Source organism: Python bivittatus, unplaced genomic scaffold (assembly GCF_059951505.1).
Source record: "Python bivittatus isolate LINGU-HERP-01145 unplaced genomic scaffold, Pbiv_v1 ctg000700_np1212, whole genome shotgun sequence".
NCBI lineage: Eukaryota > Metazoa > Chordata > Lepidosauria > Squamata > Pythonidae > Python > Python bivittatus.
The window spans coordinates 5,275,217-5,347,305 of record NW_028277098.1 but is presented as its reverse complement, the minus strand read 5'-3'; the positions used below and the strand labels follow the sequence as shown (position 1 = coordinate 5,347,305).

General features: G+C 39.7%; 1 protein-coding gene across 1 annotated transcript; it reads right to left on the bottom strand.

Annotated features, from left to right (window-relative positions):
* Positions 1-23,295: 23,295 nt before the first annotated feature.
* BRINP2 (BMP/retinoic acid inducible neural specific 2) lies at positions 23,296-68,274 on the bottom strand. Its single transcript, XM_088153299.1, has 7 exons — positions 68,008-68,274; positions 52,543-52,733; positions 48,002-48,201; positions 44,185-44,290; positions 40,276-40,512; positions 35,351-35,573; positions 23,296-25,978 (listed from the first exon to the last, which is right to left on the bottom strand). Exons 1-7 carry the CDS (start codon positions 68,271-68,273, stop codon positions 24,865-24,867), a joined length of 2,337 nt encoding a protein of 778 aa, XP_088009425.1. The 5' UTR covers position 68,274; the 3' UTR covers positions 23,296-24,864.
* Between the last annotated feature and the right edge of the window lie 3,815 nt (positions 68,275-72,089).

Genomic DNA, 72,089 nt, shown 5'->3' with positions numbered 1-72,089 from the left:
ACATAAAGGTGCATAAGGTGTCTTGGAATGGGTAACTGTGTATTTTGGTCAGACATGTTCAGTTATTACATAATAATTTCAATCATCATCAGCTTATTTGTATGCTCGTTTTCCATGGAAAAGCCCTGTTCAAAGGAGCTCAAAACTTCAGGATAGTTTCATAATGTTATATAGCCATTCAAAAAGATTCACCAACAATTGCAATACAAAATTTCAATGCCTTGCAAAAGATAGTATTTACATGCTAAGATTAAACGAGCGGGCGCAAGGAACAGAAATGCAAATCACATAATCTTTGATCTGCTGAACAGTTTTCCTATATTTTCTTATGCCTCCCTAGAATTTTAAAACACTCTGTTTTGTTTGTTTTGATTTGTCTAGCTTGTGATGAGCATCCATGATTTGGACAAAAAGTATATGCAATTTTGAGAGGCAGCTAAAATAATGCAGTCTGATGTGGTACAGCTAATATTCCATGTCAATTTAAATGTCTTGTGGGGATAATGATTTTTTTGTGCCTTTTCCAATAAAATGGGAAATTGCTGATCCAATTTCAAATTGAACTGAAGGGCATTTGTCCATCTTTAAAAGTGAGTTGTAATGAAATCTAAAAGGGAAACGTGCTGTACAGACTTTTTTTGCTTTTACAAAAGTAGAAGCAGGAGTTCTTCTGCCAAAGTTTCATTCCATTCCAAGGTGGCCCGAAAGGTGGGCCACCTTTTGCCTCTTACCAAATGCATTGAGTGTGCATGTGTGTTCTACTTCCTCACCTTTTAAGCATTTGAATCAGATTGCACTCAGAAATCATACAACCTCTGTGGCAATGCTATGCTGTGGCTCAAATTGTTACCTGCTGCCACTCCCTCTTCGTATATAGTGGCGAAATTCAAATAATAAGGTTGGGATGAGTTGCTATATTTATCTGAATCCTTTTCTTCCAAAGCTCCAACTTGATTTCCCACTTGGAGGAGCTACCAAAGTACACTGTGATTTATCACAGGGAAATTTATCCTACAGTTATAAAAAGGGAGCCATTTCAACCCAGCATATAATGAATGTCCCCACAGCTTGATGCCACTGCCACAGCTCTTAAGTGTGCCTTCCTGCAGCAGCTGGAATTAACCCAATCACAGGGGTGCCCTTGAGTGTATTTTGTGGAGCACACATTGTACCCACTGCAGGTTTTAAAAGGAAATGTGTTATTGGCATAAATGTGCACGGAGAGAAGGTGAGATTCAATCTAGAGGTCTGTATGGTCTTCAGAAAACATGCGAGTCCCAGTATTTGGGGAACTCACCTCAATGAGTCTCCCCAGGAGACTTTCAGATGCTGTGCTGCTGCCAAAGGAGGAGTGGGTTCGAAGAGGCAGGTAGATGAAGAATGGAATTAGAGCCTTTCACTGCTATGAGTGAAAGTGGTACCACTCTAATCCTTGAGTAGCCATAAAACAATGCCAGCATCACATTTCCTGTCCTTACTGCCAATCCCTATCTTGCCTCTGTTAAATCTTTTTTGTGATGCTGCCAAATGATATTATCCTAATTTGTGAATGAGCCAAATATTACAGGCAAGGAAGTTGCTTTTCTTTTCTGGGTTTGCTTCTGTCCCTTTTCAGCATATCACCAGCCAGCAAGGGAAATGTCCACCAATCTGGGCCCTTCAATCAAGGAATGAGGTGAGTCCAATTTTGAAACTTTGCTGTGGATGCTAATTCTGTGTAAACCTGGACAATTGTATTTTATTCCATAAAAATAGTTCAGTGATCCATAACATGGCAATAGCGAATTTCACTCTGAATTACAGTTTGTCAAGGAGAAGCGCTCAACCAGTTTGCTTATCTGTTTCTTTTCCCACCTTACTGAAGTAATCACTACCATGCTGCCCTCAAGCCAACTGCATTGATGACAGCTGAGCTTAATTCAGCAGAGGCCTCCCATTCCTGGAGAACCTCTATGATTATATCTAGAATCTAGCCTTTCTACATGCGTCTACAGAATTGATGGCTGAAAACTCTTGATACCTGCAACCCTTAAGGCCAGAAAAGGGGATTTGTTTTTATAGATAGTTGTTACTGCAGTGCTGTCCTAGAGCTGATCTGGAGGACTATCTTTCGCTGCTGACCATTTTTGGGGGGCAGGAACACATAATATCATTGTCTATGTGTCCCCAGTCACCAGGAAGACAATCTCTGCCCTTCTTTTCCTGACAAGCAGGAAAGGGTTGTCAAATTCACCTGTTGAACTTCATTTTATTTTAGACCAATACCTTCATTCCAACTATGCACTGTGGAAGGGAGCCCCCTTCCCTCCAGTCACTGCCTTTCATGGGTGGCAGCTTCTGCTTCTACAAATTCACTAATGGAACCATGAAAGGTGGATCCCTCCCTCTCTCTCTCTCTCTCTCCCAAGTAGTACCAAGTTCTGCCACTTTCTCTTCTGGCCCAAATAGCAGGAACAAAAAAATAGTGAAAATGTGGTGTTTCCTTCCTTCCTTCCTTTTTTTATTAGTCCACCGGTAGACACAACAAATGGGAAGGTGTCAAGTACAAGGAGTTTCCTATCAATGGAAACCATTTGTCCTCAAAGACTCATCCATTTAAAAAAAAAGCTGGGAGAAATAAAGAAACTGAGGAACCCGCTAATTGGAGGCCATGGTAAATATAGCCAGGATAGAACACCTGGCCGTCACTGTGGCCAAAGTGGAGGAATGTTTGAAATCCAGAAAGGGGTTTCTTCAGCCAGTCTCTGCAAGGGAGACAAGTTGCTTAAGACTGCAGGGCACAGAAGCTCTATATTTTACACTACAGTTCCATATGTTTGCTTCTAAAAAAAAGCAGGCAACTGCCTGCCATCAGTTTGCAGTAGTCAAGATCAGGGAGTGCTCTGCAGGCTATGAAAAAAATGCTTTGAAGGCTACAAATTGCCCATCTCTGCCCTAAATAAGTCCCAACTGATCATCTGAATCCATCTATTGAGCATGGGTAAAACAGCAGCATGGAGATTCCAGAATTATGTGCAAAAATGTAAGATTAGCTGACAACCTCTTTTTCCATCCACTGCTTGAACTCTACCTTTTTCATTTTTTAAAATTAAAAGTATACAGCTTCCAACCTTCCCTGTGCTTTATTCGGGCACTAAACTAAGAAGAGCACCTGCCTGTTTTATTGATAACAAACATTCATTGAGCAAAGATGAACTGATCACTCCTGGAATAGAAAGCATGGTCTAGATTAAAAGGATGGCATCTACACATATCCAGTGCCCTAATGAGGATTTCCCCATGAGGTACAGGCTTTTGTGAAACTCTTTGCAGTCAATATTATAAGAACCTGTATTAACATAATTATGACATAAAGACCTGAAGGGGTGAATTCAACCTCATTGTCACTTAGGGGAACATAAAGATTAGATTTCATCTTGCCGAAACACCGCTCCTAGGAAGAAAGCAACTTTTGCTGACTGGTATTCATTGGAATAACGATGATAAAAGCAGGGGGTTTGGTGAGTATCCTCTGGCAAAAATCTCATCTCTGCATGAAGGTTTGTAGTTCATTGGCAGAGCACTCATTTTGCATGCAGAAGCCCCTAGGCCCAAACCTTGCCATTTCCAGCTGGGCAATGGGAACAAGACCCTGCCTGAAACTCTGGCAGAGCTGCTGCTAGCAATATCAATAGCACTGGGCTTGGGGGACCGATGGGCAGACGCATTACAAGACAGTCTCATTACAAGGTCATTGGACAGATGATCATTTTTGCAAGCCAGTGAGTAAGTGGATGTTTCTCTCTGCTAGCATATGTGAGGGAGCATTCTTCATTGAGACAAGCGGTACTAGGTTTTCAGAGTTAACATGTTTTGCAGTAGGGCAATCCAGTACATGTTTAGGTACAGTCTATCCTTGCCTAGCTGTAGTCCGCAACATGCCATGATCAACGCTATAGTTCACATGTTAATGGAATCAGTAGAAGGTCAGAAATGTAACACATTATAAACATGTTTGCTTGTCTTAATACACGTGCTCTACTTGGAGCGGATTGCTTTTTATGGTGATGGCTCTTGCTATTTATTGCTGTCTACCCTTCCACTCAAGTTTTGATTGTCTGGCTCTTTGGATTCCTTGAAGAAAAATGGGATATATTTAACAGATTATTATTAAAAGAAGTTCCCTTCAATATGAATCAGCTCAGCAGCAAGGCTGTTCCAACATTTAGTTATAGAAGACGATTGGCTCAATTTTCAGCATATCCAGGTATGTTTATCCCTGGTGACAGATCAATAGGTCATCATAATAGTTGACTGGATTTTATTTTGGCACGTTCTGGCCAGATGGATGGGAACTTAGAAAATAAGCTCTGGGATCCCAGGAAATGGGACCCCCTCTCCACTATCAACCATCCAATGGTCCTGGCTTTTTGGATTATCTATCACCAGAACTTTTCACCAAATGTATCTAGATGAGTAACTTTGTCTAAGGAGGAGACAACTATTATCCAGTTTCTACCATGTCTACCATGTCAGAAGTAGTTTCTTGCAACGTACAGAATGGTGGATGCCTCATTCCCGGCTAGATTTGCCCCTGACATGTAAGACATTTTACCAGCATGTTTTTTCATGGGCAATTCTTGGGTTACCAGGAGCCACAATTAACATTTTATGGAGGGCTGAGGTCAATTATGCGAAGTAGATAGTGCTGTGTTATGCAGGAGGGTAAAGCCACCATTTTCTGTTCTCTCCCAACCCAGGTTTTGAGGGGAGTTTTCTTCCTTTCCTTTTTGTTTTTGAAAAAATGAGAAGTCTATTTTAGAATCAACACTACCACACTCATATCTTCCTTCCTCAAAGTGACAGAATGCCATGTCTCCAATTTTTATCAACTGTGTGTGTGTGGGGGGGGGGGGGGTTGAGAAAGAAAAAGGTTTCATGGCCAGGTATGTCTGTGAGGCCCAGGTTGCCATCTAAGCCTTAAGACAGAGAGGGCCTTGGAGCAGGTCAGGATAAGGCATCAGAAAACTCTTGCACTACAAGAGGGTGTGACAGCCATTTATGCTACTGTTATGTTGCCCATCCTTTCTTTTGTAGGCTTTGGCTATCCTGCCTCCTTTCACTCAGTGGAGCCTCCCCAGAGGAGTCACACCTCCGCATAACACAGGTTGTGGAATTACTGCATGCCCAAGAGCTGAAGTTACTGGGGGCTTTAGTGCAGCTTTTCTCAGCCAGTTGCTTTCTGGATGTGTTGGATCCCAACTGTCATGATTCTGAGGCAGCATGTTGGGAATTATAAAGCTGAAGCTCAATACTTCAATAGGTTTCAAGTTGCAAAACATTGCCTCTCTTTCACACGCATGATGGATCAGCTGAGTAGGAATTAGGGTTTTTCTCCCTTCCAGTTAGTCAGGAACCTTATCTTCTTGTTCTGAATGTGAGTGGGGTACACATAAAGAGAAGTCATACATTTGATTTCCCAGGCCTTCCTGCTGCTTGTAGTTAAAAATGGTGTAATCCAGTAAAGATTGCTTTACATGGCTTCTTATATTTAAAATGCCACTGGCAGTCTACATCTGAGGGAAAAAAATCCAAAGAGGCCTTGTCACTTTGAGAGGCAGCAGAAAAAAGAACTAATTTATGCTAGCCATAGATTAAGGAGTGATGCTATAGAAAGTGTGAGCCATCAAGATTAGGAAAACTCTTAATGCATCAAAGAATATATGGACATCTTAGTGTATTTCCTGACATAATGTTTAGCTAAGAAAAGAACATGAAATTGCTGGTGTATTTTAATAAAGCAAGTGCAATTGGCAGATTGGCTGTCAAATGAATAGTACTTTTTTGCTTCCTTGTAAACAAAGGTCAGCATCACTGATTTGAGAGCTCCAGGTGTTCCTTTTCACAGCAGGAGAAGCCTGTATATTTTCCAAGCCACTCCTCCTGGGATCCTCCTTTGTCTGTATTAAAATAAGGTGGAGCCTGGGACAAATTTAATGTTTTTTAAGCAGAGGAGACAAAGAAAAAAAAATGGCAGGTCCAACCCTCAGCAGAGCCTACTGTTTTTCTAGCCAAAATGTCTTTCATTCTGAAGGGAGCCACTTCTAAGCATATGGTAGGAGGGTGTTTGTAGGATACAAAACATGCATAGTTTATTTTGACTGCAAAATAGCCTGTGCTCAAAATACCTTTTTGAAACTTTGTTATCTTTGAAGATTTTGCAGATGAAATGAGGGTCACTTATCACACCCACAGCAGAGCAAATTAATTTGAGAAGGAAAAAAAAATCACGCCAGCCTACATTTATTGCATTGGCTCTGTGGCTCATTTTGGAAAGTTGTCTACTGTTCTGGCTTCCACATCTCAAAATAGATAGTGGAAAACTAGAAAAAGTGCAGAAAATCATCCAGCTGGCCTTGGAGTGTCTTCCTCATGAGGAAAAGCTACAACAAGAGTTTGCAGTGTTTGGTTTTTTAAAAAAAAAAGATCACCAGAAAGACTCATCAACTGATGCATCTGTGGAAAGAAAGTTTTCTTCTTTCCTGATGCCAGGATCTGAGATGCTAAGTGAAATTGTTTGCAAGCAGAACTGGGGCAAAAAAAGGTTTTGTTTTTGTTTTCCCATGCAATGCATTTGTGGAATCCACCGCTTCTTGAGGAAATGTTGGCCATTAACTTGAATTACCTTAAAAGTGGATTAGACAGGTAAATTAATAAGGAAAGATAGATCTATAAAAGACTATCAGCTCTGGCAGCTGTATGGATCTTAATGTGATTAGTATGTGTAGCAGTGCAGGGGACCAGGGTTTGAGACCTGTTTCAGCTTCCAGCCTTCAGCATTCATCCTGGAGGCTAGGTCATTAGATCCTTGATGGCACTGGATTCTGGGTACAGATTTTGAATGCCAAGACTTAATTGTGGATGAAACAGTGGCAGTATATGAGGTGTATATAATTGAGACTTCAGGGGGGGTGCCCCTCTCAGAGATATGCCCACCTGGGTTTCTGGCAACAGTAATATCTCCAGGATGGGGGGGCAGGATGGCAGTTGTCATCCAGGAGGACTCTCTGGTTGAAGCTGGGCTGTAGGTAGCAGTTGGGTTGGGTTTGTTGCTGTTGTGCCAGCCTCCCTGCAGTGACATCCATCCTGAGCTGCTAGACTTCATTGCTGAGTTGGTGGTGGAATCCCCAAGGTTTATTTTCCTTGGGGATTTTAATCTCCTCCTGGCACTGAATGAGGGGCAGTTCAGAAATTCATATCCACCATGGTGACCATGTTCCTCACCCAAGAAATTGAAAGTCCATTACATGGAAGTCACATACTAGATTTATTTTGTTTATCTTGAGGCAGTTGCAATATGACCTGGGTGTGGAGGATATGACCATCAGTCTGTTGCCATTCACTCTCTAAATGCTTTATGGCTTACTGGTACCACCTCCTTCCTTAGGGAGATAGGACTTATTATATTGGTCTGCAGAGTTCCAGAGGGAGTTTGGTTTTTCCCTGAGGATCTGATGGGCAGTTCAACAGAGACTCTGATTTATGCTCTTATTGCATCTGCAGATAGCCATCCAGTGGCCTGGGAAAGAATGAGTTGCAGGATCATCTACAGAGCTGCTGTAAGGAATATTCCAGGCATCTAGCAGATAGTTGCTTGGATTTGCGTGAAGTTGGACTCTGACTGGGCAGGTCCTACTGAGGAGATGGAAGCAAGGTCTTGTGTGGTTAACTGGGATGAGTTTGAACCTGTAACTCCTAAGTGGGTGGACAAGATATTTGGATCTGCTAGCCTGACCACCTACAGAATTTATTAGATCCCTGTCTCTTCTGGTTGGTGAAAGCCACCTAGGAGGCGACAGTTAGTTGGGTCCATGCTGTAATATCAGCCTTGCTGAGGGAGATGGCAATTCCCACTGCCTTGAAGAAGACATTGGGATGTTCCCACTCCTCAAGAGGTCTTTATAGATCCAACTCTACCTGCTTAATTTTCATCCAGTCTCCACACTTCTCTTGTTGTTCAGAAGGTAGTAGGGCTCGGACTACAGGGGGTCCTGGGGGAAACTGATTATCTGGACCCCTTTCAGTCAGATTTCAGCTCTCATCATAGTACTGAAACAGTTTGGTTGCGCTGGCTGATGACCTTTTGTGGAGCCAGGATGGACAGTGCAACTGTCTATGTTCTTCTTGAGCCCTCAGTAACTTTATAACCATTTATTATGGTTTCCTTCTGGCCCACATGCAGGGATTGGGAATGGGAGGCATGGTGTTGTGGCAATACTCTTCCTTTTTCTGTTGTTGGTTCCAGCTGGTGTAAAGAGAAAGGAAGATGACCTTGACAGAAACGTATAAGATGCGTTAGGTAGGCAAAACCTGCCTAATGAATGCTATATGCCAAACAGAATCCAGGGAAAATAGGCAGGCCTTTAAATAAATAGGCCTTATGCCATGAAGAGGTTTTTGTGCTGAAACATTTTTTTAAGTCCAGAGCAACACGATAAGATTCAGAAGCATCTCAGGCACACACCTCCCTAATTTACTGGAGTATAAGGGGAGGAGGTACAGCACAATCAGACTGGCAAGATTCTGTCATTATAGCCAATCTTAATAAAAGTAGTTTTAGCCTCCTCTGGAGTTGATTTCCTGGTCTGGTCTACTTAGTGGGGCTGACAGTTGGGGAGGGGACAGAATGAATCCAAAGCCCCTGGGCTGTGTAGTACATTAGGCTCTACATTCTCACCCCTTTGGATTAACAACTACATGAGGCCACTAGGGGAGGTCATCTGTTGGTTTGGGGTCAACGTGATACTTAACTATACATCTCAATCCCAAACTGATCAGGCAGTGCTGTCAAGGAATAGGTTGAAGCTGAACCCTGACAAGACCAAGTGCTATGGTTTTTGGAACCCCCAGAACCAGGGATGTTCCATCTTTAGTCCTGAATGGTACATAGTGTTGGGGTCTTCTTGGACTTACAGCTTCTGTTCAAGGAGCAAATGGCAGTTATGGCTAAGAAGGTCTTCACACAAGTCAGTCTTGCACACTGATTGTGCCCTTGCCTAGACAAGGAGGCCCTTACAATAGTCACTCATGTTTTGGTCATCTTGTGCATGGATTCCTGCAATGCTGTCTACATGGGGCTGCCCTTGAAAACCACTCAGAAGCCACAGTTGGTCCAGAATGCAATAGCATGGGCAATTATGGGTGTATCTCATCAGGTGCCTGTAATACTTTTGGTCCATGAGTTGCACTATTTACCAGTAGGCTTCCAGGTGTAATTCAAGGGGCTGGTTATTACCTAAAAAAGCCCTTCATGGCATAAGGCCTATTTATTTAAAGGCCTGCCTATCTTCCCTGGATTCTGTTTGGCATATAGCATTCATTAGGCACAGTAGGCGTATTCCAGGTGCCATCTATTAAGCAGTGCCACCTGACGGGACCTCGGAAGAGTGCTGTCCCTGTCACAGCATCTGCCCTCTGGAACACTATCCCACCTGATATACGTACATCTTTCCCTGACCTTGGCCTTGCTTTGAAAATTTAGCTCTTTCCCCAGGGGGTGGTGAATCATGTGTGCTTGACTATTTTTCAGTGGCTGTTTTTTCTTCCAACACTTGGGTTTTTCAAAATTGCATTTTATGATTATTTTTGTGATAGTCTATCTAGAGTTGTCCTAGTTTCCTACCACTTTATCTCCCAAGTGAGGAAAGGTTTAATGCCTTGGTTTCCATCTGATGTCTCAGACCAAGTGAGGTTTACTTCTAAGTAAACCTGCATGGTATCATCGTGTGCTTTTCTTATGCACACATTTTGTCCATTGTCAGCAAGCATATATATTAAACATAAGGCAGGCAATTGCAACTACTTTTTTGCAGCATAAATTGATTTTAGCATTAAGAACAATATATAATTCATAAGGGAAACTGATACTTGGATTACTTTCAGAAAAAACTCAAAAGCATATAACAGGAAAAGAGTTATAGCCTATTTTTTCCTGACACACTGGTTTTCTATATACGTATATGTATTATTAATTAATTAAAGAAACATGCAATCATATAAACTCTTTCCAAAGTTATACAACCTAAATGTAAATTTGGGGCTTAATCTTTTACCAAAAAATCTTAAGATACGCTATGAAATTTTGAAAATACAATTAAACACTTTGGGGGTAATGGACAAGACTTTCCTCCAGATATTCCTCCAGAATAACAGACAGGCCCATTGCTCTCAAAGTAATCCAGGCTTGGCAATTACATTTATGTTAATTTTACCTAGATGTTACATCATCTACAGCAATTTACATCATTTGCATAATCATGCCATTTGCATCAATTTATGTCATTGAAGCCAATGATGTGCTTTCATATTTAATGGACGTTTGGGAATAACAGAATCCCTCTCCCCTTAGTTAGTCTGTTAAATCAAGGTTTTATCATACATGGACCTCTCTGTCTTGGTTGTGGGTTAATGAATTAACCCACATAATAACTTTCCGAATCATAACTTTTCCCAGATAGCCAATAATATTTGCTCAGAACACAGTTGCTCAGCTCGTTAACAATACTTAGCTACCATTTTAGGATAATTAAAAAAAAATCTTAGCATCTTATCCTTTTGAGGAGAAATACCTATCAGCCAACAATATTCCATCTTGATTTAGTCCATCTGGACTTGATGGCTACCCCATCCTTGGTCTGGTTATTACATGTTATAACTTTTCCTTATGTTGATCACAGAGAAAAGAAATGAAGTCTGATGGACATTTTCAACTATTTCATCTGTTGTTAAGAAGAAGAAAGCAAAGAATGGAAACAAATTTACAGATTTTGTTGCAGTACCTGTTTTGTGGATTACTTCAAGGACCACGCTCCTACCACAGTTAGAACAAGAAAGCCCAGGTAGAGAACCCTCCATATCACATCATTTTTACTCATAATCAGACTCAGTAGAAGAGAACTATTATGGGGAAGCTGGCAGATTATGTCTCTCTTCCAAGTTGCTAAGGACTATGGGATATAACTCTGTTTAAAGCATCTTAAAATGAGCCACTCATGGTTGATGTACATTGGCAGTGGAAGACAGGTACAGCTTCACACCCTATCAGAATCTGGTGGCATCTGCCTTCCACTAAACCAGTAGTTTTTCACTACTCCATATCAATACCTAAACACTGAATGGGCATTTATACTGGCTTACCAAAATGCCCCATCTTCTGCCGTAATAGAAGCAACTTCTATTTCTGTGCGGGGAACATCATTGTCCCTGTAGTGTGAGTTAGCACAAAACATTACCCTTGGAACTTTTCTAAAGTTCTAAGAGCAGATTCAGTCTCCTCCATTTGGGAAAAGATTCCTGGCAAAGAGAATGAAGCAGATGTTATTAATTTACAGTCCAATTCTTATCCCAGTGTTACATAGAAGGTAGTTAAATTTTGTTCAATTGCTATGTACATTTGGCAATCTTCACTGAAGGTACCATAAGGCAATGTTTTTTTTTCCTCTGGTTTTATTTAGATTATAATGAATAATATGATTTTGTTCTTTTATGTGTTTGTCTGTGTTGATATGTAGTAGTCAGTGACCTAAATAAACACACAGAATTAACCATTTTTAATCCCTTTTGTGGGACTTTTTTTTAACTCAAGCTTTCTGTCTAACCATCTTGACCAAACAAACCAACACCATCTTGGATCCCTGCAACTTAGCTGCTATGTCTTAAATTTATTGAATATGGATTAAACATAACAGTCATTTAGAGTATACGTGACAGAGTAAAAAGCTTTCTGCAGGGGATGAAAATGGCACTACAAATGCTCTTGTTACCCAATGTTTCCTAATCAGTAGATCATGTGTTCTACAAAGCATTCTTTAGAATTATAAATTAGGGAGGAGGGGACTTGTTAACTTTCTTCCTACTATCCATCTCTTATAAATATAGAAGCTTAATGTCCTAGGAATCCTCATTATTTTTCCTTTTACCTAAACAAAATTGGCTAATTCTTTTAGTGGTTCTAAAGGAAGTTCTTTTGCAACCACCATCTGCTTAAAATGTGAAAATTGGATGTGAAATGTCCAGATAGATTGAGTTCCTCCACTCAAGTGATGTGTATTCCAAGTATATGCAGATTAGCTGCTGATTTTCTTAGAAGATGTTCCTTGCTGCCTTGCATGCCACACAATTATTCTCCAGTGAACCAACAGGGGTTAGCACTGTCCATGAGCATCAATGGAGGAGCTCTTTTTTTTTCTGTTCATAGAGCCAGAATGTTATTTTCTTGCTAGAGAATGAATTAGTTTCAAACTTGTCTTTCACCAAAGAAATGTGAAAGTGTGAAATGGTAAGTCCCAATGGCATCCCTGCCCAGTGCTATTCATTAGTATGATGCAAATAGAACTGAAGCAAAATTGCTTCTGTATATTTTGCACATTTTGATCTGAGAATTGATCTGCACTGAGAATGCTTGTTTTTTCAATCATTCATTCACTTTTTGTGTAATGCTGTGCATTCAGCTCAGGAAAACTTACTCCCAGATAAGTGGCTAGAATGTTGTTTTTGCTTAGATATTTCTTTAATTAAACGGCTATCAGATCTAAGCTGCAAAGCTCCAGATAGCTACTACATGGCAGCAAACCTCTAGAAAACTCTATGTTTCCATCTAGTGGTCATCTGGATTTTTGCAACCCAGGTCCAAATGAATTATGAATTACTGTTTAAATCTATGAATTACTATTCAAACAAAGCAAAATTGTTTCATACAATGATGACCAAATTTGAATGTAGAATTTAGATTTCAAATTTCAGTTGGTAGAATTTGAAAACCTACCTTAGTTGACAATGTTTGGGATCTTTTGCTTCAGCCCAAGCTACAAGAAGCTATTTTGCACAATGCCTTCTTCCTTTGATCTGAATGGGAGCTGCAAATTGATCCAGCAGTCCATTCCACCCCCACTACCCCCACCCACATCTTATTACCAGATTGTTCCTTCTGGTCAAATCTCATGACTCCTTGAATGGCACCCAAAATTGACTCCCTCAGTCATATGCCAGTGCAAAACCTGTTTTCGTAGCAGCAACACTGAAGGCTCTGACGCTTATCAAGAGATGCAGCCTATCGGCTTTCAGCAGATGCTAATACTGTGACTGGCGTAACTTCCCCAGCATGTTAAGACGTAAGACCCAAGAGCTGGGTTAAGTGGATGAATAATAAATTCCCCTGGACAAATCTAGCAGGCAGCATTCCACAGCTCAGAAGCAGATTTAAAAGGGTCTCCTGGATTGGCTGGATCAGACAGTGCCGGGGGAAGGAGATTTTTATGGGTCAAGAAACAATTTGAGAGTTCAGACTGATTTTCTCTGCACACATTTACAGTGTTGCCTTAACTAGAAGAAGCTGCTGTGGGGTTCTTTGGCATCACGGGTTCTCCATTTCAATCAGTTCCATTTCCCCCAGTGCCAAATGGAGGGATGAGATGACAAAAACAGCTCGCTGCTATGTATTGCTAGCTCAGAGTGGGTGAGCTCGCAGTGAAATGTTGCTGTAGGACTGCCGTTAGTTTGTTTTAACATCCAGACCCCTATGTTGCCCACTATAGTGTGGGCATTGGAAGTTACTTATATGTCCTATCCCCTAGAAGGCCTAGAATTGACTCCCACCCCACCCTCTTTTTCCCCCTGATGCTGCACCCATAACTCTACCAGGATAAATGACTGACCTGAGGGAATTTTACAGGGGAAGCTTTTCATGACATAAAGTTGAAAATGGTGGGGAAAGTTTCCCCTGTTCCATTTCTGCACGCTGCTAGTATTAGAGGAAGAAATGGAAAGTCAGTGTACTACTTGTAGATGAGAATTTGCTTGCAAATTTCTCACAGTTACACAGTTCCTGATATTTTTCTTCTCCAAAACTAGAAATGCAAATTGCTAGGTTAAGATTGACCAACCAAGGCAAGAAATATTGGGTAGCCCCAAGGCTTCTGGTGTCAGCAGGTACAATGAAGCAGCCTGGCGGTACAAGGTGATAAATTCATGAATAAAGTTTAAGAGCATAGCATTTATTCCTCTCTTCCATACATCTGCAGAAAAACAGTAGAAGTCCTGAATCCAATAAAAAACTGGATGTGGAGCAACTGATAGCCAAAAATGGATATTTATTCTGTTCTCAGTGGGTTATGAAGGAGGCTATGGAAGGCGTTTCTGAAAAGACTTATGCTGGTACAGTTGCACAGACTGTATTTCTATAATAGATTGTTCTATAATATTCTACGCAAGCATCTTATAGTGAAATGCCAAGTAAAGTTTGATTCACTTAATAATGTTAATAATTTCATGCTGTCAAAAGGAGTGTTGAGGCAAACTGAATTAATTTTTGAAATCTGCATTTCTCTAAGTATAGTAATGCAATTCTCCAGAAAGAAAGGAATGCAAATATGCATATATCAGGGAGAAGAGTGACACCTATATTAGTAAAAACTGTATTAAAATGCATTCTGTAGGGGAAAATTGCTTGCAAAACTCCATATATTAGGCAAATATTAGTAAAATGATGTACTGAATAAAATATATTGGAATAGTGGTCCTCAAACGTGGCAGTACTACTTATTTTCTAAAATGAGACATTAATTTGTCTGTGACCCATGAATAAAACTAATGATTTCATTGGTTTTCGGTTTGGGCAAGAAATAAATATACTGCTTTGAATGATTAAATGTTAATCTTTACATCACAGGATTTCTCAAATTTTATGATCCCATTTGCATGTACAACCCTGATCAAGTTCTTGCTTGTTTTCATTGTGATTTCCCCTTCCCAGATGTTTGTGGCCTTCTGCAGGATCCTAAGCTATAGTTTGAGAATTTCTATTAGAAGATACCTACCCCAAAAATACATAAATATTTTCATGCAGACGTCTTAAAAACAAAATTTCAAACTGATGCAGAAATAAATTGAATTAAATGTAATACTGAAAAATGAAAAACCAAAATTAACAGATATGGCCATCACCATCGATAATACTTTATAAAACTAATGCTTTGGCTGCTGTGCTGGCTTCTGAGCTTACAGAGATTCTGGAATTTTGAACTTTAAATCAGCCTTCCACAATTTTATTTCCTCCAAACATAGTGAGCCTATAATTTCAAGACAGGAGTGCTGCTCAAATGGAGCACATAGGTTCATCCTTTTTTCAAAGAAAAATAAACCCCACAATTTGGGCCATTTCTTCTCATCTTGGGAAGAGCTTCAGGGCAAAATGAGTGCCCTCAAGCCTTAACACACACCCCGCCACCCCTCAAGAGCCCCAAAGTGGACTTGTTGGTGATATCATGATCTCACCATCTGCTTCCTGCAACTGAGGATATATGGAGAATATATAGCATTCTTGCAGTATTCTGGAAATTCTTTAAGCACAGATTAGTCAGCTTTTCTAAATGTTTGATACAGATTTAATCACCCTCTTTGATAGATGATGGCTCCAAGAAAAGTGACAGAGTTCTTCTCTCTTCCCTGTTTCTTACTGGAGAAGGAGATCAGAGCTAATACACCTACTCTTTAGTCTGATAAATTCCACTCCTGATAAGGAGATTGAGGTATTCTTATTAAATGACCAATACCCAGGTGTTTTGAAGGCAGTAGCAAAATGTTTATTTATAGCCTTAGCTTATAGAAACCATTTATAGGGTATCTTCCTTTTATACACACACACACACACACACACACACACACAATATTGTGTGTGTGTGTGTATAAAAAAGGAAGATACCCTATAAATGGTTTCTATAAGCTAAGGCTATAAATAAAGATTTTGCTACTGCCTTCAAAACACCTGGGTATTGGTCATTTAATAAGAATATATATATATATATATATATATATATATATATATATATATATATATATTATAGTTACTAGGCATGTATTAATGATGTGCTGCCCTTTTAAATTTTATTACTTGGTCTTGGTCCATAAACCAACAAACCAAGGCTTATTTTGCAATAACTCCAAGATTCCATGGCTGTTTGTGCTTCTAGTTATAATCATCCTGTTTCTGTATCAAATCAGCTCTTCTGCTCTTCCATAGAAGAGGGATAATTAAAGACATATCTGCCATGATTTTACTACTTTTCAGTATAAAGAGCCATTAAACCTTCACCTCTTATGGTTCACCTGCTATGATGTCATGCTCATGTCAACCTTTTCCTGGCACAGAGGCACAGTTATGGGAAATGCTTCACCAGCCACATTTATATGCATGGGTCAGAGCAGAGCCAGTAAAATGAAAAGGAAAGGGATAATGCTCCCCTTATTCTGCAACAAATTGCTCTTGTGCCACTACCAGTGCTCCTTGAGTGAGTGAGTGTGCAACAGGAGGGAGGAAATAGTGGATGATAGCCAGATAGCCTGTTCAACTGAGGTAGACTTCTCAACTGGGGATGAAGAGTACTAGGATAGGGAAGGTTCCCCAAGAACTATTATTTTATGGAATTTTACATATATCAATGTATATGCAGCACTAAATTTCAATTTGCAAAGCACATCCACTGTTTCCTGTACACTCAGTCTCTAGTCCTCCTGATTTTAGATGAATGTTTTAAAGATGCTTTATTTCCTTTTATAGATCTTTTCTTTTCTGTTCTTTTTCACAATATATATAAAAACAGTATCCTTCATTCTAATTGTGTACTGTACACTATTAACTCCAACAGCAATATCATATAGGGTACTTTACACTGGATCAACACTGCATGCCCATGGTCACATACTACATTGTGATTGAGTAGCTAAGCCATTTGACTTCCAACTCAGCTGTGACCCAACAATCAGAAGGGGTCTAGTTTCAGCCTGCAGTATGAAAGTTCTGCAGAGCTTAGGAGCAAGATGTTTTCTTATATGCAGGAACCCATGGTCCCCGTGGTGTCCCCACTACATTCTCCACCAATCCACCATTGGTCTTTAGAGTTGTACAGGTCTTTAATGGTGCACTGAGCAGAAGCAGGATGCAGCAGCATCTTGCCAGTCCTCCTGCTCATAGCAGCCATGATGATTTGTTTTAGAAAGCATCCAGAAAACCTGATGCAGCATAAAAGGGGGCAGAGGCTGTTTTTCTGTTGTGAGATTTTCAATGTTTTGAGATTGGATGAGATTAGAACACTTGCAGCTCTATCTTACAATTTCACCAGGATTGAGGGTGAAATTGATGGTGGTGTGAAATGGTCATTGATCTAGCAATAGTGATAGGTTTCCCTTTTCCTCTCTTAAAAACACTGATGAGCTGTGCATGCAGTGATGCTGAAAGTGAGCAAAACAAATGAATATAGTATGCCATGAAAAATACACCTTTCAAGTAAAGTACAACTCCAGCCTTTTTATCTATAAAAGAAATTGTAAATATATGGTCAGTGTTTTCTGAACCTGTGGAAGAGAGAATGATATCTTAATAAGATTTCTCGTGAATGTGAACTGGGTTTCAGTTAATGTTGAGCTCCTTGCTCCTCTGCAAAACTAGAGCAAATAAAAAAGAGAGAGAGAGAAATTATATTAAGATGCTCAGTTGGCACAATTTATACTGGATATAGAATTCAGTGTACTTTAAGCAAAATAAAAATGGCCTCATTACAAAATGTTAACATGTCCTAGTATCTTGAAAATTATTTTATGTAACACAACATAGGCTTTGCTGAGCTTCATAAAGCAGTCTAGTTTTGCAATTTTACTGGAGGAGGAGGAGAGCCGATATAAGAAGGATTAATTGAAATGAGTGGTTGGTCATATTTGATCACAGAACTTTCATTTCTTGAGAAAAGCTATTCCGATCTCTCTAGTGCAGAAAATGAAGAATAGCTTGCTTTGATAGAAAATTCCAGCAGGGAAGAAGCAACAGTGAGTAGCCACAGTTTATGATTAGAAATTTGGATCTCCAAAATGTTGCTAAACTCCTGCCCTTATCAGATGCTATTGAATGCCAACATGGTCAATAGTGACAGGTGCTGGGAATTATAATTTCAAGAACTTCTAGAAAGCCATAAATTTCTTACCCCTGCATTATGGAGTTCAGTTCTTTGACTTTAAAGAACCTGGAATATATTGAATTAGGATAGGAGGAAGCAGTTTTCATCTCACTGTCATAGTCTCCAGAACGGCTAAGCATTTCCTAAGCTTTTTCCCATTTGCACTTAACCACAGCATACAACATGCCCCACCCACTTCTTTTTCTACAGTGTTTCCATAACATCACCTTCAACTTATTCCCAACCCATACCTGAAACATACCATAGCTGTTCCAGCATTAAATAAGTGTTCTCCCCTTTAAGAGGACAAGAAGCCATGGAAGTTTTATCTTCAGTATAATCTGATACGATCCACCAGCTATCAGGTAAATCTCGGGGGGAGGGAATCAGACTGGTATGTCTTGACTACTTCTGGCTGGTGTGGGCTCACCCCATCACTACAGTTTTTTTCAAACTGGACTCTTCCTCAATATCTAGTAGGTCTCTGAGCCAATTCCTGGATCAGTCTGAACAGCAGCTGACCAGCAGTGGTGGTAGAGAGGCTAGATGATGATGTGGAAAAGAGAAAGCTAGCTTTTCCTTTCTAAATCCATGGTGCAACCCTCCTTCCCCAATACCAGTCAGGGGTTGTTTAGGTTGATTTTGATCATGGGCTTAATGTTGCTTGAGAATAGAACTAAACCTTTATTCTGAAGAACACTGGTTAGCCACTTTTCCAGCACTAAACCCGTCTTCAAAATCAGCTGGAACAGTAGCTGATTGGTGGTAGTAGGCTGTGTATTGTGAAATGGCAGAGGGACACCCCTTCTCCCGTATCTGTCAGCTGTTGTTTGGGTTGTCAATTATTCAGATTAATCAGTACTATGCCTGGTGGATGGTTTCTCTGCTAGGTGGTGACATTCAGAAAGTGGGGAGATGGAAGCCTTTAATGAGGACATTGTCCTCTAGCTGCAAGCCAGAGCATATTCAGCTGGGATTAGCAATGGAATGAGCAAAACTGTGCTGGATTACTTTTCTGCTGGCTCACTGAATGGAGGCAAGCATTTTAACAGAATTGTGAGAAAGAGCTCCTAGAATATAGTGTGAAAACAGAGTCAGGAAAGTGTAACATGAGGCATGCATCCACTCACCTCAATTTCTTTTCCACGGGGAAAAATAATCAGAATGTAGAAAATAAAATGATCATTCTTTCCTCTGCACTGCTCAGGAATGAATAATTTTCTTCTTATCCACCTGGCTCCTTTTGTTAGTAAAGTTGGTCCACAGATATAAACAGCCTTCTTTGACCTGTTATGGATATGTTGGGACACAACTCCTATCATTCCAACCAGCATGTCTGTTGTGCAGCAGGAGGCTAACTTGTATAATTGCAAAGTTCACAACATTAAGTTGGGGTGGAGGAAAGAATATCTCAGTAATTGACATCTGTAGTGCCCCAACTTCTGATTGTAGCTGGAACACAAAAATATAGTTTCCTTAGTCATACCATTTAGATTTCAAGATGGAAATTTGGGAAACATGCTGGTTGACTGATTTTTTTTTTTTTAAAGGACATTCTCTATTTCCTAGTTCAGATTTTTGTGTTGGTTTCAACACAAAATCAATACAAGATGTGTCTGTGTGGGTAGTCTCAATATTATTCTCTTCTACCAAGAGGAAGAAAGTATGTTATTGCAATCATACATGATGGTGGCAATTCAAGATCCAGGTTTTCTCAGTGAAATGGGTGGCATATAGCTTTAGAAATGTTTAGATGCTGTAAATATAAGCAGTTAAGATTAAACATTTTTACTGTAGAAGTTCCATCACAATTACAGTGAAACCTTAAAAATGAAGGAAGAACAACATTGATTATATTATCTACATGAGGGTCACTATGCAACACAAAAACTTCTCTCTGGGGCAAAAAATAAGCTGTAGTACTTTGTACTCTGTACATCAGGTACAGAGGATGGCAATTATAAGTGAATTTTAAATTCCAGTGGAAGGGGGCTATAATTCATAATGAACCTAATCCAAATTGAATTCATGGGATTTCATGTATAATTAATGCCATCTCTTGTAGAAACTTGATCTTCACCTTCTGAAATCTTTACTTCAGTTTGTAGACTGTATATCCTCTAAATGATGTAACTTGCAACTCTCATAATTTCTATTTCGTCATTTCCATAACACATCTAAGGGGCAACAGAGTACTTGTATCTGCTCCTGAATTCTTGTTTCAGGTCAATTTCTCTCTCTGAAACTTGTTCAGTGCTTTTTGTATTCCCAAAGTTTGGCAAAAGCAGAATGGTTGTATCCCTTACCAGGATAGAGGATATGTACAGAGCTTTCCCACAGCAAAACAAATTATTGCAACTTGATGAAAGCTTTTGCTATTGATATTTCCTGAAGGGAGTCTTGACTTCCATGAAAGAGGAGGGACTATTGCATTCTGAACAAATCCTCTGCAGTTGAAGAACATTTTCCCAAGGCAAACCCTCTTGGCAGTTCTAAGTAGGGGATTTAATGGCTTCTTTTCCAGATCTTTGGCACATGAAACATTTTGGACTTTTGAATCCAGCTCATTCCAGCTAGGCCATCACATCTGTTTTGTGATGGCTTATCATAGATATGTTATACTAATTTAATGTAGTATTATGTCTATTATCAAGTTGCTTGACAACTTAGATTAAAATAAATATGGCACCAGTTGAAACAAATATTAACAGTAACCAAATCCCAGTCCACTTTCAGTGGAGCAGAAACCACAAACACCTACCCATAAACACCTTAAGATTTAATATGAGACAGAAGGGACATCCCAAAACACAGATTTACATAGAATATTCAGTCTTTGTTCCTAAAACATTGCTGTGCTTGTGAGACCATCCAAAACGTATTTTTCTCTGTTATCAGATTGTCCTTGTCAGTAGATAGATCTTTGCAAGCCTGACCTGGCAGCTTCTAAAAGAGTTCACTTGACCCACTCTGCTCTATTTATATGAGGTTTGATATGGCTGGTCTCCTGGCAATATCTCCTCTTTCTCTGCCCAGAGTTGGATGCTAGGGCACAATCTAAATCTCTGCCTGAACCTTTCAAATCAAGACCAGTTGCTGGCTAGTTAGAGTCAGGGTGTGATGCATGTATGTTTAGTGTGTCATGTGGGATTAGTTCATGTTCCAAAAGAAATCATGACTACTAAGGAATGAGAAATGTTGGCACAATCCTGAGGTCATTACCATTGCCACCTAATCTACACAGGAAACTATTCTCTGTGTTGTTACTGGGATCCAGTTAAGTTGCTCAGCTGCCATGGTGTCTATTTTCCCCTTGCATGTTTCCTGTGAAACCATGATTTCAGTACCCAGAAGTGCTTGAGAACTTATTCTTTCTGGCAGGAAATGCTTGAGGATACTCTCCTGCTTCCTGCTTAGAAGGGTGCTTTGTGCTTTCAAGATGATACAGGTGGTAGAGAGCTGGGTTGGACTGGGATGGAAATGCAGGAATCCCATGGATTGTCACTTCAGTATCTCTAATCTACAAGATCAGAACAGCAAGGAAGCTATTCAGAGAGACTGTTCAATCCCTTACATTAGAGTTTTCCCAGGAAGAGCAAAGTAGTTGGCTTTAATTATGATGGCTTTATACATTAAAGAAAATGTATTGGCTGTGTTGATCTAGTAAGATTCCTTGAGATTCCACTGGATGAATCTGGAATGTTAACTAAAGCATGTTCTATCAACATCACAGACAAGACTTTTTTTCCCCAAGTGCAGCACAGCAAAGTGTTGTGTTCAATTTCATGGCAGGCAGGTGAGTTCTCCTGGGGCGTAGTTGGAACAAGCACTAAGTATGTATTACAAGAATGTAAGCAGAGTGTGCAGCTGCCTGGCAGAGTCACACTAATGGGTTGTTCTTGGCATGCAAACATGGTAGCAGATGTGAAATAGAGGGGGGAATTACTGGGATTTACAGCAAAATTACAGGTACACTTCCCCAGTAAAATGTTTAGAAACTGTAACATCCTTCAAGACGACAGCTTAATTGCTAATTTCAGCATCTCCTCCAAAATCTCAAGTTACAGGTCAAAGAAGGTGAGGTACTATGTTACAGCAAGCAAATTGAGCTGAGAAGAGTCTTGGTTTCAACTCTGCCTAATGCTACAGAGTGTGATATTTAGGCAGGCCGTGATCAGGAAGAGCAGCTCATCGCATAAAGTTATATTCCAGATATCGGAACATTAGGACAGCTTGCTGGCTTTAGATAAAGTGTGTTCCTAAACAGTCTTCTGGCACTGCTGGGAAAATTACAGGTGAGGCATGAAAGCAGTAGTCTTCCTTTTCTTGCTTACCTCTTCTATCTGATATTCAGTGTATGCTACTGATGCTTCCAGGCAGACGGCTTTTAGTGCTACCAATCAAAAGGCATTCTGCAAGACATCCTATTTTGTTTTCCCCTCCTTATTTTTTTTTAGATTAGAAAAAAGACAGGAGAAAACACGGTAGGAAAATGGCTATGTGTATGTGTGTGTTACAAAGAGGGACATAATAATATTCTGGAAATAGTATTCTGGACTCCCTTGTCATATTTTATGAAGGACAATTGCATAAGAAAAGCTTCATCTGGAAGCATCCAGTCTCTGGATGTTAAGGTTCCATCATCAATACTTTTGTGTTTACATAGGATCAGCTACACTAAAGAGCCTAGGAAATTTATTCTAGGCCATATAAGGGAGCATGTATGTGGGGGGGGGGATTAGAGAGAGATGGTATCACTGTAGCAGTAATCAGATTTTTCTGTTTTCATATGGCACATTATTCTCTTGAGGAAAGGTATCAGGGATGAAGGGAAGGGCATTAAGGAGGGGTCCTAATGGCTGTCCCATGTAATGAGTCCAGTATTGGGCAACATACTGAGTGGAAAGTCAAGTGAACATCAGCTATTGATTAGAAGCAGGTTAGCTAAGCTGCCCAGAGGAAGCCAGAAAACTGCAACTGGCGAGGACGTAGGGTAAGAATAAAGGACAAGCTATGACCTCTTTGTGATTGGTAAGGAGAGAGTGAGAGGTGCCTTCCACAGCAGTTTCAGTGCCCAACCCTGGAGAGTTACATCCTACAGTCAATGTTCCTGATTTGTGCTTACCCCTAGAACATGTGATACTACTGAAATAAGGCAGCTGCCTAGGACAATAACTCCTTTGATTTGGTACAAGATTGTTGGATGGCTATAGGGAAGTCAACTCCCCTATTATCTAGTACCACAAAAATTGAAGAAAGAGAAGGACAGGGGGTTATACAAGAAAAAGATATTGTATTTTCCTTGTTAGCAACTTTCATTCTATTCACAAAACTGCCTTTCAGTTTCCTGACCTAAGTAGGGACATGTTCACACACTCCAACAACAGTAGTTTATTGCAGCAATAACTTCACTTCTGTTGTGTCTGCCTTGCAAGTTCAGGAGAAATTAAGTACACGAATGGGGTGCTTAATCACTGAAGTTATTGCTGAAGTAAATTTAGCTGTTTCTCTGGATTCAAAGTTCTTCTGTGCACCTACATATGGAGAACACACTCACACATTGCACAAATTGCACAGACTATTAAAGAAATAATGTAAAGTATTTTGATTGTTTACTGCTTTCCTTTTTTCTTCAAAAAAAAAAAAAGACTCTTTCCCACCCATCATAAAATATGATAAAACGTATAATTGGCTAAGATGTGTGCAGGAATACACACTTGGAAATGGGATGTTCCACTCCAATTTTTTTTAAAAATGCAAAAGTCAAATGCTTTTTAAAAAGCCAATCAATTAAAACAAATACATCAGTAGGTAAGTAAGTAAATCCTTGAAAGGCCAATCATTCCAAATATATATTTCCAGATATATATTGTTATATATTTGGAAACAATGTATTTGCCAAACCAAACAAGTTCCAAATATATATTTAACAACAATTGCCTCTGCATCACTTTTCCTGGATGGATGCCTTTTTTTTTTTACTTATGAAAAAGTCACATTTGACAGAATCTGGTGATTAAAAGGGACAGAAGAGTGTGATGTGTTCCCTAGTAAGGAGAGGGAGAAAGGGATAATTTAGACACACTTTTCATATCCCAAATGATGTTAGCCACTGAAGGGCTTTCACCCTAAAGTAATAGCTCCTGGAATGAAACAAAAAAGTGAAGCAGCAATATAGTGAGGCTGTTGAAACCTGATTCCTAAACTTCTTTCTTTGAAAGGCTTATTTTACACTGACAGAGATGGAGCTACCTTGCAATAAAGGTGTGCTTAGGATGGTGGCTTTAGAAGGGAACACAGAGAATATCAAGCCCATGCCATCATTAGAAACACCCATAAAAATAATACAAAAGTAAATAGTACCAAGGAAAGCAAGGACTAAAGAGCATTTTCCAAACTGGGCTTTCTTGAAACACTTGCAAGAATCATGTCCAACCCTTCATCTTCATCTGTTTAACGGCTTACTAGCCAAAACTGCCAGACACAGAGCAAAGGTCTTTATTGCCATTCCTGTCATGCTGCTTTCAGTCACTTTCTTTTTCCCAGTCTACAGGTTCCTTCACATATTCTTGCATGTTCCACTTACATGGTCTGCAGGAAAGGGAAAAGGACGACCTGTTCAGTGTCTGAGTAGTTGCATTGTGGCCTCTGCATTGTGGCCTCTTCTTAGCGCTGCATTGTGGCCTCTTCTTAGGTAAGCTATTCCAGAGACTTGTGCCATCACTTAATTCCAAGTTCACAGAGCCTGCAGTCACCTGAGTCTAATAGGCAGGTTGTCGGCTGTCTCACAGAATTTAATGGCTGGCATGAAAGTAAGGCCTTTGAAAGTTGCAGTTTCTTTTCCTCTCCAGGGTTACGAGAGTAGCCCTACCCACTCTTAAGGCTAGCTGCAGAGTTTACCAGTCTCATATTCCACTGGGTTTGGCAGCTTGGCATTGAAGGCCTGCAGGGTAGACTGGATCCGACTTACTTCATTGTTGGCCAGTTTGAGCCTATGCCGAAGCAAGCAAGAGAAAAGATCAAAACGGGTTTTCCCAGGTGGAGAGAGACGGTTCACTCGGTCCCTGATCTCAATCAGTTGTAATATAGCAGAATCCTGGGAGCCTTGTGTGTAGGGGTAATCTAGTTGAAGGACAAGGTCCCGAATTGCATCAGATTCAAATGGCAGGCTATAGCCAAAGACTTGTAAGCTATTGATTCTCATATATCCTAAGTTCTTAGAAGGATCCGTTTCCAAAGGCTCATAAAAGATGGTTTCATTAGAGCTGTCATTAAGAGATTTGATGCGGCTCCGCAAGTAGACATGGACTGTTTCAAAAAAGGTCTTCCACTTGCTGCCTAAGGTGAGAGTCCAATTTTGGCACTGGCCAGAGGCATCCACATTAGTCCTTTCCCAGTCAGGGAAGCCAGTCTCATTGGTAGGCATAAACCAGCTCTCTGAATGGCTGCCCCCAAAGGGGTTGACGTAGATGGCCATGACTGGTTCCAAGGTGCTATTCTTGGTGAGGCAGATCTGGAGGGAGAGGGCCAGCATGAGGTGGACCAAATTTGGCTTGTATTTGTTGCTTTTCAGTGTTACCAGCATCCTCTTCCTCCAGGAGGGGTCAAACCAAGTCCCCAGGCGCATATCATTGCTGATGAAGATTGAATGTACTTCAATGCGGCTGTCCCGCTTTTGCAGAAGATATTTGAGCTCCAAGTCCTGCAAGTCTGTTTCCAGCCCTAAGTAATGCTCAAGGGACTCTGCCACCTCTGGACGGCACAACCCTAAGGTGAGGATATAGCCAGGATTACAGGATCCACACTGAGTGACATTATCTTCTGCACAGGCAGCACATTCTGGCCCTTCTCCTACAGCACAGGGGACGGTGACCTGACAAGAGGGCTGGTCATAAGGGCAGATACAGCTGTGGCTTTCTTCAATAAATGTCCCTGGCACAGAGGTTTCACTGCAGTAAAGGAGAGACTGAGCACGGCTCCACCAGTAGGTCAAAGGCCTAGAGGAAGAAGGTAAACAGAGAGAAAGGTGAGCTCTGGAATGATACTTCAGAAGCATAACGTTAGGTCTAGCCAGATTCTATGCTTCACCAACTCACTCCCCAAAGAAAAAGACTTTTTTCCCCCTAAAGGAAAATCTTATGTTGCAACACCCTTCATAGAATGCTAATGGTTCATTCAAGCTGAAATAAAAACGAATTACAAATATCTGAAATCTGTCAAAATGGGGAAATTCCAGACCGGAAGTTTCAATTCACAAGCTAAATGGAAATATTTTCCTTTGCATTACAAAGGCTGGGCAAATGCAATCCAACAGGCTTGAGGTGAGAATTTGAAACCAGAGGAACTGTGAGCTCTCAGACAATTTGGGGTACAGATTCAGACCACTCCCCAAGAGGAAAAGCCATCAGAACTTTAACAGTCCCAGCAAACTCTTTTTTCCCTACTTCTCCCACATGCTCTGGCAAATGAGGCTATGTGGGAGAAAGGAAAGAGGAGGGTTGGTCACTTCTCCCCAAACACAGAAGGGTCCATTCTCATTTCCTTAGCTGCATGAAATATCCCTTCCCTGCTCCTGCTCAAGCATTATACTTAGGGGGGATGTATTTTCCCCTTCCCATTCAGACTATAGCTATACTGTACAACACTTCTGTCTCCTCCATTCATAGGACTCCTCTCCATTCATACTTAGGTAAGACCCCTTCAAGTTGCAAGGGACACTGAGATGACTTTAGGCCCTTAACATTTAGTGACATTATCCAGAGTGCCATAAGGCCTAGAAATCCCAATTGATTTTGAAGTGTGTGTGTGTCTGTCTGTCTGTCTGTATATATATCATTAGTCACCCTGATTAAGGATGTGTGTGAGTGTGTCATTACTGCGGCAGGGGATAGAAGAACTTTGCCCTCAGCCTTGATTGTCTTAGTACTTTCTACATCAATCATTGCTATAGAATACTCTCTCTGACTCTTCACCCCCTCACCCCACCTCTGTTTTAATGAAAGCTGAAGAGCCATTCAACAATTATATGTCAAATAAATTGGTACAGATGACAGGTTTCAATCCTTTTTTTAAATAAAACATTAAAAACATCAGTCATATAAAATTAGTGGAAATGCTGGTGGTAGGAATAGCTGGAATCATCCCATCAGCACACATTGACCTTGGTTCTAAAGCTGATGTCTGATGTCTACAGAATTGTTAGAGAAAGTGGCTTCAGTATTGAACAGACCTGCTATTCTGGCTACATAAATTGACATACATACATACATACATACATACATACATACATACATACATACAATTCCATTTTTGGAAATTACTGAAAAAAAGTTAGCTAACATAAATTGTGCATTTATTTGCACATTTTCTTACCATAAATATTTATTTACATTTCAGCTCCAATTCTGTAATTCTCTCCTGTTATTTATCCTCTTTGAATCTTAATGCAAACAGCAGCTGGTCTGTTTTAGCCAGGCTGGCCCACAACATTTTAGCATCTAAGGTGGGGAACTGGTCAAAGTACACCCCTGTGCCCCTTGCTTGGGCCAAAACCTAGGGCATTCTCAATTATCCTTCATCCTGTTTTCCTTTTCTCATGGTACTGTTCTGCAACTACTACAGTAGAGGAGAATGAACTACTTAAAGTGCCTTGTTCAAAATTGTAAGTAACTTATAAATGCCTGAACAGCTAATATAACTTTTCCTGTATTTTTTCTTCTTTCAGATGAAGCACTAGAATTTTCATCTGTTTGAATAATCAAAATGGAGCTTCCCATGACTTCTTGGTTGCAAAGATTTGAACTGCCTTCTGAAAGTCTACAGTCTGGGCCAACTCATGCTTTACTGAGATGAATACAAAACTATCCTGCCTCTTCTGTGTCATTATGGAGTATTTTGTTTAACTTCACTTAGAGAAGTTGCATTCTCTACTGGGCATCATTACAGGAAATTTAGAAGTCTGTACAGAGGAACAAAAGCATTTGGAAAGAGATACATTCCAGAACTTTGCTACTTTGATGGTTGTATTCATTCAGGTAGGTTCACTGCCCAAAGCAACAATATCATCTGGTGTTTGTATTTTATGCAGTCCAGTGCTATTGTGTCCCAGTTGGGTCCAAGGTTTTTCCATATTTCATCATTACATCTCATAGATGGTCAACGTTGTGAGCATCTAAAGTTGAAGGACCACTAATATGTTGATTTTCAGGCCCATCAGTTGTCTTGTGTGCATATGACATGGCATGCCTATTTTTATTTTCATTTTTGTGCCACTTTGATGGTAACTTTGACATTGGTTCTGTGGTGAATTTTTATTTTTTAGATTTGGTCTCTAAGTGAAATCTTTAGTACTTGCCTTTCCATCACTTGCTGTGTTACTCAAAGCTTCTCTGCTTTCAATTTTTTTAGGCTCCACACTCCGCAGCTACAGCTCATCCCTCATAGGACTACAGCATTGAAGGTCTGCTCTTGCTTTGGCATTTTTCATTTGTTGGAGGATTGGTTTTATGAGTCATGCCACTGTTCTTTGGCATGATATCTCTTGGTCAGTCATGTGTGGCATTGATCTCTTGGTCAAGGGAGATGTAGGAACTGACATCCTCTATTGGCTCATCATCTAGTTTCACTTCATGGTATGGGCAGAATTGATTTCACAGGTATTGGGTCTCTCTTCTGTTGATTTTCAAGCCAATTGCTCTGCTTGCCATATTGAGCTCATTTAAGCACTGCTCAGCTTCCTTCCTTCTTCCCTCCCTCCCTCCCTCCCTTTAGATTCATATGGCCACCCATATCACAAGCATGACTCTGAGAAGCTAACAAAATTTAAAATATCAGTACAATAATCAACAATGAAGTAGCAAATAATAATAACAACAAAACAAAAAGCATAAAATGGCAGCCGAGGGAAACCTCCCAAGTCCCATGTGCAGGAAAACAGCCAGCTCTTAAAAGCTGTCCACTTTTAATGGGTCCACTTCCTTCAGGGTTCTGTGATCCTGCAATGCAACCTCCTTCTCAACCATCTGCCCTAAAAAGGGAAGGTTGAAAACAGAATGAAAATGATCCAAAATGGTTGGGTTTAACAATGGCTTCCTGAGGAAGGATAGACCACTACTTAAGCGTCGACAGGACCAACCCATCTCTCAAGGGCTGATGCTCAGACTGAACCACATGTGGTCTCCCAGGAAGCCTTGGCCAGCAGAGGGCAATTGATCTAACACAGAGGTGGCTGAACTCGCAGCTCTGAGATTCCTGCCCACTTCCTTGGGACTTCCTCTTGGAATTGTGTCTGATGATCACAATGTCATTGGTGAACCTGAGGAGTTGAATTTCTTGCCACCAGTGTTGATACCTTTGTCTCCCCAGTTAAGTGTTCTGAAAATTTCTTCAAGGGCTAATGTGAAGAGCTTTGGGGAGATATGTTGCATTGTTGGACACCTCAACATACAGGGATGGTGAATGAGCAATAAAAGAGAGTGATGATATTCCTGTTAAAGGATTATCCTCCATAATTTAAACTATGGCGTCATCTGCCTTCTCAATCTGGTGTTTGATAAGCTTCATCAACTCCACTTGACTTCCCCATCAAATGGCACTCCATGCTTTCAATGTTACAGAGGAAGTTCCAAGATGTTTCAAAATTTGCCATAGAGAAGTCAATGCAGAAAACACATAGATGCTTTATATTACTTTTAAAAATTCAGCAGCCTCACTAAAAGGTACGTAACATCACTGACCAGCAAGTTCAGTGAATGAAAATTACAAGGGTTTAAAAAAAGTTTGAGGGTTTAACTCTCTGCTCCATTCTTTCTTCTTGTATGGGTACCTTTATCATAGGCCTGACCTCTTATGTCAGCTATTGTAATTCCTCTATCTTCCAGTTTCTAAGAAGCACATTTGCCACATTAGTAGTTCCTGTAGCACTAGGAGTATCAATAAATTCAAGAAAATGTTCTACAACAGCTCTATAGCAGGGATATGTTTACTAGCTGGTGTTGCTATTTGTTGTTGTTTAGTCGTTAAGTCGTGTCCGACTCTTCGTGACCCCATGAACCATATTGCGCCAGGCCTTCCTGTCCTTCACTGCCTCCCTGAGTTTGCTCAGTTTCATGCTCATTGCTTCAGTGATGCTATCTAACCATCTCATCCTCTGCCGTCCTCTTCTCCTTTTGCCTTCAATCTTTCCCAGCATCAGGGTCTTCTCCAAAGAGATCTCTCTTCGCATTAGGTGACCAAAGTATCTGAGCTTGAGCTTCATTATCAGTCCTTCCAATGAACAATCAGGGTTAATTTCCTTTAAGATTGACTGGTTTGACCTCCTAGCAGTCCAGGGGACTCTCAAGAGTCTTCTCCAGCACCACAGTTCAAAGGCATCAATTCTTCGGCGCTCGGCCTTTTTTATGGTCCAGCTCTCACAGCCATACATTACTACTGGAAAAACCATAGCTTTGACTATGCGGATCTTTGTTGGCAAGGTGACGTCTCTGCTTTTTAATATGCTGTCTAGGTTTGCCATAGCTTTCCTCCCAAGGAGCAAGCGTCTTTTAATTTCATGGCTGCAGTCTCCGTCTGCGGTGATCTTGGAGCCCAAATAAATGAAGTCTGTTACTGCTTCCATTTCTACCCCTTCTATTTTCCAGGAATTGATGGGTCCAGATGCCATGATCTTAGTTTTTTTAATGTTGAGTTTCAAGCCAGCTTTTGCACTCTCCTCTTTCACCCTCATCAAGAGGCTCTTTAGTTCTTCTTCACTTTCTGCCATTAGGGTGGTATCATCTGCATATCTGAGGTTGTTGATGATTCTCCCTGCAATCTTGATTCCAGCTTGTGATTCTTCCAGCCTGGCATTTCTCATGATGTACTCTGCATATAGGTTAAATAAGCAGGGTGACAGTATACAGCCTTGTCGTACACCTTTCCCTATTTTGAACCAATCGGTTGTTCCATGACCGGTTCTGACTGTTGCTTCTTGGCCCGCATACAGATTTCTCAGGAGACAGGTAAGGTGGTCTGGTACCCCCATCTCTTTAAGAATTTGCCACAGTTTGTTGTGATCCACACAATCAAAGGCTTTTGCATAGTCAATGAAGCAGAAGTAGATGTTTTTCTGGAACTCTCGTGCTTTCTCCATTATCCAGCGAATGTTGGCGATTTGATCTCTAGTTCCTCTGCCTCTTCGAAACCCAGCTTGTACATCCGGTAGTTCTCGGTTCATGTATTGCTGAAGCCTAGCTTGTAGGATTTTGAGCATAACCTTGCTAGCATGTGAAATGAGTGCAATTGTGCGATAGTTTGAGCATTCTTTGGCATTGCCCTTCTTTGGAATTGGAACGTAAACTGACCTTTTCCAATCCCGTGGCCACTGTTGCGTTTTCCAAACTTGCTGGCATATTGAGTGCAGCACTTTAACACCATCATCTTTTAGTATTTTAAATAACTCAGCTGGAATACTGTCATCTCCACTAGCTTTGTTGTTAGCAATGCTTCCTAAGGCCCACTTGACTTCACTCTCTAGGATGTCTGGCTCAAGGTCAGTGATCACACCAGCGTGGACATCAGGGACATTAAGATCTTTCTTGTATAGTCCTTCTGTGTATTCTTGCCACCTCTTCTTAATCTCTTCTGCTTCTGTTAGGTCCCTGCCTTTTTTGTCCTTTATCATGCCCATCTTTGCACTAAACGTTCCTTTCATATCTCCAATTTTCTTGTAGAGATCTCTAGTCTTCCCCATTCTATTGTTTTCCTCAATTTCTTTGCATTGTTCATTTAAGAAGGCCTTCTTATCTCTCCTTGCTATTCTCTGGAAATCTGCATTCAGTTGCTTATATCTTTCCCTTTCACCCTTGCTTTTCGCATTCCTTCTTTCCACAGCTATTTGTAAAGCCTCATCAGACAGCCATTTTGCTTTCTTGCATTTCTTTTTCTTTGGGATGGTTTTAGTTGCTGCCTCCTGTACAATGTTACGGACCTCCGTCCATAGTTCTTCAGGCGCTCTGTCTACCAAATCTAATCCTCTAAATCTATTCATCACCTTCACTGTGTACTCACAAGGAATATGATCTAAGTCATACCTGAGTGGTCTAGTGGTTTTCCCTACATTCTTCAATGTAAGCCTAAATTTTGCAGTAAGAAGCTCATGATCTGAGCCACAGTCAGCTCCTGGTCTTGTTTTTGCTGTCTGTATAGAGCTTCTCCATCTTTGGCTGCAAAGTATATAATCAATCTGGTTTCGGTATTGACCATCTGGTGATGTCCATGTGTAGAGTCGTCTCTTGTGTTGTTGGAAAAGAGTGTTTGCTATGACTAGCTTGTTCTCTTGACAGAACTCTATTAGCCTTTGCCCTGCTTCATTTTGTACTCCAAGGCCAAACTTGCCTGTTATTCCGATTACTCCTTGACTTCCTACTTTAGCATTCCAATCCCCTATGATGAAAAGGACATCTTTTTTTGGTGCTAGTTCTAGAAGGTGTTGTAGGTCTTCATAGAAGCGGTCAACTTCAGCTTCTTCAGCATCAGTGGTTGGGGCATAGACTTGGATGACTGTGATATTGAATGGTTTGCCTTGGATACGCACTGAGATCATTCTGTCGTTTTTGAGGTTGTACCCCATTACTGCCTTTCCCACTCTCTTATTCACTATGAGTGCAACTCCATTTCTTCTAAGGGTTTCTTGCCCACAGTAGTAGATATAATGGTCACCCGAATTAAATTCACCCATTCCCGTCCATTTCAGTTCGCTGATTCCCAAGATGTCGATGTTCAGTCTTGTCATCTCATGTTTGACCACATCCAGCTTGCCTTGGTTCATAGATCTTACATTCCAGGTACCTATACAATATTGTTCTTTACAGCATCGGACCTTCTTTTCGCTTCCAGATACATCCACAGCTGAACGTCCTTTCGGCTTTGGCCCAGCCGCTTCACTCTTTCTGGAGCTACTTGGAATTGCCCTCCGCTCTTCCCCAGTAGCATATTGGACACCTTCCGACCTGAGGGGCTCATCTTCCGGCGTCATATCTTTTAGCCTTTTAACATTGTCCATGGGGTTTTCTTGGCAAGGATACTGGAGTGGGTTGCCATTTCCTTCTCCAGTGGACCACATTTTGTCAGAACTCTCTGTCATGACCTGTCCGTCTTGGGTGGCCCTGCACGGTATAGCTCATGGCTTCACTGAGTTACGCAAGCCCCTTCGCCATGACAAGGCAGTGATCCATGAAGGGGGTGTTGCTATTACAAAATGCATTATTCAATTCACATGTTCCATATGGCTGATGTCAGGTGTGCAGTTCAGAATAACAGAGTAATAATACCCTGCTGATTTTGTATTTGCCACAATCTTCTGTTTGGCTTTTGTTGCCTGTAACTCTATGATTTTATTTCATTTTTTATTTTTTCAAAGTAAAAGGGGTGTAGAATTTTTTTGGGGGGGATGACTGTTCTTCATACTCAGCTATCAATTTTACAATTTTAAGGAAATGTCCACTGTTTGGAGCATACAACTGATGTGAAATGTCACACAGTGCTAGCTTTGGGGTAGCAAGCATTCTCACAATTGTAGTGAATATTTTCAGAGCATTTTGCCTGTGAACAGATTCTGATGAAATTTTCTCTTGATGCTGATAATCTATGGTGACCTTTAATCTTGATGTCTGCTTAAGCTCTTTCCACTTATGGAAAGTTCTTTGGTGATTTACTGACTTCTCATGGCACACCAGATTTCTATGCCAGATTTTTACAGCCCTTTGTTCCTGAGGAACCCAATGTGGCTGGAGCATTACACTGGAAGAGTTTGCAACAAAACCATTTTGGAACAGTCTGGGTAACTAAGTACAAAAGCCATGGCATCTATACTTTGCCACTGCTAGGGATTTCACATCAGTAATAGGATAAACTGAAACATCTATTTTTATTGTTTTGGAGGAGCATGAATTTTTTCACTTGCTCTAACCCATGTAATACATGGCGAGTGCTCAAATGGGTCTACAGTCTTGGATAATCTACGGTAGATTTAAGAGATTTAATTTAACAGTAGCTGTTTCTTGTGGCCTTACCAAACTCTTCCCTGACCTAGACTTTTCTTCAGAAATGTGCTTGGTTACATCCATTTGAGAGCAGTTGTCAGGTCAACTGCACTTGGACTAACTAGAAGGGTCATCATGAACATTTGTGCTTCTGTATCTCAGAAAATCTGCTGAGATAAAAGACTTCCTTTGCTTTCTGTTTCTTTTTGAACATTGTCCCAGAGGTTTTTTTTTCTTTCACTCCTGGTTGCTGTTATGTGCCAGCTATGGTGCCTCTCTCTCAACACTAAAAAATAAGTAGGCTGGTAGCAGGGCCCATGTGGAAAGATATTTGTGTCTTAAGGACAAGTGTCTTCTACTAATATTTCTTACTGTGTCTCTGAGCAGTTGACTCTCTGTTCTCAAGTGGGTTCAAGGAAGCAGCTTCTTGAGAAACTTTTGTTCATCAGTCTAGGACCCTGGGGGTGCTGGAAAGACATATAAAAGAGTCTTCCTCCTTTCTCTCTCCCTAAGTTTCTCCTTTATGTTATTTCTTCTCACTTCCTCCTGTTATATCTCTTGTGCCCCACTTTCTTCAGCACAGTACTTTCTTGCACCTCTATGCGGAAGGAAATACATTTGCCCCGGCAACAATTTTCTACATTCTGGATCTTAGTATCAACCCCCTCCATAGTCTAGCATTTGAGGCAGCCATCTCGGTTTGCGTCCCAGTAAAACCAGCCCTGCACTTCAGCATGTACATCACATAAAAAGCCAGGAGAAAGATAGCAGCTTCTTTTCATTTCTTACTTTAATGGGTTCCCCCTATCATCATACACAGATCACTGACTTCCATACAGCAAACACAAACAGTTGCTTATGTGCTGGTGCCATGTACAAGGAAATGTTTACTTTTTATGTGGGACAGTTTCAGAAATACATGCCCATAAGGTATGTATGTATGACACTTGATATTCCACTACTATGCAAAACTGGGTGGCAGAATGAAGGTAAGAGAATGTTGACTGCATAATCTGTACAGTTCAGAATTCCATTGCTTTTCATTTTGCACCACATGGCTAGTATTCCTAAGCTTTTCAGATCTGAAATTCCATGGTAGATGGCAGCAGTTGTGCAAAAACTGTACCCAGAAGTTTTCCCAAAGTCAATCCAACATAGAATTCAAACTCGCTTAAGCCCCAGAAATGAATGGGCTTAAGGTAGCATTTCTCCAAATGGATCTTTCCGTAAGTTTCACCTACAACTATCTTTTCCCTGAATATTATCCCTGAGTGTAGATGTGTAGGCCAAAACATCTGGAGGATCAAATTTACAGTGCAATGATCACATTTGTTCCCTAATTTAACTAACCTCTCCTTTAGGAGTTTGAAGCGAGGTTGCCTGGGGCAGCGTTTGGCCAGATTGAAAAGGCGTCGGACAATCCGATGGCTCTTCTTGGACAGCATCTTCAAAGTCATGCCCAGTTTTTGATAGCGATGCTGAATATCAAGATCCACTGCCCAATATTGGGAGATGGCAGTTACGTTCAAGAAGCGATCCACTGGCAGCTTCTTCACGAGGGACTGTAGTTCTTCTGGGAGGACAGAGCAAAATGTCAGCTAGAAGAAAGCATTGGAAAGCATCACCAAGTTGCTATAGTTTGTTTCAAAAATTAGAGGGTCAGGGAGTCAGTTGGGTCCTGGACCATGCTACTTGAGGCTGCTGAGGGTGAGAGGTGAGGGCAGTGGCTCCTGCAGATCAAAAAAAAAAAAAAAGTAAGGACCTTGAATTGGTCATCAGCAGGGAGTCCTTGGAGAACAGAATAAATAAGTACTCAGATCCCTAGGGTGAAATGTATTTACTTCTATTGAAATAATAGTAAATAGTTTTAAATGTGCATATATACAAATAAAGTATTGTCTGCATATTTTATTCAGTTTTATATTCTCCCATGTCATCTTTCTGTTGATGGGTTTCTTCTTCTTTACTGATAACCTTGTGTAATTTACTCTGATTATTCTACCTTTTGAAATACATTGGGGAATGACTTATTAATTTACATTTGTGTCTAAAAAGATTAACCTCTTATGTTTATCTATAACGGGTACATATCTATTACAGGTGAGGTAGGGGACCAAATAATGTATAACAAAATTGGGAAAAGGAGAATTATCCTGAATCCACTGAGATAATATTACCTTCTTTCCTTCACATTTTCAGGACAGAGGTGCTGAAAGTTACTGGAGCACCCACACAATTCCAATCAGCAGAAAACTATCATTTTTCTCTCAGAGCATTCTATAGCATAGCTAACAAATTGTCAGAATTGTGATAGTACTCCACTGAAGTCCATTCTCCAGAGTGTACATCCTACTCCTAAGAATGTTCCAAATCCCTCCTTTCAATTTTGTAATTTGAAAATGGGGCTATAAATTAGATTGGGTAACCACCTTTCAGTCAATTTTCATTGTACGCACCTCTGTCAGGATCCATATTTACAATTCTTGCAATGACCAGCTGCAATTCAAACATTGGGGGAAAAATATGTGTGGGTTGACTTGGAACCTATCTCCATCTTATCATCACAGGAGTAACACTAGTTTGAACTGTTGAGAATTTGGAAGCAGAAACTTATTTAATTATTTAAACATTTTTAACACCCCCTCCCCAAAAAAACCCCAAATCCAAGAAAAAGCAATAACAAGAATGGAAAGAAATGGCTGGGGTGCAAGTCTCACCACTTGCCATCTCACTCAACTACAGCTTGTTTGGTCTCTTGTTAGTAGCTAAGAAACCTTGGGGGTCAGTGAGGGGAGACCATTCATGTGGAGGAGAGTGGCAGCCCTTAATCTCTAACCTCCATTCCCCACTGGTTAAGTAAGCACTGGCTTACAACAGATTTATTGAAGCTGACATACTGTATTCGATTTAGAGAGGGAAGAATTTAATACATATATTTTTAAAACCACCACCTTGACATTCTTTGGAAATTCATACGGTATTGGGAAATAAATTATAGGAAAAGCAATTTTAGTTGGATAAATGTTATTGAAGCTGAATCCAATATTTTGTGTCTTGTTTTAAGAGCTATGATGTTCGCATACATTGTATAAGCCCAGTAAGTATCCTGTATTTGATGTAATTGTATCAAGTGGCCTTCTTTTTATATAAACTAATATTTTAAAGAGAATAAAAATGTCTTCATTTTCTACTGAATATAAGCTAAACAATGTTCAACTGAACAGAACACACATCCTTCCATCTCTCTTTCTAACCTCTCCTTGTCTTGAATTTTAGATAGTAAATTCTTCAGAGCAAAGTCTTCGGACTGTTACTTTGCAAAAATGCACCATGCACATTAATGGAACTATATAAATAATAATGATTACTAGAGTAAATAAAAAACATTTTTAACTGAAATGTAAAATTCAAATGTTCAGTTTAACAACTATCTTGCATACATTACTTTTCTAAATGTATAAGACACTAATGAAATTTTCTGTAAACCTTCATCCATCCAGTTTATGTACAGATAATTAGACTTAAACTGTTGTGTATTATTTTATTTTTTAAAAAATCCATTAGCTGTCTTGAGTACCCCAGAGATGGAAAGGTAAGACACAAATTTAAATTATAAATTAATAACTATACTGGAGAGTGCCAAATGATTCTTTGTATGATTTATAATAATCATCATATTTTTTCCAATAAGCTTGAGTTATAGGAAAGAAATTCTCTGACGTATTTCTTCACTGGATATGAATGGATTATTCTTGCAGAACTGATGCAGAGAAGCAGTTGAATTGTTCATCCTTGAGAAAGGCTTCTCAAAACTCAGTCCACTGACTAATATTCTTCTGAGCCTATATAACGTTTACTCATATAGTTTTACTCTTCATACAGGTTGTTAAAGTATGTTTTCCGTTTTAATACAGAAAGTGAGAGTGCTTAAGTATTGGAAATTTGAGAGTGAAGTATATTTTCATTCATGTTCCAATCACAGAATACCTAAAAAAAAATCTAGGCTTATCCATATATGTCAAAACCTAATTTCATTTTTCCCTCAACCATGTTGAGGGAAACATGGAACCTAGAAACAGACTTCTATTTGTGAATGAATGAAAGTAATCACACCTTCAACCTGATGATTCCTGGTGCTCTTATAGGCCTGATTCAGCTGCTGGTCAAATCATCTGTAACAACTCTCAGCATTTAGTTGGCTGTAGGCCAAGGGGGTGATTTAGCCAGCCTGATTTCCCCTAAAGATTATTATTGCTGATTATATGACCATGCTCCATCTATATAGCTTAGGCTGCTGCACTTGTTGTAAGCTATCACAATTGGAAGGTTATACAGTAGCTATATTTCTCCCTAGAGTATCTAGTAGAAAGTTTGCAATCTGATGCCCTTCAAAAATATTTGATTTTGATTCTCATCAGTTCTAGACAGCATAGCCAATAGCAAGGGTCTATTGAAGTTGCAGTCCAAAACATCTGGAGGGCATCACCCTGCCTACATCTAATCCAGGATAAGCACCTTTCTTTTATAAGGTATTTCCAGACCTCACTGAATTCCCTGGAATTAGGCATGATTAGTTCATAAAGGAAGAACATTTGGCAAGGTATTTATTATGGGTTGCAATGACTTGGATCAAGGAGAGTTGGACTTAGATACCTGAAACTTTTTTTATGAGCGCCCAGTTTGGATCAGTCAATAGCTCCCACCCTGAGCTCACAGAGTTAGTTTGAAGAGAATTGGAGAGGGAACAGAGCTATGCACACAGCCCAAACTCCTTGAAGTCAGAGGTAGAAGATCCAAATATATCAAATAGCAACATTTCTGCATGCTGCTCACTCTTTCTGACTTCAAGCCCATGATGTGACCTGCTCTAAAAACCTCTAAAATAATGTGCAAAGTACAGGAGGGATGCTTACAGAGACAGAGAGGGAGAGACAGAGAGAGAAGAGTGAGCTGAAATGCCACTATCTGAAGTGCAACAGAAAATCAGCAGCTTTCTCCTAACAAGCTATCATGGTAGGATAGGGGTGAAACCACGTTTTATAGCCAGGGCCATACTTTTATTATTTTATTATCCATATCCTTAGAGGACTGCAAGGACATGGTAATAATCTGAAATTGTTACCAGAAGGGACAGGGTTAAAACGTTCAACTAGTTTTTAGGAGGTTTTTAGGATTTTACAGGAAAATCAATTAATATTTATTCTATTATATGTATGTATGTATGTGTGTATGTATGTATGTATTACTGTAAACCACCCAGACTCACTCTGCCATGAGATGGGCAGTGACAAATTTGAAATATAAATAAATAAATAAATAATAAAATAATTGCCTTCATTCTATCACAATTTTTGTCCTGAATTTATTTTCCAAAGCTGAGCTGCTGAAAACTTCCCACAATCTTGGGGAGTTCTAGGGGCTGCAAAAATGGGTCTGGAGGCTGCATGGAGCCTATAAATTCTGGTTGCCCATCCCACAGTAAAGTGCTTTGGTCCTCTACATCCCAGTTCAGACCCTTACTTCTTTGTAATACTTTTCTAAAATAAAAGCAATAGGTTTTAGAAAAGATAAGACCAACTCACACAATAAACAAGAAGAATGTAGTCAAAAACAGCTTAACATATATTGTGTTGCATTACTGTACAGTACAGTAATGTAATCTCAGTAGTCTCTACAGCAGACTAATATGGCAATCCCTTCAGAAATTCCAAAGAGAGAGACAATCAGTTCCAAAAATTGATCCTTCTCACGAAAGAAACTACACTGATATCTGCTTCAAAGGAATATTAGGACTGGTGATGCTACCTATTTCTCCAAATAATAATGAGGCCATTTACAAGATTAGGAATTCCCATGTTCTAGACACAGATGTAAGAAGTTTTTTAAAAAGATTTTTAATGTATTTTGATGTTCTTTTTGCTTTTGCTTTTCCTCTGCTGTACCCTGCTGAAAGTCATGAGTAGCTTGATTAACAAATATAGATAATTAATTAATTAACCACAGTCACAGTAGGCTTGCAATTCGTGTGAGTTCATATTTGTAAGTAATAGAACATTTCAGGCTTCAGGGAAGATGTCATAAGGACTAACCACTTGATGGCCTTCCCAGACAGTTTTTCCTCATTTGAAACTGAGCATGCTGGGAACACACAGTTTTCTAAAACTGGAAAGAGTCATGCTTGTTACTGATGGCACTATTGATGGCATAGTTCAAAAAATGTGACATCTATCTTCTCCTAAACCAATGTCTTGAAAATCCATATATCCTCATCTCACCTGATTCCTGAAACTGTTGGTTGTGACTCTCCCAGATTTCCTGGATCTGGAAAAGGCTCTCTTCCATAGTTTGGATGTCAGTCTCAGGACAATTGCATTGTGGGTAATTAAACCCACATTGGCACCAGCAGTCATTATCTCGGCAGAGCAGCTCCCCCTCTGAATTGCAGGTGATGTAACTTAGGGCAGCAGCAACAAAGCGTTCTCGCAGGTACTCAGGTAGTACTGCCTGAAGACCTGCAAAAGATATACAATGTCACAGGCCTCAGTACAGCGATATCCACACAGGGAATAAACAGGTATTTTGGAAATCAAACTGCTGCCTTCATAGTACTTTTCAGGAGAATAAACATTTAAATATTACTAATTAACTTTTCAAAATTTTAAATACAAAAGGAAAAAGAGAAAAAGAAAATGAGGCAAAAAAAAAATTGGTAGGGTCAGCTAATTGTTGGCAAAGTGGTATTTAAAAGGTAACACTGATATCTGCAGAGGCTCTCTTGGACAAAAAAATACTTCACATATTAATTTTGTTTTGGGGGGCTAACTGGCTATTTAGAGATGTTCTTTTCTTAAATTTATACACCAATGTTCTGGAAATTAACAGGTAGCCTGCAGATATGTATATGGTATATCTTTAGGATTGCAAAAATTTGATACTACAACATTGGAAGACTACCCATTCTCAATTAAGTATGCAGTAGCATGAAAAGGTTATCTTTCTTTCTATAGCTGAACAATCATTTTACTGCCATGAATTCCAATTGGGATTTATTTAGAAATTTAGTATTTAGAAAATTTAGAAAACTGAATTGCATATATATATATATATATATATATATATATATATATATATAATTCATTTGTTTCCCTTTGTTAAGCAAAATGACTTCAGTGTTGATAACTTAATTGTATGAGACATGAATATAAACAAGTTTTATCTGGCATATTGAAGGTATCTGCTTTTATGGTTTTCTTATTTTTCTTCTTCTTTTCTCTCTTTTTTTTTTATACATAAAACAATAATCAAACAAACAGCCCAGGCAATGAAACAATTGTGGTGGAATCTGAAAACTTATCTTCCTGATGATTAAAACATTTCTAGAGGAAAACATAAGTAATATTTCCACATTCTTCCAATATTGATCCTCAAATGTAGAATGCATTACTATGATAGTACAGCACAACCAATGCTATCATCACATCTTGATGAAAAACTGAACAGCTAAAGACAGATTGATGAGAAAAGCTTAAAATTTAAATTTTTGCTCACCACAGCTAAAACAAATATGTTCAGAGTGGTAAATGACTCTATGGTAGTGATTTTAACTTGATGCAGAATTGGTCTGAAGATCTACTGATGTTCTGTTGATTGCTGGATATGAATAAAGTATGTACTGATCATTGGTAGTGTTTTCTCTTGATAATTTCTGTATTATTTCGCATCAGAGAAGGCTTCCTAACGTTATGATTACCACACTAGAGCCACAGGATCTGATTTCTTACAGCAAGGTCTCCAGTGAAGCATAGTTAGATAAGCTATACTGAATGAAACATTCTTAAGGGTGTTTGGTTTTATTACTGAGACCAGTTTCTTCATAGACAGGCCATAGATCAATCCTGCCCAGGAACCCTTCTCATTTGGCTAGGAAAATCCTAAAGTTAGATCATTCCTTGCAAGTGAGCTCTACCCTAAGGTAGAGAAAATACTGTTTGCTCCCTGCAAAGTGAGGAAAAAGCTGAGACATCCCATAGCACTGGAAGGGAAGACATTATTTGAGTTTGCATGTCTCAGTATGATTCCTTGTTCATTTTGCTACTATTGGGTTCATCAATTAGGCCTCCTTATAGACTTTGTCTTTCCTGCTACAAAGGAAATTGCCTGCAGATTATCAGAACAGGCTGTTCTCCATAATCAGAGAATACTGTCTTTCTGGACATATCTATCCTCCTCCACTTAACAAAAAAGGAAGATAAATTCATATTCAATAACATGTGCTGGCAATTTGACACAGCATTCTAAATCATACTGACAATATTGATAATATTACTTAAGTAATGCACACATTTTTAAAACACATTTTCTTCAGTTGGAGACCATCTATTTGCAATCAACAAATTTATAGCCATATCAAGATATTTTAAGCTGGCAATGTAAATAATGCCTCTAATCAATTCACACTCTATAGTATCCATTAGTAATTGTATATACTGAAGGGGCAACATTAGAACCTCTCTCAGTTCTGCTAATTTGTGAACATTCTCTTCATGGGAGCATACACAGTCCCCAGCATTTGTGTATCTGAACAGTCAAATTTTAATATTCCTAATGTATACCTGTAATATATACAAAAGCCAAAAGCTGCAATTGGGCAATATGTTATGTTATTTATTACTTATTGCTGTGGGTATGCCTTTGAGTCAGCCTTGGCTCTTGGCAACTGCCTGGACAAGTTAATTAGGACCAAAAATTACACAATTTCTTCAACTGACATTTTTTGCCTAATGACTTATAATTAATCTCCAGTTTTGCTAATATCAAGGCAATCATATTTCTTTTACTTCTTCTCTGTACTCATCCAGAACCTGTGTTTTTGTTCAAAGCACAGCCCTTACATTTTCTGAAATCGGGGAATGGGATGGCAAGCCGTTGCTAATACGTACTAGTGGTGGATGCATTTAGTCTACGCTGAACTTCTGCCATTTTGACTCTAAATTGCATTTTATGTCTACAATATCTAGTCTAATGGGGGGAGGTTGTCTATTTATTCCTTCATCTCACAGCCTAAAGAAATTTCTAAAATTTTGAATTTTTTCCTCTCATGGACTAGCATAGTTATTCTTGTATATTTATATGTGTCTGTGAATATATGACATGTTAATGAAATATTCAAATAACTTGTGCTTCTGTTCCTAAATATGTGATGCAGTTATATGCCTCAGCTAGGTACTTGGTTGACCCACATGGCCTGACATGAGCCTCTTGGTTAACTTATATGAAAAGCATCCTCATGTTTGCTTTAAGTGGGATCAGTGGAGCTCTATAATCATCATTCCCACTGAAAGACAGTTATGATTATGGAGAAAAGCCTGTTCTGATAATCTGCAGGCAATTTCCTTCACAGTGAGAAAGACAAAGTCCATAAGAAGGCCTAACTGAGGAACCCAATTGCAGCAAAATGAAGAAGGAATTATACTGAGACATGCAAACTCAAATAATGTCTTCCCTTCCGGTGCTATGGGATGTCTCAGCTTTTTCCTCACTTTGCAGGCAGCAAATAGTATTTTCTCTTTTCCCCCGAATGGTGGAAAAGAGATTAGATTGGCCCCATCCCTGTTGTCCTTTCGTAAGGCCTTGAAAACTTTGCTTTGTACTTGAACCTGGAGCCCTAGGCATGGATTAGAGCCTGTCTCCTGGTTGTATGGATGATAGGTTAGATCCTGCCCGGCTGCTATATGTTTTTATTTTTGTTTTATATTATGTATTTTGTGTTTTGATTTGTTTTATTGTAAGTCACCTACAGTCACATAAAAGTGAGATGGGCAGCTATATAAATCAAATAAATAAATAAATAAATAAATAAATAAATGCTATGAAAGTATGCATCAGGGACGTTTCTATGGGAATTATCTTGGGACAGGATGAGTTATAATCAGAGAATCATAGAAGCAGAAATTAAAATTGCAATCAGTGTGGGGAAAAGATGCTGATGCTGAAATGCCCTTTGCCATATAGTTTCCAAAGAAAGAAAGCAAAGTTGTTTTAGTCAGAAGAGCGATATCTTGCATTAAATGCATTTTGGTATTTTTTATAGCAGTATATTACAACGACACACATACACATTACAAAGTGAGTGTTCAGTGACTAATGCAGATAAAAAGAGCAGGTGAAAAGAGAAACAGCCTTACCAAGTAGCTGAACTTTGTTTTCTGGGCTCTGCACAAGAACAGAACTCACAGAATCAAGGTTGTCATAGTTACTGCAGCCAAGTGGCCCTGTTCTGGTTTCCGTTACCTAAAGGTAGGAAGAGTACAGCTTTAACGTAACCCCCTAAGTAAAAGAAATAAAAGGTAACCCTTCTGACCCAAGGAGATACGTGGTCTGCCAAAAGGTTCTTTGGATTGATGAAAAAGCTGGCGATTGGAGGCAGAAAAATGGTGCAGCCTTTAGAATTCGGTGGCTCAACCAAATGTACCATAGCAACCTTTCCCAATGGCCAGAGGGCACCAGCCTAATGGCGTGCTTATTAAAAGATTATGGAAACTGAAGTACAACACACCTGGAGGGCAGATCTTGGAGGAGGCTGCCATATATAAGAAGGCTGCTGTTTCATAAGGTTAGATGTGGAAACAGAATTGGCTACCATCATACCATTGCCTCCTCTACTCCACTTACATCATCCTGCCAGGATGGTAATCTCACATATACACACACCCTCTGCCTCAGAAGAGTTAATCCAGGTTCTGCTTCTGAATTCCAGCTTCTTCCACCTGGCTGTGTTATGGGCAAAGTCAGCAACTCATCGTCTTTCCAGTGATTTTCCCCTGCTAGTGTAAGATGTCTACAAAAGCTTCATTCTTCACCTGATCCTGCTTATATGGGCCTGCATTGGGGTAGATGTAACAGGCATCTAACTGGATCCAGTTGCAACTGGATCTTGAGAATCTCTTGCCTTGCTTCAGTAAGCCCCCTCCCATTCATTATGGGAAATACATAATTACAATAAAGCTAAAGAGACAATCCTTTCATCTGAAGAGCAAGTTCTTGCTTCTTGCCTATTCTCACTGCCATTATGAAAGGGCATTCCCATTCCTTTTAATGGCCCTTCCTATTTTCTCCTTTTCAAAACGTCAGTCTTTATCAAAATCTCTTGTGAAATTCCACACATCCATTATAATAAGTCATGTATATTAAGTACCCATTTATAAAATTGACCAGGTAGCATAATTTATTCATAGTAGAAACTCTGCATTATGTAGTATAGGATCAACACTAGATATGTCATAGACAATATGTAAAGTGTCACCACAATTAAAATATTGATAGCAGCGAGGAAGGGAGTCTCTGGTTTTATCTTAGGCAGTGTTAAGAAGAGGGGGTGGATATAGTCTTTTTCAAACAGCCATTTGCCTCTCAAAATTGCACCAAAGCTGGTTTTGTCATGAAGGTAGGAATGTATTTGAGAGTGAGGGAAGGAAGGAAAGCTTTGTTTTAACTGGAAAAAAATGGTTTGCAAGAAAAGGATTTATTATCCCGTGCTGTTTTGGACAGATTCAGATCTAACCCTAGCCCTAAACAAACACAGCTGATATGAAACTACCACATATTTCATGAATCACTTTAAGAAGTCAGCATCTTGAGGCACCTCCAAATGGATCCCAAAATTAAAGCAAAATGAATACAATTTATTAAAAAATAGTAAATATGTCATGAAGTCACCATATTGTGAGATTTTGTGCAAGAACACCCCAAAATTGTGTGATTTCAGTCATTCAATCCTTTTTAAAAAATGAAGAAATGGCTGAAAAAATGGCCGAACCACTGGTTTAGAATATTAAACAGAACCCTCCCATCAGTTGGTTCAGAAGAATATCATGACTGATGGCATCAAAAGCCAGTGAGAAGTCCTGCACATCAAATATGGTTGCCCTCTACCAATCCTGATCACCACCATGGAAATTAAAACTGAAAACCTGATTCAAAACAGTTTAGATAATCAGATATGATAATCAGATATACTTGGAACGAGAAATCTCTCTAAATTGGATGAAGTAGGGGTGAGAAAATGCATGAAAGAGATATTTCTTTTGAAACTCAGGTGGAGTAGAATCATGCTGAAATATAATTAAAACAAAATAACAGCCTTTGACATTGCTCTACTGTTACTTTTTATATTTATTGTGGTTCTCTGACTAGTTTTTATGGTATTAATACTGTTTATTTTGTTTTGATTGCTTATTTATTTATTTTATTTGTCTAATTTATTTGGCCGCCCATCTCTCCCAAAGTGGTTCTAGGCGGAGTACAATAAAACCATTATAAACCACCATGGCTGCTTGTACAGAAAAGCAGTATAAAAATATAACAGAGCATAGTACCTAGGCTTTAATTGTTCAAAATAATTTTAAATCTTTAGAAGTATATTCCAATGTATTTTGAAGTTACTGTCTATTTAGGCATTATTTCACTATATTGCAATGTCTTCCTACAAAATAATTCTATACATTTTACACCCAGAAAAAAATGCCAGTATTTTTGTGACAAGATAGTGTCATGTTTTGGATTCCATTAATGGTGCACGGGGGAAAGACAGAACTCTATCACTAGCAAGACTGAACCTGATTTTTCCCCCTAATCAAGGAAGTTGCACAAGAACATAAGACTTTCTTGCCCCATTTAGATTTGTTGCAGTGAGGCTTGTGCAGAAAAAGCTTGCACTGGAATGCACCCCATGTTAACATAGCAAGAACAGGAAGGTAAATTTGCACAAACATATCTATCAACTCCAAAACTTAAAAGGGGCAGTAAAAAACAGGAAAAAAAACCTTTTCATGCATAGGAAATTAAATATGAAAGTACTTTGAAATAGCAAGATTGGAAAATTGGTAAACAAAAGTGAAGTACTGTGAGTTTGTGACAGTGCAAGAGGCAGCACTGCTTCTAAAAAAGAAAATAAATGTGTAGTAATTGGCTTGTTGAGAGAGAAGATCCCCCACCTAGACTTCCTTCTCCAAAATTCAGCATAGTTAGCAAAACCAATTTCCCATAAAGTCAACAGTTATTGCCCGACTCTTGTTCGCTATTCCTCCTGATTCCTTGGGAGGGTGGAGGGAATAGAAATAGATGTCTAACGTGATGGGTTTATAATTGTGGAGCTGCCCAGCAGATCTCAGGGATGGGAGTCCTGATTAAGCAACCTGAAAATTAAAGTCGAGGGATACAGAGGTGTTGATCGGGAAAAATAAAATAAAAACAGAATTGTTCTATCAAACGCAAAAGGAAAAATAAAGTAATCAGTTCTGAACCTGCATTCAACAATTACGGTATACTCCAGGAGAAATATTGCAGGCTTCCATCCAAAGCTAAAACTTTGTCTCCTTATTGGCATGTCTGGCTGAAAAAGTGGGAAACGGATGGAGCAGGAGTCTAACTCAGCTCAACTAGCTTTATATATAGTGATTGTAATATGTTTATCCAGTGAGTGGAATTTGTATGTGGCTCTACCAAATCCAAGTCCATTTCTTTGTCTAGGGATCAGTCAGCTGGCAAGTTAGGTACATGCATCCCTTGTGCAGCCCCCATCTCTCTCCCCTCATTTTGCAGTCAAGATCCAACAGTAAAGTGGTATTTTAGGCCTCTGTGTACTTGTGTTTCAGCATCACTCTGTTTTGGCATTCTTGAGTATTCATTTGAGTTTTAATGCTTTTTATTTCCCGTGGCTATGCCCACTTTTCTGTCATGCCTGAGGGTACCCAGGAGCAAGAAAAAAACAAAAGACCACGTGCATTCTTTGACTAGTAAAAGGTTATTCATCCTGGAGCCTCTTTTTAACAGCTTCATCTGGTGCAAAAGCTGCAGCTCTTTTCTACAGGCCTGATGCTTTTTTACCATCATTCCCAATTTTGCAACTTCAGGGTCTCAGTTATTGCTCAGAGAAATGGCTTTGCACAGAGCTGTTTCTCAAGGGCACTTGTATAACCCTTACTTATGTGCTTCTAGGTTTACCTTGATAGCAGCCGTTGCTATCTGGATATGATGGAGACGTCTCAGGGTGCTCTCCCGGTCAATGAAGTATGAGGCTGCCAGCTGATGCAGTGTTTCCAAGGAGACGGTGGTGTTACTTCCACCACCCCCTGATAGGCTACCAGCTTCTGCCTTCCGACTGAGCTTCCGTTTGTCCACAAATATGGTCAAGGATTCTTCCCCTGTGAAGACATGAGGCTCTATATTGAGTTGGTTCCCCACCAGGATTCAGAAGCATTGAAGCAATGGATAAATTTAGCCACTCAAGAGAATAATGAAAAAGATAAAAGTATGCAGCTTGTAGGATAGCTTTAGTCAAGCTATTTATCATCATCCTCATCATCCTCATCAGTCATAAACCATCATTTATGTAACAGTCATAGCACAACAAACTCCATAGTTAATCACCTTGAATTGGGAGGCATTTATAATATATTAATTGTTGAATCCAGTTCATTTTTACAAGATAATCAGGCCCAAGGATGGCCAGATAGAAAAGACTGGGAACACAGGGAGACCAGGAAAGTGGTATTGGGAGGGAATGGCTGTGTGTTGGAGGAGATTGGGCTGCCTATGATCGTTGGTCTCTAGGATCAAATCAGTAACTATATCAGAATGTCTTGGATTCTTCTGGCCGCGATGCTGATTCTTGAGATATGGGTTCCAAGTGCTGCTAGGTGTTATCTTCTTCCATCTTTAACTATTAAATTCTTTCCCTGTCCCACTCCCCCACCCCTGCCATTAGACAAGCCTGAACTTGCTTTGTTTATCCACTGCAGATTGATTAATTCATTCATTTGAAATCTGATTATTATAGGGTGTTCTGGTTTAGGCTGCCTTTGAAAACAACTACAGAATCAATAATCCAGAATGTTACAGCATGCCTTCTAGGAGATTATGGGAAATGCAAACCTAAGCAACCTGTTTAGCATCATCACCTTAACTGCCCATTTACTTTCAGATTAGGACTACCAGATTGAGCTACAAAAATCCAGGTAATTTCTAGATGGCAGCAAAGACTTAATGTTTTCAGTATCTCTTTGCTGCCATCTAGCAGTTGTTAGGATTTCTGTAGTCCAAATCTGATAGCCCTATTTCAGACACTATTTAATTTAAAGTCTTCTAAAGCCTGGGCCTTTCATATTTTAATGATTGTGTTTTCCTTAACAAACTAGAGATCTAATAGTCTATTCTGTCAGATTCAGCCAGCGCGGCATAGCTAGGGACTTGCCCAGCTGTGCTGAGTCAGTTCCACCGCCCGAGTGCAAGCAAAGGAAAAAGGGGAAATGGGAAAACCGCGAACTGATTAATGGGCCAGCTGGGACCGCTTAACTAAAACCGCAAGCGGATATTTTGTAACGGCACCAATTAGCCTCGGCCACTGTAGACAAAGGAGTGAGCAGCGGCCTGAGGCAAAGCAATCAGCACGTGATTGGGAAACCCCGGCTTTGGACGCAACAGAAAGACCCAACGAAGACTACGACCACACCAGCAGACCCAACGAAGACTACGACCACACCAGCGGGGTAAAGCAATCAAGAGACAAAAGAACTGAACTGAATCTGCCATTTCAGTGAAGGGGGGGATTATTGCGGGTGATTTGTAACCAAGCAACGGAGCAAAGCGCGGGAATGGGGGGGACTATAAATTGTATTGTAAGATGTACCAAGCCAGTCCTGGCTTTGTCTGTAATTACGTACGTTACGCTTGAGTAAACTTCTTTGTTGAACACACGCATCACGAGAGTTTCTCTAGTCGAATGGGGTAAACCTTACATATTCTACATTTGTAACAAATCCTGAGAATGGGAGCCAACTCTGACTGTCCCCAAAGTATAGGATTCCTTCTCTGAAGAAGTAAAGAAAGAGATCTCTTTATTGTCTGTTCTCATCCATTTTAACTGAGAAATTAGTTTCCTGCATTTATTTAAATAGCATCTTGTAGTTTCTATAGGGTTGGTGAAGTTTCTTTCATTTTTAACATATATTTAAAATCACAGAGAAAGAAATATAGGAATATTTTATAATGAATCTGGTGTCATCTCTCAACAATATAGGTTATCCTGATCTGAAACCTTCCTATCAGACATTAGTATCTAATGGGCCTTTGGATGTCAACAGCCTTCCTGGACCTGGAAAATTCTGGCTCCTTGCAAGTATCACACTAAAGTACATTGCAGTTTCCTTCTCTGACCAAAACCCTTGGAGCTACAAATAAAAATGGACCAACTTCCGATCCACAGGATGCTTGATGTTGCTTAAAGTTCCTGCCTGACAAAACATTAGCCTAAACACCTCTATTAGAATATCTGTTGCAATCATTTCTCACTGAGTAGTAGGTAACTAAGGTTATCTGCCTGCCTCTGGGAAACGTCTTGCTACATAGTAGAGTTCAATCCAGTAATAACCGAGAGAATTATTTTACATGGCAAGCAAAAACTCAGTTAGTTGCCCCAGTAGTTGGCACCTTTAACACATCATAGCATTAAAAAGTATGGTTAATGTGGGTAAAAGAGGAAAGGTGAAGTTAATCTGGCAATGGAAAAGGTATTATTTAAACCAAACAATCATTCACATAGTGAAATATCACTAATTGTCTTTAGTCACTTGGCAAGCTTGTTTTGTTGCTAATACTAGATGTGACTTATGGATTTTTAAAAATCCATACTGCTGCTTTAAGTCCTTCTTTGAACTCTGGCTTTAATCAATCACAAATTCTCCACACCAATCGATCCTAGTGTGATAAATCCCTAGAGAAAGGTGTGAACTGCTTTGGCTACTGTCTTCTACAGCAATTCTCTTGACCACCATGTTATACACAGCCTAAAGCTAGAATTAGTTCCTTTTCTCTTGAGGAAGTGGTCATGTATCTTCACTCTCTACTTAAAGCTATTTCTGGATAGAAAACTGCATCTTATTCAAAGTTACAACTCTTTTTTTTTTTTAGCTCATTAGCAATGGAGCGGGGAGAAGCAAAAAATATGAAACCCCTCCCAGGGGCCAGAAATATTACTGGGAGGAGTGAATGTTTGTGTGGGTAAAGTACAGATTTATTCATTGATTTAGGTGTCTTTGAGTCAGTGTTGTTCTCCTGACAACTGCCTGGACAAGTCCCTGCAATTTTCTTGGCAAGATTTCAGAAGTGGTTTGCCATTGTCTATTTCCTAGGACTAAGAGAGAGGGACTGGCCCAAGGACACCCAACTGGCTTCATGCTGTTATTTACAATTACAGTATATACGTACAAGATGATTCAATTTTTTAAAACATCTTCCCCCCCACCCCCCGCTTTTCTTTTAATGCATTAAAAGCTAAGTTGCCCGTAACTTATATTTAGCAACCCAGCTTAGCTGTCATGCACATTCCAACAGGAGCCATGAAGGTTTGAAAGTGACCGTCTAGAATGACAAGCTGTCATTCTGAGGGGCAATGAAAGGCTGCACCTTTGGGGGCAGGGTCCCTTGGATCATAGCAAGTATTATTTTAAGTTCTAGGACCCGCTCACCTGAAAAGCAAATAATGTAATGCCCTTCTCCACAAATTATTGGGGGTGGAGGTGAGGAAAGGTAACACAGGTAGTAGGAGAAAGAACCTTTGAGGTAACATTTATTCAAACCACAGCTTTGGAACACGTGGCTGTTTATCCATTACTGTAGTGCTGTCTATTGAATTGCTATCTGCAAAGATATTCTAGGGGTAGAAAGAAAGATTTGAACTTGGATCTGTCAGCTGAAAGCGGAGCATTCTCGAGCACAGAGCATTGGGCTGCAGTACCAGTTGGAGGTTGCCTGAGAGGCATATTCTAATGTTTCATATCTTTCTGCCACTGACTGATTCTAAAGAGCTGACAGTGATGGAAATATTTGCCAGCATGGTTGTGAGGCTGCAGACTGTGGCTCTCAGAGGGAGGTTGCAGGGAAATGTTATTAAGACACATCTTTCCTGGAGACAAGTGCTGTTCCCTGATGGGGAAGGCTGTTGTGGTGATCATGACAGATATTGTCAGGATATGACACTGCAATAGGTAGAGCAGAAGCACTATCACTATGGACTACAGTTTCTACACAATCCCTATATATTCGTGCTATTTGGACATCTGATCTTTCTGATTGTGCCCTGGATCTCTTCATTGTGCTTTGGCATGGCATAGCTTTCAATAAAACTGGATTGAGCTGCATAGCTGCAACCCTTTGCATGTTACCTGAGAACAAATCCCACCGAAGGCAGTGACTCTGCTTCCAAACACATATTCAGAGGACCACATATTATGCACAAATGTTTGCAGGTAACTCCATGCAATTTACTAGTGACTCTTTTTGTCTCACCTGAGTTTATTTAAGGAATAAATACTATTCATCTTAATACATTGTCTGAACTCTCAGAGCTGTTACGTTTAGGAACATTTCGCCCACTGCAAATGCAGTTGTGCATCAGGAAATATTTTTAATATAATATAATCTTTGCTGATACAGCTTGAATCTATCATTTATGAGTGTAATACTTGGGAGGAAAGCTAAACGTTTACCTCCAAGAGTTGCTGAGAGAAGGAAATGGGTCCCGTATTTTTTAATCAGGTTCTCTGTGATCTGTTGAAGGCTGGGCCGGCGCCCCAGAAGACGAATGTTGCGGATGAATTCTGGAGCCAGAGGCAAAGGCAAACTGAAGAAATCTTTTCTTTCCAATGCCAAGTTATTGACTTTCCAACGAGCAAATTCTCTGGAAGAAAATAATAAGAGAAGATAGAAGAAAGAACAGACATAAACTAAGCACATCATACCCAGGAGGTTCTAGGAATGTAAATAAAAAAAGAAAGAGCAAGGTCCTAGCCTCCAGAAATCTGCTGAAAATAATTTGTTCAATCCTGTTGAGTATTTGGGGGATTTCAGATTTCAGAACACAGCTGTTTATAAGTAGACCTTAATTTGCGATATGACCTGGTAGGAAGATAAAAGTGGAAACATATTTAATGTTTGAATATTTTCAGCTGAATATTTTCCTCATACAGACGTTCAACAGACTGAATTTACTGCTGAACTGATGCTTAATTTCCGTTTTTCAGACTGGAAGAATGAAGTCTGTCTACAATGGTAGACAGCTGATAAACATCACATTGGCACCAGGTTAAATGGACCAGTGACCTGACTCTGAATAAAATACTTTTAATATTAATCCTCATTGTCCCTTTAAGCTGCTGATGTTTCCAGAATTTATCCACATCTTTCACCTACCTGAGAATGCAGAAAAATGTTACACGCAAACTAGTTTAAAAACTAATGCCATATGTGGAAATCACACCAGAGGTGTATAATTAAAGTTACATTTCTAACCAACTGATTAGGGGGAAAGCCTCCTTCAAGTTAGTAAGACTTCCTTATGATTAGGCCTGCCTGGGATTCCATTCCATATCTGTCTTTGATTATTTCAAACAAACAAACAAACAAAAAATTTAGATGTTCCCTTGAGTATGAGCCTTCAACTTCCCTGCTGCATAGGGAGTTGCTTCACAAGCCCAAGACTCCAGCAGGACATGAAATGTGAGTGACTGAAAAAAAGGTGACCTCATAGGTATGACTTGATTACCAAATAGAAAGAGTGTTTATTATAGACCTGGTGGAAACAGCAGCAATCACAAGCAAGGGAATTTCCAAAATTATGAAATGGGTGGGAATTTCCAGCCAATGTTCTTAACATTCCCTCCCACTTTTCATTCTGCTTGGCTCTCCAAAAGTAGGGTTTCTACAGTCCCAAAGCAAGCAGTGACCTTGAATGATTTAAAAAAAAAAAAATTCTAAGTAGGCCTGGGTAATGGACTTTGGATGGGAGACCACTAAAGAATATCAGGACTGTGGGCTAACTGGGAAGAAGTCAAAAAAGATTGCTAATTATGCGTGAGAGTTCAGCGTGTAAAATAGTAAATGATAATGAGGGAACTTCTTTCGAGTAAATGATTTCTGACTGTTAGTAAGGCAAGTGCTGAATAGACAGCATGCTATCATACCGCTTATCATCCCTGGTTGCCAAGGAGGAGCAAAATGGGAAAGAACTGAAACACTCTATCGCACTGCTCTCATGTGAGAACTAGGACAGGAGTCTTTGTTTTCCACAATACATAAGAGTTGGACAAATGAATTTGTACAGCTGGAATTTTGTATGTGTATGTGGAAAAAAGAAAAAAGTTTATGATACTTTAAAAATAATAAATGTATCATGCTACAACGTTTTGTGAACTACAACCATCATTAAATACATAAAGTATCATCTTCAGTTGTTAAGGGTGATTATTAGATTTATTTTGCATATGTTTAGTCTTAACTAAATATTAGTTAAAGTGAATAGTTAGTCTTTAACTAACAATTAAATAGTCTTTAACTATTCAGCCTGAGGATATTACTTCACACGCTACCAAAACCTACACCAGAATAAATCCTGTAAAGAGACCAACATGGTTAATGTACCCAAAAATATGTTTGCAAGTTGCTGATCAAGGACATATGATTTTAAGATTTTAAATTTTATGTCTGATGTAACCACAACCCATCCCTATCACATTTATTTTTAGCTGTTATAGATATACTACAATTACAAAAATAACTTAATTTTTCTTCAGTTTTGGTCAACATATTAATAATTCAGTGCTTTTATTTCTTTTTCACTAGAATTATTTGGGATTAAAGCATGGTTGAAGAAAAAGTAAGTGAACCCAGATTGGATTATCATAAATTGGAATGGTAGTAGTTTCAGTAAATATCTGTCTGGAGGGGAAAAGAATAGCAAGCAGTACACTCCAAGATTTATTTTTTCAGGGAACCAGGCTAGATCAAGCTAGCACTCTTAAAACTTTTAGATCTAGAATATCAGGTAGCAATATTAGGAAAAGCATACCTCGGAGAAAGACATTTCTGAACAGAGCATGGTCCACTGAGCTGAACAGAAAGGTGATCTCACCCAGCGTAGAGTAACTTCATAGAGGTTGATTTAAAACTGTTTGTCAGTGAAGTAGAAAGTATTTTTTGAACTTTCTGGAAAGGTTACAAGAAACACCTATTGTGTGTGGTATATGCCAACCAAATGATCAAAATCAGTGTCAAGGCAAGCATTGTACAGTGAAAATTACACTTGCTTTTCCTATTGTTATTGATTAAATATCTCTTCAAAAGAATGCATACAGTATATCGTGGTACAGCTGCCATAAATTATGCAAATTAAGACAATGTGCAGGTTTTTCTCTTATTTAGCATAATCCGTTTAAAAAGTAATCTATGTCACATTTTTCTTTTGGGGAGAGAAGGTGTTGCTATACAAATATATAATGTTGCTACACAGCGGAATGTTATACAAAGCAGTACAACTCTAGTTCTTGTACTCGATCAGAGGTTGAATACCTGTTTTGCAAACAATAGGACCAATATTTCACTCCCAACGTTTTCAGCTTAAAATGATAATCAAATGTCAGCCTGGATCTGCAGGAATTTTTCTGAGGAAAGATGGGCACAAAGCTGCACAATGGAATGTGGCTGTAATTTGCACAACTATGAATTTTCTAGTACTTGCACTTTGGTACTTTGACATTTTGGAGTCAAATAGTATTAAAGTAGCAGAGTGTTACATCGAAATTTCACACAATATGATCATGAATTCCAATACATCTTTATTTGGCGTGAGGGACATAAAAGAACTGAGAACAAGCTCCATTTGCCATGGAACTTCTGCACAACCTTTCTCTCAGCAGGAACAATCATGACAGTGTCTCAGGTAGAAAAAGAAAAGATTTCACAGAGGACATTTAATCCTTATTTCTAGCCCTCTTATTTTCATGGGGACAACAATGAGCATTTAGCAGAAATTTAGAAAAGCGTCAGCTGTCAGAAGTTTGGGGAACAATGCAACAGTCTGCCAATTGTGTAACTGTCCTTTCAACTCAGCTCCAATGTCTCTATCTCCCCTTGTGCTAAATGTGCCTTAAAAGCTACTTTGGTAGTTTTGTGGTTAGTGTTCATATATTCATCTTGGGACTCTGTATTACTTCTGGCTTTGCCAATCATCCTGTACTCCCTTGCTTCCCTTCCATCTTTCCCAATCAGACTTAATTAAAGTGTTTGCAAGCCATTGCCTGGTTTTAATTACCCTGAAATTTTCAAAATTAGAATGAAATTGGCCAATCATTGTTTACAGAGGCATTGTTTGGAGAATACAGCGGTCTGTTGAAATCATCTTCATGCCAGTCACCAGTGTGAAGAGTATGTGCCACCTCTGAAGCTGAGGCCTGGTTGGCACATACCATAAGAGTTCCTGGATGGGCGGCAGATTTTATGTTCATATATGTGAAATTACTGAGTGTCAACATGTTTATCTTTGGCAGAGGCTTAATTTAGTCAGTATGTCATGTTGGGGAAAGGGGTATGTCTATCCTCACAGGAATCCTTCATGTTTGTTAGATGGAGAGAGAATGGCTGTGTTTGCATGACACATTGATTGGCAATCTAATTAAACTTTAGCCTATCAAGTCATGTGAACCCAGCAATTCTGATTAACTGATGGCTCAAGGTGTCATGCAAACCCAGACAAGAAGAAAAATGGGATTATGTTAACTGTGGGCAAGTTTGTGTGAACACAGGTAATGACATATATGTACCAGTGCAAAGACATATATGTCCCCAAAGACATATATGTACCAGTGCAAAAAAAGAGTCATGTGTAATATATGGAAACCCATTATCTCAGTTCCCCTAGGTAGTAACAAAGCAGTTGATAGACTACAATGACTGTCAAGAAATACAATGGTTGGAAAGACAACTGTGCCTATCCCCTTTTCATTTTCCTGAATGTCTCCAGGTCTTGTGGTGAACATTGTTATCGGGCAATGTTATACCACCGGACTCAGATGGGGTTCACATAGCATACCAAATCATAGTTTGTTTAACCATGTTTACTGAATAAATCACCATTGGCTATGTTTGCCCAATATGCTAAACACAAACAAATTATGTTATGGTTTAGACAGCAATGTGTAAAGCAAGTTTTTCTTTCCATATCAAGATAGTCCTTTGGGTCCCACATTTATTCCCTTGTTATTCTTGAGTATTTCATTTGATCCACATTTTCAGAATATGGTAACTTTTCAGATGATACCTTCTGACCTTTGTAAAGCTGCCCATAAGAAAATTAAAATGTAGATAAATTGTGTGTTTTAGAATAGAATATGTTAGAGATTTATATCTTGGAAAAGAATTAATATTTGATATGAAAGTAAAATGCAAATATGTATTCAAAGTACAAGTTTTGATATTTATTTTTTAATAGTAGAAGAACACAGAAATAGGATAAAGGCGATATATGACATTATTATTTCACTCTGGCAGCACTTGTCCTGATTTTTGAAAGAGCTTGAACACCTGCAGCAAATGCCTCTGCATGTTCACATGCACTTTCACATAAGATCTACCAGATGCACCCCCAAGAAGTGCCTGCATGTGTTCGTGCACACACAGACCCGGGCCCAGAGTTCTTAAGTGAATGAAGGTTGCAGGCTGAATCTACTACCATTTCATTGACAAGACGACAATTCCTAAGGCTGGCCTCACCATTTTTCAAGACATTTCAAACATGACTCAGCCCACCTTCTTCCTACAGAATTCTATATTGAAGGCTGTAGACAACTTTCCACACCCCACCCTGCCCTGAAAAATCCCCGCATTTTGAATCTAAGTCAGCTCAACTATTTATCTTTGTATTTACTACAAAGTTAATCCATGACTTTCTGCTAAAAACTCTTCAGGATAGTACACATAAAATACAGAGAGATAGACACATATCCACGGAGATACACATACAGGTAGTCTTCGACTTGCGACCACTCATTTAACAACCGTTAAATGTTACGACAGAGCTGGGAAAAGTGACTTGTGATCGGTCCTTGCACTTATGACTGTCACAGCATCCCTGTGGTCATGTGATCAAAATTCACGTGCTTGGCAACCGGCATGTATTTACAAGGGTTGCAGTGTCCCAGGGTCATGTGATCACCATTTATGACCTTCCCAGGGGGCTTCTAACAAGCAAAATCAATTGGGGAAGCCTGATTCGCTTAATGACCATGTGATTTGCTTAATGACTGAAATGATTCACTTAACGACTGTGGCAAAAAAGGTTGCAAAATTGGGTGTGACTTACTTAACAACTGCATCCCTTAGTGATGGAAGTTCCAGTCCCAATTGTGGTCATAAGTCATGGACTACCTGTACATACATACACCTAAAAAAATAGAGTATGTGGTAGAAGCCCCAGCGTAATTCTGAGCACCAATGGCTGCCTTCAGGCCCTGCTTGTGGGCTTCCTTGGTGTATCAGTTCTTAGGTTCAAATATGGAAATGCTGGCATCAAAAGGAAAAACTTGCTAAAATTCACCTCTGCCATGTTCACTCTTTGACCTACCACTGTGAAAACCTCATTGGAGAAAGGAGAGAGAGGGCTAATTCTATTAAAAAGTAACAAATATTGCTCTGTAGTAAAGTTTGCAAAGCATCTTGCCCTTTCCAATATTGCAGGTATGTTTCCTGTTTTCAAATTAACACACAATGGGGTCGGTTGCCTATCCGTACCTGTACTGTTCTCAGAGAAACCACAAAGGATTAGAATGGAAAGATTGAGGCAAGCATAGTCCCAGGGGGGTTCTCTCTTCCCCGCCATCTCCGTCACAGTTCTACCTCAAGAGAAGTAGTGGTCCCCAGGGGAAAGGGAGAATGGGTAGGCAGGTGGAGAAGGAACCACTACTCTGCCTGTCCTCCCCTCACCGGCAGTCTCAAGGGCTTCAGAGAATAATAACAGGCAAAGCTCAGGTTCTGGTGCCAGAGATGCTGCAGTTGTCAGGCACTGCCTTGCAGAAGCTGCTTCTTTCCTGTCTCTTTTCCCAACCTAACTCCCGGCTGTTAGGGCACTTATAATGGTAGAGACACACAATTCTTTCAGGAATAATTAGGTGGGCTTTGATGATGCTCATTAAAGTGAGGAATAGACAGCACTGATTAGAGCTAGGCACTTATAAGCGAGTACTGTAAAATCTTCCTGGCTGAAATGTGTTCATCATGACCTGTGGTGCCTACTTCCATCTTCCATCTTTCTTCCCACTAGCTAAAAATCAGTAAACAAAGCCAAATCACATCAACCTGCATGAACAATGAAAGGGGAGAAGCAGGCTGATTTGAAAAGAAGCTGCTTAGCAAAACAAATACATGTCCATTTGGAAAGCTGCCAAATACCAAGATATTATCAAGTATCAGGACATGGTTGGCCTCCTTTCTAACCACTGCATGGAGCTAAATTCACACCACAATTCCTTCAGACACCTTCTGTGTAATGATTCTCCCCTCATGGGAAAGAAACAGAGGCCAGCACATGAGAACAGAATGGCAGCATTCAATAAAAAGAACAAGCAATATGCTGGTGAACACAGCCCACTCACATTCACTTCATATTTAACCAGGACTGCTCTTCATGACATCTGAACCTGGAATCCTGGCTTGTGCCACACAACAGCATTTATCTAGCCTAGGTGTCTGGCTACACCAGCAGGGGAAGCAACCATATCACTAACTCCTCTCCTTTATTAATAAAGCCAACCTGGAACAATTCCAGTCCAGGCTGGTTGCTAGCTGTATAAAGACAAGAAGGTTCTCTCTTCTCCCCACCCCAATTTCTATGCCCAGAAGCTGACTCCACCACTACTGCTAAGCCTGAAGGCAGCCAGTTAGCTTAGGGAAGGTAGAGCAGGTAAAAGTGACATCCTTTAAACCCTCACTGTAACTACCATGGCTGCCTAACAGGAGGACCACCTGCACCTAGCCTTGAGATGAGAATTACAGCAGTGGTATCTGCAGGGATACGGCAGTGCAACCGCCATCTTGATTGTTGCTGGGTTTTTTTACAACCCCTGCAGTCACCACTGACGCCAAAGCTTTGCAGAGCAAGAGGCTGCAACCCTTGGCCTGCAGGAAATGGCTGAACCAGGCACTTCAAAGCGACAACCTCGGGATGGCTAACATTGTTAATAGCAGCCTTGTGAAGTAGGTAGCCAGTGTTTCTATTTGGACACAGTATGATACGGCAACTGTAATCTAACCTGCTCTACGACCTTGCCCAAACAAACCCCTACTACTGTACTGTCTAAGCCAGTTCAGCCCATTGTCTGTTTATTTACTATTAAAAAGTTCAGAAATGTATCTATTTCTTTGCTTTAAAAACCCATTTCCAAACCTAAAAACACAGACAATGAAAACACGCACACCCCAGTGGACTAAATGGCATAATCCCCAGCATACTCCTGAGCACTAACAGCTGCTTTCAAATTCAGTTTCCCTCAAAGCTTACAATAACCACCAGCTATACATATGCCTGTAACTCAGGTAAACACGTCATGCATTTGATAAGCTCATGCCAGAAGGTATTGTTAATTTTTAAACGGAAAAGGATTGCTTTTGGAAAGCCACCTACACTTGTTTCATTGTGCCTGATTATGCACAATATTTTTTACTTTCCGCTCTACTTCCTGAAGCCTATATTTTTTCTGCCATCTTTTTATCTCAGTGAAACCATGACAAAGACAGATTCATAAACAGCTATCCTTGGCAGACAGCACCCAGTTTTTCCAGATGCCCAGAGCAATCATTTTAACTGCCTTAAAAGAATAGTGTATTAAATTTTTCTTCCCTAGAAATCTTTACTTTTTTATTGGCTCTGGCTTTCCTAAAGATGGCACTGAGGGTTGGAAAAGGTGACACCATCTTCATTTGCCTTAGGAGCATCAGGTTACACCTCAAGTGAGTAATACAGAGTTCTGTATCTCCCAGCTTCTTATTTGCTACTTTAAGAATTCTTGTTAAAGCTGTTATCCTTTCTGCCTGCATTTTTAAAAACCCAGTGGGTTTTCAAACACATTAACTCCAACCCCAACTGCTCCAAGGGATGATCCATGCTTTATCCATAAATCTCGCTGAATAATATCCCTAATCTTTGTGAATAGATTTTTACTCCTGAGGAGATTCTATAAAACTGAGCTTATTTTATTTCATAATCTTAGTTTATAGGTCAGTCTTTGGAAACTTGTTGTCTCTGAATGAGTTGCACTGCACAGGTGCAAATACCTTCAGCATATCATTATGCCTTATAGACATATGAAATGCACAGGGTTTGCAACATATGTATAGCACTGATAAGCCTTGAACATGCATCACCATGAAGCATTAAAACTGTACATGGAGCATCTTTCAGAAGCTCCAAGCATATTCTTTTGTATCACGTTTGTTAGTTCTGCAGACTAGGTAAATTTTTAATTTGATGCAGCAAAGCTGCATTTACATTGTTTCATATTAGAGCCCCATAATACTGTTTAGCAGAAGCCCTTTACATATTATGTTGCAAGATTCTTCTTCTCATTCATGTACATACAGTGCCAGGAGACCAGCTCTACCATGCTCATCCCACCCCCTTATACTGTTTTTGACTTGGGGATGTGTTCCCCAAGCAGGTATAATGATGATGGTGGTGCTGATGATGAAGGAGAAGAAACAGAAGGTTTTCTGTTTAGTAACAAATACGATCTGTGACCAGCAACTAGAAAAACAAATAAAAAGTAAAAAAGTAAAATAAAATGCAAATGTGATACAAAGAAAGATAAAAATAAATTTAAAAGCCTAAAAACAAAACCAAAAAAAAGTGAATAAAACTAGAAAACTAGTAACAAAATATCAGCAATATCAGGTCAAAACAGTATTTTCCTTCTCACTAACCAATACAAATTTATTTCTTCTCACTAACCAGTACAAATTTAGCCACTCTATTCATAACTGTTGAATTCTGATCCTTCAAGAGGATTGAATTCTAGTGGAAAGGAGTGTTAAAAGGATAGAGCATATGCTGTTGTACAAGGAGCAGTGGAAGAAAATGTGGACAAGGGTTTCAGGCTCACTCAGATTACAAGGACAGACTCTCTCTATAAAAGGGATTTTCCTGTACCTACCCTCCAGTATCGCTGTAGGGGAGATGATTTTGCTCTGTGATACAAGCAGGTTCCAATCAAGAACCTGCCAGTAGCCTACCAATCCATCTGCTTTGCTGTATCAAAAATTCATTGGTGGATTTCTAATTTGTCTCTCTATAGACCTAAAAGCAACAGATATTAGAGAAAGGACCACAGAAATGCCGGTTGGCCAGGACTTTTGTCTTTCATCATGGAAGGGAGTTGTCAGAATGAATTAATCAGTGAACAGCTGCTGAAAAAGAGCTTTAGCCAGTAAGAGAGGCAACAAATGGAGGAACCCTGAAGGGGAACCATTCCTGATTCAGCATGGATCAGTGACTTGAGGCACCACATGGGATTGGTGAAAGAGAGCATGCAAAAACCTGCACCAGTCTCTAGGAATTTCAGGGTGTTATATTCACATATATACTGTGAGCTGTAAAGCATTTGTGACACAGGTTTAGCCTTAAACAGATATAAGGGAGCCAGAATGGACCTACCAGCCCTGGAATGGAAAAAGCCCAATATTGTCTTGGCAGTGTCATTCCCTTTGTCAGAGACAGCTTTAATATATAGCCCTGGAATACTATACCCCACTATTTAAAGGCAGAAACTTGCTCCATCTGTTTATTATCAATCTGCCAGTGGAATTTGGGGCACCTAAGTCCCCTTAAAAATACCATCATTTTAATTTTGGAGTAATTCATTATGAGCCTTTCCTTCCTATGGTAGTCCACCAAGCCCTGGAGACTCCTCCTAAGACTGACCAGAGAAAGTGAAGGGATGACTTCATTGCTTGCTTAAAGCAACACTGCAAAATGTCTGTCTTTGAGGTTGGGTGTGTGTGTGTTGAAATTCCCTTTTAGTTATGGCTGATGCAATTTCAAATAGATATTAAACAAAATGCGGCGGGGGGGGGCAAAATACAGCCATTTCCTCCCTTTGGTTGTTGGGGTATCCACAGTAAGCTGCTTGGCACTGTCACATCTAACTTGGGCAATGGTGTTTTCATGTAGCATCCAGACTAGACGAAGAAGCCACTGCTCTTTGAAGGTAGCTTCCAGCAGAGTCTGGTGGAAGGGAGGCCAAAGTAGGGGCCCACCTGTCAGTATTTGTCTTTAGTAACTCAAATGGAACTGAGTCACTATCAGGTGCTTTCCTATATTTTAGTTGGTTAATTAATTTAATAATTTTCAGTTGGGAGTCCAGAGGTCCCAGGGGAATAGTGCAATCACTAACCAGTGGGGAGTGCACAATAGAGAGAGGGGGATTATATAGGGAACCAAAATGTGCTTCCCAAGTAATGGCAGAAATCTCAGCCTCTGAACAGTGCTTTCCTCTCTAAGACAAGCATTGGAATAAACTATGTAATTGATCTTTGAAATGTATTAGAAAAACCCAGTAATAGCTCTTCTCTCATTGCAAACAAAGGAGCAAGTTCTCTACACTTAGTAACTCCCCAAAGACATAGCTATTGAAAAAGAAAGTGGCACTAAGAACAATTTTTTATAAATGCCTATAAAACTTACTGCAAGTTTTATCAACTTTTTCTAGGATATTTTGGATTGTTAGCTGCTCAGAGCCTTCAGGAATGAGTGGCATACAATAATGCAAATAAATACATGTTTTCTGCTCCAGTCACCTCCCTCCCTTTCTCTCTTTCCCTCTCTCTCTCTCTTCTGCTCCAATCTCAAGTAACCAATTACAGCTATACTGTATCTTCTAGCTCTGAATTTTGTTTCTATGCTTACAAGCAATGTGGCTATAAACAGAATGAACTAGAAAGCTTCTTGAATCCACATTTTGAAAGCATGATACAAGATACTGGCAAAACTGACCCTGGGTCTGCTTACAGCTTTACTCTAACCTGCTAATGTTTTGATAGTGTCTAACTTAAAACACTGATTTTGCTACTGCATTGAATGGAATATGGAATATGGAATATGGAATATGGAATATGGAATGGAATATGGAATATGGAACACATGGAATTGCCTTATAACAACTCAGGACACTGTTCCATCTGCTGTTTACTATGATAGGCAATTGCTTGAGTTAAGTTAAATATTTAGTTATTTATGAGTTTATAAGTTAAACTGATTTAACCATCAGTTAAAAATTAAACAATCTACTGTGGAATGAACCAAAAGTTTTATCTAGTTTTGGATTATGTCCCCACAATGGCTGATCAAATGTTAACAGAGAACCAGACCACGAGCACAATGGAACCAACAATTAAGGTGCAAAGGTATTTTGCTTCGAATATGATATGATAGCTTTCATATATAGTTCTCTTGGCTTGTACGTAGACATGGATTATCCCCCTTCATTTGTCTGATCCCCTATAAAGGTATCCTAGTAATTCTCCAGGGTTATCATGCAGTATAAATTTTCTTCATCTTGCTTCCTAATTGGTAATACCATGAACTTAATCTGATCTCTTGTGCTCTATAGCTCACCTAGAGCTCTTCATTAGCTGGTACACCAGGAGGGCTGGGAGATAACGTTTACTAGACCCATTCTGTACTCTTGTACCTAACTATTTTATATACGAGGAAAGATAATTTCATTTATAATTCTCTAACTCTGGATTTAATTGCAAGTAGTCAACCTTTCTGACCATAAACGTTATGCATATCATGACTGTAAACATTATCCACAATAGGCATTATGCTTTTCAAGCTGAAAGATGATATTTCTCTCTCCCTCTCAAACGCATTCAATGTAATTCACATTGCCTCCCATTAAACAAATCATCACAGCAAAACAACATGCTTTGTTCATTGCCAGTAACCCCCACCCCCACCCTCAGCTTGAGAAAGCAAGACTTCAAGAGAGAAAGGGAGGAATTTTAGAAACACATAAGGAAAAGGAGAACTGCCAGCCAATTTTCTCCATCTGTAGTTTAGCTCCACTTATGTATCCATTTACAACAGAGTGGAGCAAACTTTTGGTGGCCAAGGCAGCATTTAAGGGGGTGGAGTATCAAGTGAGTGCCGCAAAGAATGGAGCAATGATGTTGCATTAGGCCATGTCAAACACATGGCAAGACAAGGATTTTAGGGCTATTTTTCCCAGGCTAGAGAGAGGAAGAGAGAGAAAGAGAGAGAAGGGGTATCAGTGTGTATTGTTTTTGTTCCTCCTTTTCTTTTTTAATTCTGTTAGTCCTTACTTAGCATCTATAGTAGACTTACCTTGTGTCTTAAAATGGCAGGAAATTATGCAGAACTGGACTACCACAATTTATTGCTGCAGTCAGAGTGGGCTCAGAGGCCACAAAAAGAGGGGTCAGGAGCCACATGCAGCCTGGGCCAGAGGTTACCAACATGTTTTAGAAATATGTAAACATTTAGCAAAATATCCCCAGACTAGGGGCGGGGAAGCAAGGGCAAGTAGTTGCTTAAGGGGAGATAAACTGCTGGGGAGAGGCTCCGAGTTGCCTTGCCTTGCCTGCAAACCGCTCCGGTTGCTCTTCTTGCCCCTGGGAACATTTTTAGGGCTCTCAAAAGTCCAGTCCAAGCAAATTAGGTAACTAAGTGTGACTTGACCAATGTCACGTGCAGCTTTAGTTAAGTCCTTTATTTCTATACTGTCCATAATATTGTAATTAACCTAAGCAGTTTCTCTCTTCCCATGCTTCCATACTTTTCTGAAGATTTGCCAGGCAGAAATGTTCACATATCAATCTGCATTGGAATTAATTTCTTCTACTGTCAATGCATTTTAAGGGCTGCGTGGAAATACTAACACAGAAAAAAATAACCATTTTATTTAATAGGGCTGTGTTTCTAAAAAGGTGTTATACATCTTTTTCCTGGGAGGGGAAACAGCTGCTTTAAGGAGTTGCACACAGGTCCTACCTTTTGAACCACCTTTTGGAATTAAATCCAAAGCATTACACAGGCCTAACAATTCATAATGATGTTATGTGTGGCATAGAAGTAATGAGTAACTCTAATAATCCTTCTTGGAGGGAGCTGATTTGGAAGAAGCAAAGGAATTGACAATTTTAAATGGTTGTTTTTCCAATCTAATTTGATGCCTGACAGCTTTGTTGCAGCTTGCCAAAGTTAGAAAACCAGTGAGCAAGCAAATAACCACAACATACTAAAAATAATATAACAAGCTCTTATCCTGCCCCATAAAACAGGCTTTGCTCATTTGCTTTGACAAGAGCTATTGAAGTGTCTACCACAATGTTTCATAGTTAAATGGCATGTTCTATTCAAAGGGGTCCCTAAATACTGGCTTATGAAAATCAAGCTGGATTCCAGAAGCTCCTTACTTACACCAAATTTAGTATTAGCAGACACCATTGGTATTATGGGTTAAACAAGTTCTTCAAAAATGCATTTTGCTCGGGGTTTTTTTTTAATCTGATATTGTCCCCTTTTTCTCCTTTTGCCTTTCATAGCGGTGGTTCTCAAACTATGGAATATGAAGAAAGCTTAATATGTGTGCATACAAAGTTCCATGATATAGTAACCCTTTGAATTAGATGGCCTCTGCTCTTACTGAAGAACACGAATGCTCATACTGGAGGATCTTGTGTCATTCACGTAAGACAGTATTTCTCAAATTTGGCAACTTTAAGATGTGTGGACATCAACTCCTGGAATTCCCCAGCCAGCAATTCTGGGAGCTGAAGTCTACACATCTTAAAACTTGCCAAGTTTGAGAAACACTAATGTAAGGTTTCTCTTCCAGTATCAGGAATGCATTTAGTACCTTAGCCTTTCAATCAGCTTTCCCCAACTACAGAGGTGTTAGACAGACTCCCATTATCTTCCAGCCAGCACAGTCATCCTTAAACAGAACAGCATGCTATGTGAGTACCATATGTATAACAATCTTTTCTTTTTCCCAATTTGTTGCTGTGATAAGGGAAGGAGTCAAGTGAATTTGGAAGAAGTCCCTATTTAAAAAGTTTGGAAATGCTGCTTTTCAGACATGAAGAAAAATCAAATGTCAGTCCAAAACATAAATCAGATTTAAAGATGACAAAGTTATGTTGAACAAATGCTATTTTTTTCCAATATAGGTATCAGTTATGAAGCAGATAACTGAATAATCTTTTGTTGGATCTTGGGCCACCTAAACTAATTTGGTTATATTGATCCATCATATTACTAATGTCTATCAATATCAAATTAAAATATTTCCAGGATAATCTTGGAACGGTCAAAAACCAGTCTCAGAAATTCTAGAACAGAAATTCCACTCTACCCTGGATATTGAGACTACAGTTACTGGATTTTGGGTCTACAGCTGGGAACACTAAGAGCTGTAACCCACAATATTTACAAAGCAGAGGTTGGAGAAGGCTGGCCAATAGTGTTCTATTCATTCTGCCCATGAATTGCTACTGAACTTGAATGAAGTGGATTAAACCTTGCAAAACAAAGATGATGGAATGCAAGAAATATTCAGGGGAGGATTAATAGCTTTTCTACTATATTCCATATGAGATAGCATCAGATACCTTTCATGTCCAGTTGAATATCCAACAAGACACTCTCCTCCCACAATAAGTTAACATCGTCCCAATCAATTAAAAATTTATGTTCGAGCTCTACTGAAGTTTGCACATTAGCCAGGAATTTCAGTTCCAACACATTTGAAAAGTGCCAGATTGGGAAAGGCTGCTGAATAAATAGCTGTAACATGGTATTATGATTATGACTTCCATTTCTTTTGGTGGTCCTTCTACAGAAACTCTACTGAATTGGTCCCTATGGGCTTTATCTGATTGCCTTCCACTGTTCCACCTGAATGTCCCAAACGTGCCACTTGAGCTAGCAACTACCATACACTGCTCCTCACTATAAGGCTGTTCTGGTACTTATAGATATAAAGACATGGCATGTACCAATACTGCAAATCTATACTGTTTTATACTGCTATTCCATAACAGTTCGACATAAAGAATATTATGAAGTGTTACAGTCTGTGCAGTTTTATTTCGTCTATATGGCTTACCGATAGATCCTGTATCTAGTGGTGAAACCCTGCCGATAGCGCTCTATGAAGTCAACATACTCTGGGGCTCGGTGAAATGGTCCTCGATCAGTAAGCAACCAGTCCAGTGGTACTTGGCTGGAGGAGGCAGTTGAGGCATGCTGCTCATGTGGTGTGACAACAGCTGTAGCCAGGCCCCAGAATCCCAGAATCAGGACCAATACTGATGAGAACCATGGGACCATCAGCCAGAGACCATTAAATCGAGTGTCGCGCTGCCACCTCATGCTTCTCCTGCTCAGTTGGCTTCTTCATTCTCTCACCACTCTTTCCTTCTTGGTACTCCTTCAGGATTTCCTATATTAGGAAGGAACAAGGATAAGGAAATAAATTATACATGAGATACAATGGGTAGTCCTGCACAATCTGTGACCCATCAAACCAAACACTTGCAGTGTAGATGTTTTTCTGAACATGGATTCCAGCTGAAACATTCCAAGATACTGACATCTGAGGTTCACAGTAACAAATGTGTAACAAAGCAAGTAATTAACACAATTGTAACTTTAAGCATACACCAAAATCTGTCCGTTTAGGATGGCATGCTGTTCTCAAGTGAGTGACTCCTTGTCAACATGCTACAAATGTATTGTTGTTGAAGTTGCTTTGTCCTGATCCATCTGGGTTTAAAACATAGAAGGCAAGAGAAATGCCAGTGATCTGGAATATATCAATATGTTATGATGACTAGGTAACTAAAAGAAAGCTGCAGTGAGTAAATATAATTGTGTTACTACTGTCTTCTCCAAGATACAGTATATTACATTTAAGCTGAACATACAAACGCTTGGAATCAGGCTTACGAGTATACCAGCTGAAATCATTACATAGGCAACAGCCCATTTCCCACTTCCTATGTGTGTTTAAACATATATGGGGGTTAGAGAGTGAATATGCTATCACTTCTGAATATCAGCTGATCAAGTCACATGTTACAAAGGCTGCTTGAAAAATTGGAATTACTGTTACACTTACTATTGACCTAAAAAGTAGGTCATTGTCATAAGCATATTATAGATATTGGGATTAAGCAGAAATAGAAGCCACCTGAAATGCTCATCATTCAGATTTATCACTCACCAATTTTATCTTACTCATATTACATATCTCACCTAATTTAAATAACAATTAATTCCCCATCATGGGTTATTTCATCTTATGTGGACAACCTTGTCTGTTCCTACCTGCCATCTGTCACTGAAATATATCCCACTCATTCAGAAGGGAATTGTCTGCCCTGTCCCTTCTTCCTCTCCAAAATTTTTAAAATTAAAAAAATATATATTGTCAACTCAATTTCAGCACTGCACATCCTATTTCATTTGTTCTAAGGCATCCATTGCTGAGGAAATGAAATGCTGAATGACAACAATGGGAATAATTTGTCAAAACTACAGCGCCACTTGCCAAGTCACCTAAACAACCAAAATAAATTAAGTAAATCCAAGACGGGCAGCACAAACACAATATAAACAAGTTGCTAAAAAGAAACCTCATACTTCCAGTTCAGAACTAAAACAAGCAGGTAGATTATTTAAAAGTTTTAAATACAGTGGACCCTCGGGTTACAAATGCTTCTGTTCACGAACTTTTCGGGTGACGACCAGCTCTAGCTGCAAAATTTTGCTTCAGTTCGCGAACTCCGCCTCGGGTTACGAACAGGATCCGTGCCGATTTTCCCTCCCGTGATCCGGTCCGCGGCCATTTTCCCGCCCGTGACACGTGGTCCGTGGCCATTTTCCCACCCGTGACACATGATCCGCAGCCATTTTCCGCCCCTGACACGTGGTCATAGGGAGGGGGACTCTTCCTCCAAGCAATAGCCGCCTCCCTGTCCTCCATGCCAGAACGGATTAACGGTAATTACATTGAACCTTATGGGAAAATTTGCTTCGGGTCGCGACCAATTCGGGTTACGACTAGAATCACGGAACGAATTAAGTTCGTAAACCGAGGTTCCACTGTAATGGCAGTTTTGCTTCTTAGGTAATATTGTCTCAGGGCAATATTTCAAAAGCTGGTCCCTGGGATCTTCATTTCCAAATCTACGAAGGATACACTTTTGTTCTCAAAGCAAACATGTCCTATTCTCATCTCCTACCCCACCTGTCTCTGAGGCTATCCAATAAATACCATAAAGTATTCATGTGTTACAAGGTTGTCTCCCCTTTCCCTCATTCCAAAACAAGTGTCCCCAATTTGATGCCCTTCAAATAATTCCACATGTCATGCCAGGCTCAGAATTCTGAGAATTGCAAGTTAGAGAAGGCTGCACTAATATAATCTGTCTTCCACTGATGACCTGTTGGGACTTGGGAATGAACTACGAAGGAACAGCTGAAGGGAAGGGAGGGGAGGGGAGGGGAGGGGAGGGAAGGGGGATGATTCTTAGCAGTTCTGACCTACCTGGAAACACCGTAGAAAGGAACTGTGTCACAGAGGTTGTTGAGAGGAAGAGTGGGCTCAGAGACCTATTCACATACAACACTTTTCCTGATTAGCTCAATTGTACCTGTGGGAGCCTATTAATTTTAGCAAAAAGCTCTGCCCTGGATTCAAAAGTGAGATCCCTTCCTATGAAATTGGAGTTGCAGAATGCACCTGACAACTAGAGGGGGTCAGAAGGCAAAGGTATTATGTCTACATGCGTCCCATGTTTCTCAGTTTTGTGCTTTGATTAGCTGCGGTTCCTGGGCTTTCCCTTTCCTAGACTGGCCAAATTGTTTCCCCTCATGCAGTGGGTACTCTCATAGCTGAAAATGCAAATGATCCGCAAGCTGAGAAATGAGAGTCAAGGAGCACAGTGAAAAAATGAGACTAAGATTAAATCTAAAGAAGAACCAGACTAATAACCACAGGTACAGAAACTAGCCTTAGAACTGACAGTGAAGATACTGAACTCTGGGAGATCGCTTCTGCCTTTTAAGATCAACCATCAATAGTAAAGAAATCAACAGTCAGGAAATACACTGCAGAGTAGCACTTGGTAGAATAGCCATGAAGGCTTTGGAAAAGATAATCAGATGCAAGGATACATTTATACCTACAAAGATAGAATCAGGCAGGTAGTGATTTTCCCTGTGGCACTCAATGCAAGCAAAAGTTTGACTTTGAAGAAGCAGGATAGAAAGATGCTTTTGAACTTTGGTGCTGGAGAAGGTGTTGTCCTGAGAATACCATGAATAACTAAGAAGACAATCAAATGGATCATCAAAGAAATCAGTTCAGAGTTCTTACTTAAGACACAAATGACCAGGCTCACATTATTATATTTTGGACACATTATGTGAAGAACAGCTCTCTGGAGAAGTCTATAATGCTGGGAAAGATGGAAAGAAAGAGAAGAAAAGGATAACCAGCAACAGAGTGGATGGACTTAATTACAGCGGTGAGGGATCAAGACCTGAAAAAACAGGTTAGGGATAGATCCTCCTGGAGAACATCTATCTATGTTGTTGCTAAGTATTGACAGGGACCTGATCATATTCATCATGATGCAGTGGAACAACCAGCAATCCAGCTCCTGTAGAGAACTGCGTAATTTCTCTTGGCCTCCTGTTAAAGGAACTTGTTGGGTACTTAGCCTCACCTTCCTTCTGCTGTATGTTAATCAAAATGGAAATATTTGCCTGCCCCATTTCTTGCCGGGTGTGTTGTTCTTACGTTAGGGTCAAGAAAAATGAATTTGATCCCCTGCCTGCATGAGGGCCTTGCAATTCAGGTCATTGCTAACTGTGCCACTAGAGCTCATGAGGCATATTTTGGGGTGCTGTGTAATCATTGTATATAGACTAAAGCAGAAAGATTAGTCCCCATCACCCATAAATTGTCTTGGGGTATGACACACTCCCATTCCTATCCTTAATTCTCCCCCTTCAAACCCATTAAAAACAGGTCAAAAAGCTTGGCCAGCCTGCACACTGGGAAGCTAAATTGCGACCTCAGCCTCTAAGAAATTACTCATCTTTCCCTTTAAGATCTACACTTCAGGACTGATAGAAATGTATATTAGCATGTTATATGATTTAAAAAGGTGTGGCACC

Coding starts and splice junctions, on each gene's coding strand:
- BRINP2 (XM_088153299.1), bottom strand. CDS start 68,273: ATGAGGTGGCAGCGCGACACTCGATTTAATGGTCTCTGGCTGATGGTC. Junction 52,734..68,007: donor ACTAGATACAGGATCTATCG/GTAAGCCATATA, acceptor ATTTTCTTCCAG/AGAATTTGCTCGTTGGAAAG. Junction 48,202..52,542: donor TCTCTCAGCAACTCTTGGAG/GTAAACGTTTAG, acceptor ATGTCTTCACAG/GGGAAGAATCCTTGACCATA.